The 72,089-nt window shown below is 39.8% G+C and overlaps 2 non-coding genes across 2 annotated transcripts; both read left to right on the forward strand.

Annotated features, from left to right (window-relative positions):
- The first annotated feature begins 15,116 nt into the window (after positions 1-15,116).
- LOC127109892 (small nucleolar RNA R71) lies at positions 15,117-15,223 on the forward strand. Its single transcript, XR_007797138.1, has one exon. It is a non-coding gene; the product is annotated as a small nucleolar RNA R71 (small nucleolar RNA).
- A 3,987-nt stretch (positions 15,224-19,210) lies between these two features.
- TRNAL-AAG (transfer RNA leucine (anticodon AAG)) lies at positions 19,211-19,291 on the forward strand. The gene has a single exon. It is a non-coding gene; the product is annotated as a tRNA-Leu (tRNA).
- The last annotated feature ends 52,798 nt before the right edge of the window (positions 19,292-72,089 follow it).

Consider the following 72,089-nt stretch of genomic DNA (forward strand, 5'->3'; position numbering starts at 1 on the left):
TTCCCCTATTCTTTGCATGCTAACATTAGGTAGATGTTCCCCTTTGTAAATCCTAACACATAGGTCCATATTGCATGACAACTCTAGAGCAGAGCTTCCCCACTTTTAGACCTTCCGTGCGTCTCCGATCTTGTGGCATGTCAGTCTGTTCTATTGCAAAGAGGTAACTTCCTAAGACTCGATTCAGCAAGCTGCGACACCTACTGCTAGGACGTTGAACACACTGCCCACCCTCCTTTGACACAGCTGGTGTCCTCTTTTGTAAGTCCATGTTCAGATGGCAATCCTTAACCCCTAGTTAGCCGAACTACGTTTTGCTCTGATTCTCATTCCAGATGAGATACGTAGGCATAAGACGCGACGTCTTACCGAGCACACTTCTCTTTAACCCATAGGTAGCCGAGCTACAAAGACTCTGATTCTCATACTCAGATGAGATACGTAGGAAGTGGATGCGACATCCTTGCGAGTCATTTTCTTTTAACCTTCCTTTTAGTAAATAGTACTTTAGATATACCTACACCCTTTAGACTAGAACAACACTTATGAAAAGGGCTCCCTAGGAGTACCTAGGATGTTTTGGGTGCTTAAAACCTTCCCATTGCATAACCAACCCCCTTACCCAGATCTCTGACATTTTTACTAGTTTTTGATTCGATAAAACTTTTAGGTTTTTGTTCGCTTTCTAACCATTCCTTTGGATAAATAGAAGTGCGGTGGCAACTCGACTTGTATGGTTTACCTTGGATTTAGTCAATATCTCTAATGGTAATGAATACCCCGGTACAGAAAAGTGGCGACTCTGCTGGGGACTTATCATTTGCCTAGTGGGTTTTGCCTACTTTTCATATTTGTTGTATTGTATGGTATATTGCTTTGTGACATATTTTTGTGCAATTTGGGATTACTGTATTGTATGTAATGATTGAATTGTTTGAATATTAATTCCTTGTATGCTTGGTGATCTTCGTGAGATGAGTTCTATACCCGAACTCGAGTGCACTTAGGATAGGAGAATGGCATAGTCTTGTTGACTTGTGTGGAGTTATTCCTTAGCAAGTTGACTTGCAAGCCCATTCACTTGGTGGAGGTTATGTTGGGATCAATAATGTCACACGAGTAGTTGTGGTTAGTCATTACTCTTTCCAATATATGCCTTAGAAGCCAAGGACCTTAGTTTACCATGCCCATCTTGGCCTATTTTTAGGACGTAGTGCGAAGATCGTTCAAGTGTAAGATTTGATACGATTGTTACGCGATACTACACTCATAAGAGTCTCTCTTGAGAATATTTTTGGAATACGAGTAAAGGTTTATCCGATAATATCTGAAAGATGGGATGATGACTATGGGAACCTCTTGTAGAACATGATTGTCAGGTTTAACCATAGTACACTCCCTTTGGGTGGTTCTTAACCAAGACTCCATGCTCGCGACTCGCAACAAACCCTTGATTCGTGGTTGATCCGTTCTTGTGTATCCTTAATATCAATGGAACTTGGGTGTTGATAAGGTGTAAACCATAATCCACCAAAATGGATGATTGATATTAAGGATGACTTGATCCATCCCATGACTTTTGTGTGGTGTGATTTGCTTGATCCTTGAGTGTGATTGTTGCATCCATGCATTCATGCATTCATACACATCCATATCATCAACAATGAGAAAAATTTCAAGGAACTTAAGAGGTCTATTTGCAAATTTTCAGACATGGATAAGCAAAGAAGGAATACGAAGAAGTACAGTTTCAGACAACCCGACTTGAAAGAGTTAAGGAGTTTGACATCCTATGTATTAGATCCCTTGGAATTCAAGGCTCGTCATGGGAAGCTTCTGTCTATTCTGGCTACTTAAGTGGATGAAGGTATAATGAGTGTGTTGGTGCAGTTCTATGATCCCTTGTACCGTTGCTTCACTTTTCCGGATTTCCAGCTTTTGCCCACGCTTGAGGAGTATGCTTATCTTGTGGGCATACCTATCCTAGACCAGTTGCCATTCAGTGGCTTGGAGAGAGTTCCTTCTCCTCAAGAGATTGCTGATCTGTTGCGTATAGATGAATCTATTATTGGTGCTCATATGACTACCAAAGGTGGAATTCAAGGTCTCCCGTCTGATTTCCTCATTGATCAAGCTACTATGTTTGGGAAGGCCATGAGTGAGGACGCCTTTGAGGCCATATGTGTACTTCTCATCTATGGGCTAGTGTTATTCCCCAACATCGACACGTTTGTGGATGTGAACGCCATTAGGATTTTCTCTACTTTTAATCTCGTTCCTACTCTGTTGGGTGACACTTATTTCTCTTTGCATATGAGGAATGCAAAGGGCGGTGGTACCATTGTGTGTTGTTTGCCTATGTTGTACATGTGGTTTATTTCGCACTTGCCTCAGACGCTCGCCTTCAAGGAGAACAAAGGATGTCTACGGTGGTCCACGAGACTTATGTCTCTCACTAATGATGATATCTTTTGGTACAACCGTGTATATGATGGTGTGCAGATTGTCGACTCTTGTGGTGAATTCTCCAATGTACCTCTTCTTGGTACATGCGGTGGAATTAACTACAACCCTATTTTGGCACGTCGTCAGCTTGGGTTCCCCCTAAAGGATAAACCCAATAACATTCTGTTAGAGGGTGTGTTCTTCCAGGAGGGTAAAGATCCCCCAAGGCTTGAAGGGCAGGATGGTCCGCGCTTGGCGCAAGATCCATAAGAAAGGAATGAAGGAGCTAGGTCCGAAGAATTGTATCGCTTTGGAACCCTATACCTCTTGGGTTAGGAGGAGAGCTTCCAAGTACCTCATGCCTTATGAGTATCCAAGACCCACACCTTTGGTTGTGGCTGGGCCTTCAACCCTCCCTAGCCAAGGAGTAGAGGAGTTGAGAGACGAAGATCGTTCGCGTGCTTGGATCCGTGAATGAGAGGAGTTGCTTCAGCAGATCAGAGAGAAGGATGCTTTGATAGAGTTCCTTGAGCACCAGGTTATTGATGATCCTGATGACGCATTGACTTCTCTACTTCCTCAGTCTTCCAATTTTTGGAAGAGGAAGTATGATCGACTCGCCAAAGAGAAGGCAGATATGGAGGCAGCCTATGAGAGGGAGGTGAAGAGGCTTCGTGTAGCTTATCTTCCGGTCTCGAGGGCTTTGGACGATTGCTTCTAGGGATCCATAGGATGTTCATTTTCCTTCTCTCTTGTATTGTATTTGGTTACCAAGACTGTACTTCTTTGGCGTAAAAACATTTCCAAATATTAATTGACGTGATATTTCCGTATGTGATAAACGTTTAATATTTCCAAAATTTGCAAATAAGACTCTAAAGTTCCTCTGATATAAAAATTAAATCATAAGCATTGCATGCATCATGTTTATCTATTCCTAGGGGTTTATATCTTCTTCTTGATTCTAGTCGGGGTTTTCTTACACTGTTTATCTAATGTGAGACTGGAATCAAGGGGTAGAATACCCTTTGAAATTGATAAACATGTCATTGCATTTGCATATTCATTAGCATGTCTTGCATAACAGGTAACGCCGCAGTGTTCTCATCTTGTTTGGTATTCCATTAGTAGGATAGCTGACTCAGGCATTCACCGATATGGTACCCGAAAGAATCAACGAAGAAGATGGGGATAGTGATTGCGACATTGACAACTGGGTGCGTCCGAGGGTCCCGGGTGAAGTTATCCGCAATTGGTCTTCTGAAGAGATTATCCAAGTCACTCTTCTTAAAGAGTAATTTTCTTTGTTTATTCATGCATATCCAAGTCTTACGTTCCACCCAGGGCGTGATGACTCATTGTAGGGCTCATCTATGTGGATACCTTCATTTTTTTATCATAAATAAAGGACGTCTTTTTGCATTCAAATATTTTGTCCACTGTCTTTCTATTTTTGCAGTTTTCAAAAATCAAAAATAAAAAAAATACATTTGGCAATGTTTTGTTTAGTTTTCACTTCTTGTTCACACTCATAAGCACATACCATCACTTATGCAGATGCACGTCACCGGATCCTATTGATAACAGTTCTGCTATGGCTCGCTTCGACTTTGAAAATCCAATCTTTCAAGCTGAAGAAGAGGGTGATGAAGACTGTGAACTCCCTGAAGAACTTGCCAGGTTATTAAAATAGGAGGAAAGGGTCATTCAACCGCATCAAGAGTCTGTTGAAGTGATTAATCTCGGCACCGAGGACGCCAAGAGAGAAATCAAGATAGGGGCTGCTTTGGAAGATAATGTGAAGAAGGGGCTGATTGAATTGCTGCAAGAGTATGTTGACATCTTCGCTTGGTCTTATCATGACATGTCAGGGCTTGACACAGACATTGTGGTACACCGTTTGCCTCTCAAAGAGGATTATCCTCCGGTCAAGCAGAAGCTTAGAAGAACAAGACCAGAGATGGCTGTCAAGATAAAGGAAGAAGTGCAAAAATAGTTAGACGCAGGGTTCCTAGCAGTTACAAATTATCCGCCATGGGTTGCAAATATCGTTCCAGTACCTAAGAAGGATGGAAAGGTACGGATGTGTGTCGACTACCGGGATCTGAACAGAGCTAGTCCTAAAGATGATTTCCCATTACCTCACATCGATGTTTTAGTGGATAACACGGCTCAGTTCTCGGTATTCTCCTTCATGGATGGCTTTTCTGGCTATAATCAAATTAAGATGGCACCAAAATACATGGAGAAGACAAATTTCATAACCCCATGGGGCACCTTCTGCTACAAGGTGATGCCGTTTGGTCTGAAAAATGCTGGGGCAACATATCAACGAGCTATGGTAACTCTTTTCCATAATATGATTCATCATGAAATCGAGGTTTATGTTGATGATATGATTGCCAAATCTCAGAAGGAAGAAGAACATTTGGTGAATTTGCAGAAATTGTTTGAGCGTTTGAGGAAATTCAAGTTGAGGCTTAATCCGAACAAGTGTACTTTCGGGGTGAGATCTGGAAAACTGTTGGGTTTTATTGTTAGTGAAAAAGGGATTGAGGTGGATCCGGCCAAAGTGAAAGCGATACAAGAAATGCTTGAGCCAAGAACAGAAAAACAAGTCTGTGGTTTCTTAGGAAGGTTGAACTACATTGCAAGGTTCATCTCTCACCTAACAGCCACGTGTGAGCCAATATTCAAATTGTTGAGAAAAGATCAGGCCATCAGGTAGAATGATGATTGCCAAAGGGCTTTCGAGAAGATAAAAGAGTATTTGCAGAATCCTCCAATCCTTATGCCTTCAGTCCCAGGGAGACCGCTGATTATGTATTTGACAGTACTTGATAATTCCATGGGTTGTGTTCTCGGTCAACACGACGAGACAGGTAGGAAAGAGCATGCCATCTACTACCTGAGTAAAAAATTCACAGATTGCGAGTCGAGATACTCAATGCTTGAGAAGACATGTTGTGCACTTGCATGGGCTGCTAAGCAATTGAGACAATACATGCTGACTCACACAACCTTACTGATCTCCAAAATGGATCCAGTCAAGTATATATTTGAGAAGCCAGCTCTCACCGGAAGGGTTGCTCGTTGGCAAATGGTATTGACAGAGTACGACATCCATTATACATCCCAGAAAGCTATCAAAGGGAGTATTCTGTCAGACTATCTTGCTCAGCAGCCGATTGATGATTATGAGCCGATGAAGTTTGATTTTCCGGATGAAGACATCATGTTCCTCAATATGAAATACTGTGAAGAGCCAGTTGTTGAGGAGGGACCTGATCCAGATGAAAAGTGGACTTTAATGTTTGACGGGGCCATCAATGCCAAAGGAAGTGGAATTGGTGTTGTCATTACCACTCCGAAAGGTGCCCACATGCCTTTCACCGCTCGTCTGACTTTTGAGTGCACCAATAATGAAGCTGAGTAGGAAGCCTGTATCTTGGGTATCGAGCAAGCCATTGATTTAAGAATCAAGACTCTGGACATCTTCGAAGATTCAGCTCTAGTGATCAATCAAGTAAATGGTGATTGGAATACTCTCCAGCCTAATCTGGTCCCTTATAGAGACTACACGAGAAGACTGTTGACTTTCTTCACAACAGTAAGGTTGTATCATATACCTCGTGATGAGAACCAGATGGCAGATGCTCTTGCTACTCTGTCCTCCATGATCAAGGTGATTTGGTGGAACTATGCTCCCAGGATCGATGTTATGTGCCTTGATAGGGCCGCGTATATGTTTGCTGCTGAACTGGTAGTTGATGACAAGCCCTGGTACCATGACATCAAGTGCTTTCTGAAGAATCAAGAGTACCCTGCAGGGGCATCCAACAATGATAGAAAGACTTTGAGAAGATTGACAGACAGTTTCTTCTTGAACAAAGACGATGTGTTGTATAAGAGGAACTTCGACATGGTTTTGCTCAGATGCGTGGATAGATACGAAGCAGACATGTTAATGCAGGAAGTTCATGAAGGCTCCTTCGGTACTCATGCTGGCGGACATGCAATGGCTAAGAAATTGTTAAGAGCGGGTTATTACTGGATGACCATGGAATCTGATTGTTTCAAATATGCTCGGAAGTGTCATAAATTCCAGATTTATGCTGATAAGGTGCATGTTCCGCCAAATCCTCTGAATGTGATGTCTTCGCCGTGGCCGTTTGCTATGTGGGGCATTGATATGATTGGAAAGATTGAGCCAACTGCTTCCAATGGGCATCGCTTCATCCTTGTTGCCATTGACTATTTCACTAAGTGGGTCGAAGCAGCGTCATTTGCGAAGGTCTCCAGACATGTGGTTGCCCGATTCATCAAGAAAGAAATCATTTGTCGTTATGGGATTCCCGAAAGAATCATTACTGATAATGGTTCTAATCTCAATAACAAAATGATGAAAGAGTTGTGCAAGAACTTCAACATTCAACATCACAACTCTTCCCTTTATCGTCCTAAGATGAACGGTGTTGTTGAGGCAACAAATAAGAACATAAAGAAGATTGTGCAGAAGATGGTCGTTACGTACAGAGATTGGCATGAGATGCTACCCTTCGCCTTGCATGGGTATCGTACTTCAATACGTACATCGACCGGGGCAACCCCTTATTCCCTTGTGTATGGTACGGAAGCAGTCCTACCTGTTGAAGTGGAGATTCCTTCTCTAAGAGTCATGTGTGATGTCAAGTTAGACGAAGCTGAATGGATTCAGACAAGGTTCAATGAGTTAAGTCTTATCAAAGAGAAGCGAATGGCAGCCATTTGTCATGGGCAATTGTATCAAAGTCGGATGAAGAGAGCCTTTGATCAGAAAGTGCATCCTCGATGCTTCCAAGTCGGAGATTTGGTTTTGAAAAGGATCCTTCCTCCTCAGACAGATCACAGGGGCAAGTGGACTTCTAACTATGATGGACCGTATATTGTCACCAAGATCTTTGATGGTGGAGCCTTAATGCTTGCAACTATGGATGGTGAAAACTTCACTTCCCCTGTGAACTCAGACGCAGTGAAAAAATACTTCGCATAAAATAGACCCGCTGGACGATAAAAATAATAGTCCAGGCAAAAAAAATGGGCATCCCGGGGAACCAATAAAATGAAAAAGGTTCGGGAAAAAGTTAGGGATTAAAAAATGAAAAGATTGTACACCCGGTAAGTTGAAAACCTGAAAAGGCAACTTAGGCAAAAATGGGTATCCCGGTGGATCGAAAACCCGAAAGGGCGATCCAAGCAAAAGTTAGGGATTAAGCGAATGGCTGTGTTCTGAGTAGTTCTGAATATCATCTCGTGTCGATAACCGGAAACTTCCGAAGGATAGGAAACAGTCCAATCACCTTTTTCGGAAAGCTGATCATCTGGAGGATCTTGAAGACGAGCGAATCATAGCAGAATTGGAACCCGATAGAAATCCATTTCACATTACCATTAGATTAATTTCTGTTTTTATCTGTTGTGCAATTACCTCTTTCCATGGATTGCTTCCTGATGTAAATACCTATTCAGAGGCCACGCAATCAATAAAATCATGTTATTCAGTACATCTCTGTGTTCATTTTCATTTTACTGTTTTGTTTGCAAAAATGACGTCTGAATTTTTGATAAACATTGCATCATGAAACATAAGAGCTTTACAGGTACGTGCTTAATAAACATTGAAAATTGCTGTAAATTTTAAGTGCTTTGGATCGTCTATTCAGAACAAGTACACTCGGGGCATTTCCTTAAGGTCCCCATCAAATGGATCGTCTATTCAGAACAGGTACACTCGACGCTAGACCCATGGTCTCTTTCCTTGAAGCATAATCTCGGTACCGTATCGGGGTTTGCTTCCCCTGCTGAGTCGTCTCTCTCGCAGATTATGGTTGCCAGAACCACTGTCGCTTTCCTCAGCAGCAAGTTTTCAGTGCCATTCTCTCCCCAGTCAGAGCCTCGGTATTTTGTTATTTTCCAGAACACCGTGTGGCAGGTCATTTCCCCACAGAGTTCTTTGTGTTGTGCATCTCCAACAACCTTGCCAGGGTCCAGAATATTGTGATCATTTCTGCAGCAGAATTCCTTGCCTCAGCTTGGCGTTCTCTCTAATCAAGCATTTCGCATCCCTGCATGTAGAATCATATTGCATTGCATCCTCCCAAATTGCGTAGCATTTCCATTTTCATGGAGCATTACGCCATTGAAAAATTCAAACATACGCATGTAAAGCATAAGGCATTCTCGGTATCCCAAGTGATAATCCAGAAGTTGTTTCCAGTACTCAGACTGAAGATTGTTCATGACTTATCTTTATTATTCCCAGCAGGAGTCGTTGGCCCATGCGCCGCCTCAATTATCATTTTCCCTATTTCTGCCGATGCTGACAGGCATGGAAGTTTCCGGTGTTCATATCGAAGTGGCATTCAGGCTAGTTTTCCGATGTTCAGATCGAAGAAGTTTCCGACATTCGGGTCGATGCAACTTGTGGCATTCAGGCCAAGTTTCCGGTATTCAGACCGAAGTGGCGTTCAAGCCAGTTTTCCGATGTTCAGATCGAAGAAGTTTACGATGTTCAGGTCGACGCAACTTGTGGCATTCAGGTCAGATTCCGGTATTCAGACAGAAGTGGCATTCAGGCCAGTTTTCCGATGTTCAGATCGAAGAAGTTTCCGACATTCAGGTCGATGAAACTTGTCGCATTCAAGCCAGTTTTCCGGTATTCAGACCGAAGTGGCATTCAGGCCTGTTTTTCGATGTTCAAATCGAAAAAGTTTCCGACATTCAGGTCGATGCAACTTGTGGCATTCAAGCCAGTTTTCCGGTATTCAGACCGAAGTGACACTCAGGCCAGTTTTCCGGTATTCAGACCGAAGTGGCACTCAGACAGTTTGGGAAAAGTCAACTGTGGGGCCAGAAAAGTCAACTCCTGACATTTTGAGAGTGGAATCTTAAAATGCATGCCTAGGGGATCCTACATGTGAAATCTGATCAAGGTTGGATCATGGATTCATCATTTAATCAGGAATTGGAAAAGTTACTTAATTTGGAAATGGTTGACTTTCCATTTAGGGCAAGTTTTCATGATCGTTGCACTCACTTTAAGCCCATTTTGCATCAAGATAAAAGCTCCATTAGAACATTTCTCCAACATGAAAGTTGTTCCTCTTGTTCCAAGATTTCTAGATATATAAAGTTTGCTCCATTTGGATTAGAATTGAGAAAGTTATGCTTAGTCAAAGTGAGACATTTTTTTAGGACACTTAGAAAAATTTCTAAGTCCAAAATCTTCAAAATTTATCAAGACTTCTTGGCCAGTTTTCTTGCACTTCAAGGCATTATTTGAAAATACTTTCTTCACAACAATTGTACCTTGCATGTCCTCTTTCACATCCTTTTGGAATCATCTCATTTGGATCCATGGTTTGAGAGATACATTCATTTAAAGTGGGCACCATGACTTGATTTTCTAGGCAGATTTTGGGCCTAGCTGGCCCAATCAGATTTTCTAAGCATGCTGCACAAACCAGTCACGTTTTTACCTCTTTTGGCCATGTATTAGACATCCATTCACTTAAGTTTGGCCCAAAATAACAACATTTTACACCTCACTTCACACTTTTATTCTTATGGATAAATCACTTATTAAAAAGCCCATGAGAACACCTAATCCACCCTATTTAAGAAGTTGAAACCCTAACCCTAAAGGAGTATCGGAATTTAGTGGAAAAGAGGTAAAGCTTCATCACATATCAGATTCCATTCCACTTCTATTTTCCATTAGGTAATCATCTCTTCCATGGCCATGTTTTGATATATCTACGCTTGCTTACCATGTTCATCACCATTAATCCTTCCATTTTCATGTTTCTTTTTCTTATTTAAAATATTTTCTTCGTCCATAAAATTACCCAAAAATATTTTTCACTTTTCTTAACGTTTTATTTAATTTTATATAATTTTTATTTTCGTATTTTTTTAATATTAATATTTTATTTTAATTATTTATTCTAAATGGTCCATTTTAACACACTTTTTTTATTGATTTTATTTTTATAACTTAAAATTATTGTTAGCATTTGATTTTTGGGATGAAGGTTGACAAATGTCTCATGGTCAACCTGACCTTTTCTTGGAATTTTATTTCACATTTTCAATTTATTTTGGATTTATTTTTGACCTAGTTTGGTTGGTGGACTTTTAATTTGAATTTTGTTTTATTTTAATAAATTCATGTACCAATTTTCATTATTTTTAAAATATTTTTGGGGGATGATGATGTCCTGACCCCACTTTATTTAGTTTAATTTTTCATAATTTTATTGATTAATTTACTATTTATTCTTGATTTATTTCTAACCTAGTCTTATTAATTGATTTTTGGTTTAACCTATGTTTTGTTTTAATTAATTCACGTGCCAATTTTCATTATTTTTAAAATAGTTTTGGGGGATGATGATGTCCTGACCCCACCTTATTTAGTTTAATTTTTCATAATTTTATTGATTAATTTGCTATTTATTTGTTATTTTTTAAGTTGACTTGAATTTCCAGTTGACTTCTTTATGATCGATGTTTGACTTAGGGATTGCTTATGGCAATTGAAGAGATCTTTTGATCCTCCCTCGTTCATCTCATATGCCATGTATTAGAGGTATTTTACCTTGATTTTATTTGGTCCTTACCTCATTTCCTGATTAAATTATTCAGTGGACCCTTCGTGTGCATATTTTCATCTGTTTGATTCATTTGTTATCTTTTATACTTGTTTCTCTCATTCATGCTTTCTATTGCTTGATTATTTAACATGTTCATACTCCCATGCATTGTTTAAATGCTCCATTATTTGATTCTTTGGTTTGATTATATATTTTTTATTTATCCAATCTGATTGATAACTGTTGCCTACTTGTATGATGTATGAGGCATATATTCTTATTGTTTGTTTGCCATGAACAATCCCCATTCATAACAAATGTACCCCTCTCCCATAAAGTGTATAATATTTATTTCTTTATTTCTTTAGTCACCTGTTAATACAAGAATTAAAACGAACATCTGATAACCATTTCAAAATAAGATCAAAAGCTCGATCCAACGTCGAGTAATCATTTTCAAAACTTAACAGAACCAACACGCATTCATCCATCCTCTTGTAAGTCGATTGCCTCAGGCATCGCCATCTACCTGTAAGTCGATTGCCTCCGGCATCGCCATCTATCCTTATCCGTAACTCCTCTCTGCGCTCCATCTGTCGACTCTTGTTCCGTTTAGGTAACACCCATTAGGTAGAACCCTTTGTATGATAACATAGGTAGAATTCCCCTATTCTTTGCATGCTAACATTAGGTAGATGTTCCCCTTTGTAAATCCTAACACATAGGTCCATATTGCATGACAACTCTAGAGCAGAGCTTCCCCACTTTTAGACCTTCCGTGTGTCTCTGATCTTGTGGCATGTCAGTCCGTTCTATTGCAAAGAGGTAACTTCCTAAGATTCGATTCAGCGAGCTGCGACACCTACTGCTAGGACGTTGAACACATTGTCCACTCTCCTTTGACACAGTTGGTGTCCTCTTTTGTAAGTCCATGTTCAGATGGCAATCCTTAACCCCTAGTTAGCCGAACTACGTTTTGCTCTGATTCTCATTCCAGATGAGATACGTAGGCATAAGACACGACGTCTTACCGAGCACACTTCTCTTTAACCCATAGGTAGCCGAGCTACGAAGACTCTGATTCTCATACTCAGATGAGATACGTAGGCAGTGGATGCGACATCCTTGCGAGTCATTTTATTTTAACCTTCCTTTTAGTAAATAGTACTTTAGATATACCTACACCCTTTAGACTAGAACAACACTTATGAAAAGGGCTCCCTAGGAGTACCTAGGATGTTTTGGGTGCTTAAAACCTTCCCATTGCATAACTAACCCTCTTACCCAGATCTCTGACATTTTTACTAGTTTTTGATTCGATAAAACTTTTAGGTTTTTGTTCTCTTTCTAACCATTCCTTTGGATAAATAGAAGTGCGGTGGCGACTCGACTTGTATGGTTTATCTTGGATTTAGTCAATATCTCTAATGGTAACGAATACCCCACTACATTGTGGCGATTGAAACCTTTGATGCATATCTAAGGAGTGATCATGAACATTGAATGGTGATAATGCCTCTACTCATTCCACACGAATGAATTCGTCGATAAGCAAATGTACCATAAGGGCATGTGAAGGTTGTTTTCTCTTGGTCGTCAGGATGGATAGGGATTTGAAAGAATCCTGAATAACCGTCTAGATAAAAGAAGTGGGAATGCTTAGCCAATCATTCAAGCATTTGATCAATGAAAGGCAGAGGAAAATGATCCTTTCGAGTGGATTTGTTTAATTTCCTATAATCGATGCACATTCTACTTCCGGTCATAACTCTCTGTGCTATAGATTCTCGCTTCTTGTTCGTAACAACTGTAACACCCCCTTTCTTGGGTACTACATGAACGGGGCTAACCCATTGACTATCGGAGATTGGGTATATGATTCTTGCATCTAATAACTTCTTTACTTCATCCTTAACTATAGTACTTAAGATTGGGTTGATCCTTCTCTGGTGTTCTCTAGAGGTTGTACAATCTTCCTCTAGCATAATGCGATGCATACAAATAGAAGGACTTATTCCTTTTAGGTTGGTGATGTTGCAGCCTAACGCAGTTGGATATTTTCTTAAGACATCTAGTAACTTTTCAGTTTCCATCTGTCCTAAGTCCGCATTGACTATTACTGGTCTTTTGAGTTCAATGTCTAGCAATTCGTATCTTAGGTTCTTTGGTAGTGTTTTTAATTCTAAGTCTGGTTTCTTCGGGCATGGCATATGATTTGGTGTAAGTGTTAAGCATTCTCTTAGACTGTCATTTTGGTATGGTTCACGCCAATTATCATCTTCAAAGATTGGAGGGATTTGGATTTTCATTATATCAAAATATGTGCTTTCTTGCATCTCCATCTCTCTTACGTACTCGTCTATGACATCAAGTAGATAACAGGTATCATCTATAGTTGGCGCTTATAAGAATTGTGTCTAGATGAATTCAACCTTTTCTTCTCCAACTTTGAATGTTAGCTTACCTCTTTTCACGTCTATTATGGCTCTGGCGGTAGCCAAGAATGACCTTCCTAATATAATAGGTGTAGTGGCATCTTCTTTGATGTCCATGATTATGATGTCTGTAGGAATGTAGAATTGTCTTACACGTACTGGGAAATTCTCTAGTATACCAACAGGATATTTGATTGAGCGGACAGCTAGTTGAACATGCATCTTGGTTGGTCTTAGTTCTCCCATGTTGAGCCTTTTACAGATGGTTAAAGGCATTACACTAATGTTGGCTCCTAAGTCACATAGAGATTTGTCTATAACGAACTTTCCAATGACACAGAGTATGGAGAAACTACCTGGGTCTTTTAGTTTGGGAGGCATGTTATTTTGGATTATTGCGCTACACTCAGCAGTAAGTGTAACTGTTTCGTTATCCTCGATCTTTTTCTTATTGGATAGGATCTCTTTAAGAAATTTGGCATATGAGGGCATTTGTGTGATGACTTCTGTAAGGGGAATTGTAATATTCAGTTGCTTCAGAAGTTCAACAAATTTCCTAAATTTCCCTGTAGTTTTAGAATTTGCGAGTCTTTGAGGATACAAAATGGGTGGTTTATAAGGTGGTGGAGGAACATAAAGTTTTTCTTTCTCTTCGGCCTCTTGGGTATTATCTTCCTTCTCCTTCAGTTCACTTACCTTCTCAGTTGTTGTTTTGTCAGGTTTTTGGTACATGGCAGGATTTTGGAGTCTTGGATCTACGGGTCCGTCTAGTTCTTTTCCACTTCTCAATATAACGGCATTTGCATGTCCTTTTGGATTAGGTTATGGTTGTCCAGGAAATGTGCCAGCGGGAGCAGCAGTAGATGCTTGTTGTTGAGCCACTTGTGAAATTTGTGTTTCAAGCATTTTGTTATGGGTGGCTAAGGCGTCTACTTTGCTCGCTAATTGTTTAAGTTGCTCATTAGTATGTATGTTTTGGTTCAAGAAGTCTTTGTTTGTTTGAGCTTGGGTAACTATGAAGCTTTCCATCATTAATTCAAGGTTGGACTTCCTAGGCATGTTAGGAGCATTAGTAGCTGGCTTTTGATATCCAGGTGGAACAGCGGGTGCTTGGCCAGGAGCATACAGGGCGTTGTTGTTCTTATACGAAAAGTTAGGATGGTTTTTCCAATCTGGGTTATAGGTATTCGAATAAGGATTTCCTTGTGCATAATTTACTTGATCAGTGGGGACTCCTGCTAATATCTGACATTCTGGTGCAGTGTGTCCAGGAATTCAACATAACTCGCAGTTTGGAGTTACGGCAACCACGGTGGTTGCGGGTGGTATGGTCAAGTTGTCTAACTTTTGAACAAGGGAATCTACCTTTGCATGGACGTGGTCAAGGCTACTTATTTCGTACATTCTACCTTTCGTTTGGGACTTTTCTACTGGAGTTCTTTCACCTCCTCATTGGCAAAGGTTTTGGGCCATGTTTTCGATGAGTTGATAGGCTTCGTTGTATGGCTTATCCATAAGTTCACCGCCCGCGGCAGCGCCTACTGTCAGTCTTGTGTTATACAGAAGCCCATTGTAAAATCTGTGAATGATCACTCAGTCTTTGAGACTGTGATGTGGACATATCCTTATCATGTCTTTGTATCTCTCCCACGCATCATAGAGAGATTCTGCATCTTTTTGTCAAAATCTGTTGATTTGAGCTCTCAGCATAGCAGTTTTGCTTGGCGGAAAATATCGGGCTAAGAAAACGTTCTTCAGTTATTCCCATGTAGTAACTGAGTTGGATGGAAAGGATTGTAACCAAGCCCAAGCTACGTCTCTTAGAGAGAATGGAAAAAGGCGTAGTCTTATCGCATCTTGAGATACACCATTCGCCTTCACAGTGCATGCGTACTGCACAAACTTGGTCAAATGTTCATTAGGGTCGTTCGTAGGACTTCCAGCAAATTGATGTTTTTTGGGACATGAGTATACCAAGTTATAAGACATGTGACTTCACGCACAAGAGGGGGGTGAATTATGTGTTTCAGAAAAACTTTTTTGAATTAAAATCAGAGTTTGAAAATGTTTTAGAATTAAGCAGCGGAAAAGTAAAATTCAAAAAGTAAAAGTTAAGGAAAGAGAGAAGAACACCAGAAGTTATAGAGATTCAATCAAAGAAAAAGACCTACCCCCCCCCCCCCCCCAAGAACTATTATTGTGAGTATCCATTAAACTTAAGAGCTTTTTGTAGGTTGAACTCTCGAACTCACTTATACAAGGAAAATGAAATTTTTGGCTAACTTATAACCAAATATCAAATACGAAGAGAACTTGTGAGTCTTCCTTCTAAATAATGGATCGAGGCGATTAGTCTCCTTCCCACAAGAGATTTGGAGTGGTTAGTCTCCAGGCTTCAAACTAAGATTTCCTTTAGACCGGGAATGCTGAGCGATGGTCGATGGTTGTTATCGACTAGTCTCATTACAATTGGAATATAGGGTATTTTCCTCCGGGCATGCTTGGTGAACATTCACTCTTTGATCTGGCATGAGGAAATCCCGATTCATTTAGTGGAAATCTTGTAGTGCTTATGGGAGGCACCCTAAAACTAGATTGTTGGATTGACGCTCGACGTTAACTATGAACTTATGGTATACGATGTCATTAACTATGAGCTTATGGTGTCTTCTGTTGTCGCCTCGATAAATACCCCGTAGAGGTCATAAGTATGGGAAACATTAGATAAAGTTGAAATAAAAGGCTTTGTATTAACATAGCCCTATTTTAGACCTTCGGTTCGAGAGGATTTAACCCCACCCCAATTAAACCTGTACTTCCACTTACCGCCTGCTATTACTTTTATCTTTTTATTAATTATTTTAAATTTTCTATTGTCTTTATGGGATTTTTTAAAAAAATACTGAATTTTTTTGATATTTTTGAAAAAATTAATGATTTTTGATAAAATTCGAAGAAATACCAAAATTTTAAAAATAAAATTCCAAAAATTTTTAAAAAAATGTACTCTGAAACTGATATATAGTAATATTTAATAATAAAGTAATAATAATAATAATAATTGAATAAAAATCTGGAACTTTGATTAATCGAATATGCCGAATCTTGAAGTACTTGAGCAGTCCTCCACAAGTCGGTAGGATTCTGCTTCTTCAAAACAATTGCTTAAACTAAATTAAATAAATTGCAGTAGTTCCCCAGTGTAGGAAACTACTACTTTTGGCTAAATGAAAAACGGAAAGGGAAGGGAAAAATCAAAGCTCTTAACGGAACGGTAAACAAATTGCGGTAAAAGAAAATAGTGTTGCTGAAGAAAAATAATAGAAAACAAAATTGCTGTGGAAAAAAAGATAAAATAGCTTGAGAGTTTGCTTCAGGGAGGCTCAAAACGTACGTGCCCGTAGGTTTCCAACTTCGATCCTTTTATAGTATCCATTTGGTCTTCATAGTTGAGAGAAATAAGGGTGACTTGGTTGAGTGAGAGATTCACGGGAAAGTGGGTTGAGGAGCGAAAAATGGGGCGTGTGGATCACTTTTGTTGACAATTTCATTACGTTGCCTTTGGCCTTGTGACGGTCGTGGTGGGCTTGTTACGTCCGTCACAACCAGGGCGTGACGGTCGTGACGAGGCTTGTGACAGTCGTCACCTGTACAGAATTCATAGTTTCTGGTTTTTCTGTTGTTTCTTCTTCTTTTCCTTCCTTTTCTATACTTTACTCATTTAAGCATGTGAATTGAAATGCCTGCAAAAACAACTTGAACATTTGCGGAATAATCAGAATACAAATGAAAATGGTATGATTTTTGAATGTAAGTCAAGGCAAATATACGATGTATTTTTGCGTTATCAGAAGATCAACCATTAAAATCTCCACAATAAATTTTGAGCTTAGCCCAATGTAAAAGTTTTGTCGGTTCGAGATTAGCCTGTGTAAAATCTCACATTGCTTCTTGAGCTCATCCTGGCATAAATGCATCATTGATTCGATATTAGCCTTTGTAAAATCTAATATAGGTTCATATGTCAATCTATGTAAGACCCTGGTTCGGTTCGGAGGATATCCAATATAAATTTCTTGTCGTCTTAGAGGATAGTCAATGTAAAACTCCATATTGGTTCGAGATCAACACGTGCAAAATCTCAGTTTGGTTCTAAGGATAAACTCTACTAGTTGTTTGGTTAGAAGTTAGCCATTATACTTCATATCCTTGTAAAAGGAGGTTCGTCGAACATCCTTTTAAAATTTCTCAAGATAGTGATTACTCTCAAGAAGAATTTTTGGGGACATGAGTATACCAAGTTATAAGACATGTGACTTCACGCACAAGAGAAGGGTGAATTATGTGTTTCAGAAAAACTTTTTTGAATTAAAATCAGAGTTTGAAAATGTTTTAGAAATATTTTAGAATTAAGCAGCAGAAAAGTAAAAGTTAAGGAAAGAGAGAAGAACACCAGAAGTTATAGAGATTCAGTCAAAGAAAAAGACCCCCCCCCCCCCCCCCCCCCCCACCCCTCACCCAAGAACTATTATTGTGAGTATCCATTAAACTTAAGAGCTTTTTGTAGGTTGAACTCTCGAACTTCCTTATACAAGGAAAATGAAGTTTTTGGCTAACTTATAACCAAATATCAAATACGAAGAGATGAGTCTTCCTTCCAAATAATGGATCGAGGCGATTAGTTTCCTTCCCACAAGAGATTTGGAGTGGTTAGTCTCCAGGCTTCAAACTAAGATTTTACACGGGATGATCTTGAACCTAGGAGAGCTTTTAACACTAAGTTGAGCCCGCGAACCAAAACTTAGCTTTATACTAGGCTAGCCAAGAAAATGTGAGATTTTAACACCGGGTTGATCTCAAACCGAAACAAGCTTTTAACATCAGACTGAGCTTGAACCGAATCTTGGTTTTATACCGGGCTGACCAAGAACCTATGAAATTTTAATACCGGGTTGATTTCAAAACCTAAACAAGAACTTGATCACAACATCCCCAAACCAAAGTTTTTCACGAATTTAGCTTTGAACCCAAATAAACAATCCATGATGAATATAATAAAAATTGGATATCAGAGATTGTACCAATGCTCGGAAGAAAATTTTGTACCTTTTATGCAGTGGACATATAGTCTAATTGATCATCAATTTAGTTCGTTTGGCCATGCAAGAACGATAATATATAATTAAAGTATTTGATTTAATTCTAGAAATAATTTTCTATATAAGAAGATTTTAATTTTGTATAGTCGATGAAATTAATTTATTGGTTTAGTATATATTAATTTGATGTAAATGATTTATTTTTGTTTGTATTAGGCAAGTTCTTCATTATAATTATTGAAACTTTTTGAGTTATATTTTAAATATTAAACTAGCATTTTATTTATGTTTTTAAATATTTGTACATGAAAAAAAAAATAATTAATATAATTATATTATTTTACGCATGAATATGTAAAGACAATAAAAAGAATAAAATTGAATATATCAAGACATGAATCCAATCTCTAGTAATAAATGTGTACTTTTTAGAAATAGTAATTTAAAAATGTTAGTGTTAGAATTGATTTTTATTTGGGTTCATTAAGGAACTTAGATTAGATGCAGAAGTAAGAAGTAAGAGGTGCTGCAGGATTTGAAAAACATTCTTGCATTATTCAACGTTTAAATGACGTTGTTTTGAACAAATAAACAACAAGTTGATATGGCCGAGTTGGTCTAAGGCGCCAGATTAAGGTTCTGGTCCGAAAGGGCGTGGGTTCAAATCCCACTGTCAACAAATTGTTTTTTTAATTCGAATTTTTGCTTTATTGGTCTCTCAAGTCCTTCATTATTCCTCATCTGCTGCAACCTTCACCCTCCAATAAGCTAGAAACACTTAGAAATGAAACAGATAACAAAAATGTGGGTGTCATCGTCAACCATGCCTCACTCATCTTCTCTCCCCAAACATATTATAATTGCCATTATCACAACCTCCCAAAATTCACAACAAGATCTCCAAATTTCTATGTCATTTCAAACTTGAATAATGTAATAATCGAGCATTTCATTTTTATTTTATTTTATGATCATATATTTAATAAATCATCAAATAGTATACAATTAATTCTTTTAAATATTTTCCATCATATTTTCATTAATTAAATTCAAATATAAATTATATTCTTTTCTTTTATATTTATGATCATTTGTTTAATAAAACATCAAATAACTTTTTTTGGAACAGTATACAATTAAATCTTTTAAATATTTTCCATTATCATATTTTCATTAATTAAATTCAAGTTTAAATTATATTTTATTTTATTTTATATTTATGATAATTTGTTTAATAAAACATCAAATAATTTTTTTGGGGAAGAGTATACAATTATATAATTAAATCTTTTGAATATTTTTATTAAATAAATTCAAGTTTAACTTATATTCTTTGGTTTTATATTTATGATCATTTGTTTAATAAAACATCAAATGATTATTTTTTGGAAGAGTATATAATTAAATCTTTTAAATATTTTCCATTATCATATTTCCATTAATTAAATTCAAGTTTAAATTAATGTTGATCCAGTTCGGTTATCTAGTCATAATCTGGATGCTATTGGTGGTGATGATCACAATGGTGAGCCATATAATTATGTTGATGATCAATAACTTTGAGATGAGGTAAATATTCAAACTAATGATGGCGAAGGGGAGAAAGATATGTCAAATGATGAGAATCTTGGTGAAACTCCAAAATATCTCAAGTTTAACTTAGGAGGTCTAACATGCATATACAACCTTCTACAAGGTATAATTCTGATGAGTATGTGACCTTGAGTGATGAGAGTGAACCCGAGTATTTTCAAGAGGCCATGGAAAGTGATGAAAATCAAAAGTGGATGGATGCAATGTATAGTGTGATGAAATCATTGTATGATAGTGACACTTATGATTTAGTGAAGCTTCCTAAAGGCAAAAGGGCTTTGGGAAATAGATGAATTTATAGAGTTAAATATGAGAGCAACTCTAAGTCTCCAAGATATAAATCCAGATTAGTGGTGAAGGGTTCCCGTCAAAGAAAGAGTGTTGATTTTAATGATATTTTCTCACTTGTTGTAAATATGTCATTAATTAGAATCGTGTTGAGTTTGGTTTCTACTCTTGATTTAGAGGTTGAGCAAACGGATGTGAAAATAACTTTCCTTCATGGTGATTTAGAGGAAGAGATCTACATGAAGCAAACCGATGGTTTTCAAGTTAAAGGTAAAGAAGATCATGTGTGTAGATTGAAAAAGAGTTTATATGGGTTGAAGCAGGCTCACAACACTCATCATTTGCAACACTCCATCTTTACCACACTAAACCTCTGCAACACTCAACCTCTGCAGCATTATATCTCTATTGACTATGGGTGATGAACATCGAGGAACAATCAACAATATCTCGATATTTGTATGTTATTACATCTTCTTACTTATTTCATATTTATTTCGTATATATTTCTTATCTATATTTTTATTATATATTATTTCTTCTTATTTTATTTCTTACTTATGTTTTATTAGGATCCAAAACAATTTCGATGCCATGTGTAAGACCCTAATTTTGGCCTTAAGATCCCTCATGGCATCATGTTGTTGCACAAGTGCATTGCCTCAAGGATCATAGCATGTTTGGCTCCCTAACCCTAGGGTTGGGACTTGTTTGAGTGTTTTGAGACCACCAGGCATGCTTGTATTGTATATTATTGTTTTTTTTATTTGATTACTAACCAAAAGCACAAAAATATGTCATTAACTCTTTTTGTTTTGAAGCTCAAGTGATCGTGTGCTCCACAATGCTCCTAGGAGGATCCTAAGCCCAATGAAATGGCTAGATGAAGATGAGAAAAAGCATGACAATGGTCCACAAAGTTCCTAATCATCATATATTCCTCCCAAGTATCTCAATTTGCCAATTTGATCAAGGTAACCCAAAGGGCTCGAGGTTTGTTTCCCAAAGAAACCCTAAATTCACTATGCTTTGACTGTGCCTTGCCCATGAAGCAATCTCAACCTCTGATCAAATTTCAATCAAGGGAAGTTCTTTCATTCATCATTTTATGCATATATGAGCCTATTTGAGGCCTCTCAATAATTTATTCATCAAGATTGGAAGTTTGGGCCTTGAAAAGTTGACCAGTCATATTGGAACTAATTCATTGAATTTGAAAAAGTTCCCAACTTCAAATGCCTATAACTTTGTCATAGAAAATCCAAATGATGCAAACTTTAAGTCTAAATTGATTAAATTAAAAATATATACAACTTTTATGTTGGAGGTTTTTCCATTTGAAGCTTGCATAATGAAAACAGAGGGGTTTGATTAAGCTTGCTTTTGGGGAAATTTGCCAAAATGACTTAAACATGTTTTATACTTTGATTTTCACAGCCAGTTTTCATCAATTTCCAAATGTCAAATGAATTTTCGCCCAACATGACTTTTGTTCCTTACTTCAAGGGCTTTCCAACCATTACTCACATGACTCTTCTGGACTTACCATTGGTGAGTTTCGAAGACCTTTCCATTTATGTGCATTTTGGTATTTCATGATGAAACTTGAATGTGCAAGCTAGTTCCCTCCAAAATGCACGTCCAAATCCTTTCCATGTGAACTCAACAAGCTTTTGCATCCATCATTGGGCCTTCCACACGCCTGTACAGGACCATGCAATACATTTTCAATTGGCCATGCACATGAAAGAAGCGTGGGATTCAGCTACCTTCAGCTATAAATAACCACTTCTTCTCATTCATTTAGCAACCTTTTGAGATCTGAATTGCTGCAGCATTGAAACCATATCCATACCAAAGGAATTATTCAATTTTTGTTCTCACTTTCGTGCTTGAAATTCAGCATCATTAGCTAAGCTTCAAAGCCTAATTCCTTAGCCTTTCACTTCCCCTACATCCATAGATCAAAGAGGAGCAAAGAACTTGGAGGATTTGTGGCCTGAAGTGCTTCAATTCAGAGGTATACATTCAAACTTTTTGGATCTAGAACTCTCAATTCAATGTAGCATTCTTGTGTTTGTGTGGTTTTCTGAAGTCCTCACACTTGAGGCAAACCATTGGTGCTTTTAATTCATCATTTCATGAGCTTACAATTTGAACACCATTATCTTCTTCTTCACGTTTCTCTCAATATAGGAAGAGTGAGGAAGATCCAATGGTACAGTGATGATCTCCATCAGACGAGCTTCATTTTCATGGCCTTGTTATCTCACTACTTTCTAATGGCTAGGATGAGTCAATTAGGGTTCTAAAGGTCTGGTTAATGCTTTGATGACACCACGCGGAAGCCAAATTTTTCCTCAAGTGAACATGAGGAACATCAGGACGACCAAAGTGTCACATTAACCGTAGCCATCATTTTGACCATTCCGGTATACGCCGGATAGTCGCGATGATCTATTGCTACTTACCTAAGGTACACTAGATCCGGGTGTAGGATCTTTCACTCAGACAATCCCTTAAAACGAAAGAACAAATGCAAACATAAATGATTTTTAAGGTGGACCTCTCTTTATCGTCCCCAGCAGAGTCGCCAGTTCTGTCGTACGGTGAACTGGACTTTATTGGATTTGTAATCGCAATGTCGCGGTTAGCAAGAGTCGCCACCGACTTTTCTTTTATCCCATAAGGAAAGGTGGAAAAGAACAGGAAAGACCTTAATTTTAAATTCTTAGGTTCGGGAGGTACTTTATACAAAGGGAAGGTATTAGCACCCTTTGTATCCATGGTTCTCCATGGGCTCTTAATTGCTCAATCATTTATGTTTTCTTTGTTTGAAAAAGGTGGTTGAGAAATGTATGAAAAATGTTTGAAAAGGAGAATTTAACTTTGTAATGATTCTTGCATGAATGTATACAAAGTGGTTATCTCATTTAGTTTTTTGAAAGTAGCTTAGAAAAATATAACCTGGCAATGATCCTAGTACGGATGTATGCTAAGTGGTGATTTTCCAAAAGAAGACGTTTGAAAGGTGTGGGGTGTGAAAAGCATTTTTTGTTATGAATGAGCAATTAAGGTTATACCTGTCCGAGGTCTTTCCGGGCATTTCCTATCCTTATGAGGGTAAAACTGTCCTTACTATTGAGAAGTAAGTAGTTTTATCCTGGGGATGTAGGAGGGTCATCGTAGGGTCATCGGTTGGTCATTGAAGGCAACAGTTGTGAGGATACCTTAGCATTCGAAGGGACTATCATCATTTAACCGTAGGCTACACCGAAGGGTCATTGAGGGACAAAATCGTATTTTTGAAGGCAACATCCGAGGGACTATGATGATTTTACCGAAGGGTCTTTGCTAAGGATATCCCCATATTCGCGGGACCTGACCGTATTACGTAACCGTGGGGTAATAAAGAGAGGTCCGATATCATTTATTTAAAGTCCATGTTTTAAGTTCATTAGGTAATTATGGTGATACCGCATTGAATCGATACATTAAAATCAACACATTAAAGATCAATACATTAAAATTGGTTAGGCAACCAATATGAATTTTCACATTAAAGTGACATAATTTAGAGTCCATCTCCATGAAAGTCTTCCCATGCATAAAGCGGTGTACCTAGCCGGTTATTTCTTCGGAAGTATGCTAGCCTTTACACCACTAACACACAGATTATAGCATTGAGATAAACACAATTGGAAATTGCATCACAAAATGAATATAACAGCCAGGAATTTAAGCAAAATGATGCAGAGTCATGATTAGGTAAGTATAAAACGGGCAACAAAGGGACAAAGCAGCCCCTGTCCTGTTCGCTTCTGCTTCGCCTAGCGAAGGCTCAGCGAAGGCTCGCTGCGGGCTCGCCTAGCGATGAGCTAGCGAGCGGCCACGGGTTTGAAATTATGACCTCAATCAGCAGCATGGCCTATGGCCTCTAACACATAATTATATGGTTCAGTTTCACAATGTTCAAGCACATTTAAATTCTCATGCAAAGCTTCAAAATGTTTATGAATTCAATTATGATATCCTCCACTAATTAAGAACATGAAGTGGTACCATATGCCAAATGAGAGTACAAAACGATGTCACATGCAAATTAAGACACTAATGCGGTACCACATGCAAAATAAGAATACCAAGTGATAATCATGTGTAAATTAATACCCTAAAGTGATATCATATGCCAATTAAGAAACTAAAACGATAATAGTGAGGCAAACCTGTTTGCAAATCGAGTTGCAACCTTGAATTGGCGAGCCGGATTGAGTTGGGCGGCGGTAGCTTCGGCACGGGTAAGCGGCCTTCAGGGTTTCCGCCTTCTGAACTCTTTGGATCAGCAGGGTTTCTGTGTTTCTCCCTCTGGATGCGTGTTTCCGTCCGTCTTCGTCCGTCTCTGTGTGTCCTTGTTCGTGGCAGAAGAGCATGTATTTATAGTAGTGGCAATGGTGACCTAATGGGCTTAAAATGAGGTCCAAATTTTCAAATTCTCGCAAGCTTCGCTAGGCGAAGGAATTGCTCGCCTAGCGAGCAAACTAGGTTTGGGCTTTTTCTGGACCTGATGCTTCGCTGGGCGAGTGGCATGCTGAGATATTCGCTAGGCGAAGGAATTGCTCGCCTAGCGAGCAAGCTATTTTGGGCCACTTTGGATTAGGCCTGCTGTGAGCTGGGCTTTTGTCCATTTGATATCAGTGCCTTGCAGAACAAGTCAGAGGGTCTTGGAAAATGCTTTGTAATTTCAATGGGCAAATTTTGGGGTATGACAGCTGCCCCTGTTCAATATTCTCGAACCGAGAGAGTAGAATGGCATGCGCCGTTCGTGGTCTGGAGGTGAAAGATTATTGAACACTAGAATGCCCCGAAAATTTGCGCTTGTCCATCAGTCTTGACGGAGATGGGCTTAGAGATGCCATCCAAGAAACTTGCTGAGGAGATTTCCAGATGGTGTCGTACGTTAGACGATATCTGGAGACATGGGTGTCACACCGGGTCATACATCAGACCGTATAGTGAGTCATCCATTATGCTGTCGACTTCGCTGGGGAGTCAGAGTATGCTATACTGCTGGGGATAAGGGATCAGAATGGATCATACGTTAGACCGTGTCTGAATACCAGAGTGAGTTGTTCATTAGGCGGATGACTTTGCTGGGGATGAAAGATCAGAATGGATCGTACGCTAGATCGTATCTGTCCGACGGTAGCATCTGAGGGGATGAAGGTCTAACTTGGTCGTACATTAAACCATATCTGAGCAGAATGAGCCGTACGTTAGGCTGAATCTGCTGAAAAGGGAGTAGTCGTATACTGGACTACCATTCAGGAATGTACCTGTCCGAAGGTAGCACCTGAGCCAGGGAGTAGCCATATATCAGACTACCATTCAGGAATGTACCTGTCCGAAGGTAGCACCTGAGAAAGGGAGTAGCCGTATACTGGACTACCATTCAGGAATGTACCTGTCCGAAGGTAGCACCTGAGAAAGGGAGTAGCCATATATCAGACTACCATTCAGGAATGTACCTGTCCGAAGGTAGCACCTGAGAAAGGGAGTAGCCGTATACTGGACTACCATTCAGGAATGTACCTGTCCGAAGGTAGCACCTGAGCAAGGGAGTAGCCGTATACCAGACTACCATTCAGGAATGTACCTGTCCGAAGGTAGCACCTGAGAAAGGGAATAGTCGTATACTAGACTATCATTCAGGAATGTACCTGTCCGAAGGTAGCACCTGAGAAAGGGAATAGTCGTATACTAGACTATCATTCAGGAATGTACCTGTCCGAAGGTAGCACCTGAGAAAGATGAAGGTCTAACTTGGTCGTACATTAAACCATACTTGAGTTGTTGAAGATCAGACTGGATCGTATGTTAGATCGTATCTGAGCCGGAGGTCCAAATGGGTCATATGTTAGACCGTATTGGAGTTGTTGAGAGTCAGAATGGATCGTACGTTAGACCGTATCTGATTTGAAAGAGTCATGTGTTGGACTGAATCAGAATGAACCGTACGTTAGGCTGTATCTGATAACATTTGCAGAGACTATCTGGGGTGGGCTTAGAGATGCCACCATTGGGAGAATGCCAGAATGAATGTTGACATGGAGTATATTTGAAAAGTGTAGTTGAATCCTGAATGTAACTGATACAGATGTCTGTCCGAATGGACCTTTATTTTGACTGTATCAAGAGGATAATTAACCTGAAAAATAACGTTAGCCTCATGCAATGTCATGATGCATGAGATGTTTTAGGCTTGCGAACCTGGTATGCGTGTATATGCATGTATATGAAATGATGTAAAGTGTATGATGCGGAATGAAGTAAATGTGAGCGCTGTATGCAGGTATGAAATATGAAATGATATAATGAATGCATTAGGCGTCTGAAACATTCTTCCAGGGGACACTACTGGGGGAATAGATCTCAGTCTGCTGGTCGGAGACATTGGTATTGATGGCCCTTCCTTAGCTGGGGATTTGGGTTCTGTCCAACGGGGCCTGGCTGGGGATAGAAGGGATGACCTTTCGGTAAGGCGATGTCGACCTCTTCTGGGGAATAATTGGCGTTGCCGGGGAATCGAATCAGTAACAGCCTCCTTGGAAAGCGTGGTTAGACCTTCTCCTCGATCCTGAAGTCGTGTAGTAATTGCTATTGCTATTTTAGGCACGCATTTTTGTAAACATGGGTCATATTCAAGTGCATAAGTCAATTCAAGTTAAATCAATGGAAGTTTACGCAAACAAAACAGAAAAGGTAAAAACAAAAGCATCTTTTTGGCAATGAAATTGTATTGATTTTGAAAGAGGGCCTATAAACAGGCAATTTGTGTACAAGGAGACAGAAATCCTAGTAAGAGGAAGTTGTCAAGACAACAAAAAGAAAGCTATGCAGAATAAGTCCTATTGATTTTGATTCCACTACTGTCATTATGTCTTCAAGCATCTCATCTCCTGCTGTCGGATAGAAGTGATTGGCTTGTTCAGTCCCTGGAACTTGGTTGAAGCTGACAGAGAATGGGACATAGTCATACGCTTTAATCCCTAATTTTGCCTGGACCGCCTTTTCAGGTTTTCAGTCCACCGGGATACCCCTTTTTGCCCAAGCCGCCTTCTCAGGTTTTCGACTTGCCGGGTATACGTCTTTATATATTTATCCCTAATTTTTGCCCGAACCCTTTTGGTTCGCCGGGATGCCCTTACTTTTGCCTAGGTACGTCGACCTAGCGGGTCTCTTTTATGCGTAGTATTTTTTAACTATGTCCGCGTTCACAGGATGCGGGAAGTCTTCGCCATCCATTGTAGCAAGTATCATGGCTCCACCAGAGAATACTTTCTTAACCACAAATGGCCCTTCGTATGGGGGAGTCCACTTGCCTCTGGGGTCACCTTGTGGTAGAATGATACGTTTGATCACCAAGTCGCCTACTTGATACACCTGTCTCTTGACTCTTTTGTTAAATGCCCGGGTCATGCGCTTCTGATATATCTGCCCGTGACAAACAGCCGCAAGTCTCTTCTCGTCAATCAAGTTTATTTGATCAAGTCGAGTCTGAATCCATTCATCTTCGTCTAAGCCCGCCTCTTTCATGATTCTTAGAGAAGGAATCTGGACTTCCACTGGTAAAACAGCTTCCGCTCCGTAGACTAAAGAGAAAGGAGTTGCCCCTGTCGAGGTGCGTACTGAAGTGCGATAACCATGGAGAGCAAATGGTAACATCTCATGCCAGTCTTTGTACGTTACTGTCATCTTTTGTATGATCTTCTTGATGTTCTTATTAGCAGCCTCCACGGCACCATTCATCTTTGGCCGGTACGGAGAAGAATTATGATGCTTTATTTTGAACTGCGTGCAGAGTTCAGTAATCATCTTGTTATTCAAATTAGTACCATTGTCAGTGATAATTCTTTCAGGGATGCCATACCGACAAATAAGACTATTCTTGATGAACCGTGCCACCACATTCTTGGTGACAGAAGCGAAGGAGGCTGCCTCTACCCACTTTGTGAAGTAATCAATAGCGACGAGAATGAAACGATGTCCATTAGAAGCCGTAGGTTTAATCTCTCCAATCATATCGATGCCCCACATTGCAAAGGGCCAAGGCGCTGTTAACACGTTCAATGGAGCAGGAGGTACATGTACTTTATCCGCATAGATCTGACACTTGTGGCAGGTTCTGGAGTGATGGTGGCAATCAGCTTCCATGGTAGACCAATAATACCCTGATCTCAGAATCTTCTTGGCCATGGTATGTCCATTAGGATGAGTCCCAAAAATACCGTCATGCATGTCTTCCATAATCCTTTCCGCTTCCTTTTGATCCACACAGCGAAGCAGAGTCGAGTCATGATTACGTTTGTATAACACTCCATTACTCAGCAAGAATTTAGCGGAGAACTTCCTCAGGAATTTTCTGTCCTTGATGGATGCCCCTTCAGGGTATTCCTGAGCTTCTAAATATCTTCTTACGTCGTGGAACCAAGGTTTTTGCTGTACCTCCTCTGTGTTAAGTCCGTAACAGTATGCTGGTTCATCTAACCGTCCAATGGTAATCATGGGAGCTTCGCTGCCCCATCTGACTCTGAACATAGATGACATGGTAGCTAATGCGTCTGCCAGCTGGTTCTCCTCTCGTGGAATATGTTCAAATGCTATTTCTTCAAAGTATGGGATTAATGTCATCACCTGCTCTCGATAAGGGATGAGATTTGGGTGTTTAGTATCCCATTCCCCTTTGATCTGACTGATTACCAAGGCCGAATCTCCGTACACATTCAAAAACTTGATTCGCCAATCTATAGCAGCTTTGAGTCCAAAAATACATGCTTCATACTCAGCCATATTATTGGTACAATAAAAACATAGTCTAGCTGTGAAAGGCGTATGGTAACCCTCGGGAGAAATGAGTACAACCCCAACACCATGGCCCAATGCATTAGAAGATCCATCAAAGACCATAGTCCATCGGGATCCCCATTCGGGTCCTTCATCTGGCTTAGGTTTTTCGTAATCCGTAACAAGCATGACATCCTCATCTGGGAACTCAAAATTCATAGATTGGTAATCGTCCACCGCTTGATGAGCCAAATGATCAGCCAGCACGCTTCCTTTGATTGCTTTCTGGGTAGTATACTGGATGTCGTACTCTGTTAAGATCATCTGCCATCTCGCTATTCTTCCGGAGAGGGCAGGCTTCTCGAACATGTATTTGATGGGATCCATCCTAGAAATCAACAAAGTGGTATGATTCAACATATACTGTCTTAGTCGGCGAGCAGCCCAGGCCAAAGCACAGCAAGTTCTCTCGAGCAGTGAGTATCTTGTTTCACAGTTGGTAAACTTTTTGCTCAGGTAGTATATGGCATGCTCTTTTCGACCAGACTCGTCATGTTGCCCCAATACGCACCCCATTGAATTTTCTAACACGGTCAAATACATGATTAGAGGTCTTCCTTCAACTGGTGGTATCAAAATCGGAGGTTCCTGGAGGTAGTTCTTGACTTTGTCAAAAGCTTCTTGGCATTCGTCATTCCATATCATTTCTTGATTTTTCCTCAGCAATTTGAAGATGGGTTTGCAGGTGGCGGTCAAGTGGGAGATAAATCGGGCAATGTAGTTCAAACGTCCCAAGAAACCTCTGACCTCCTTCTCCGTACGGGGAACTGGCATTTCTTGAATAGCTCTTACTTTAGCTGGGTCAACCTCAATTCCTTTACCACTGACAATAAAGCCCAAGAGTTTACCGGATCTTACCCCAAAGGTGCATTTGTTCGGATTCAATCTCAACTTGTACTTCTTCAACCTCTCGAACAGTTTGTATAAATGACCGAGATGTTCCTCTTCAGTATGAGATCTGGCTATCATGTCATCCACATATACTTCTATCTCATGATGAATCATGTCATGGAACAAAACCACCATAGCACGCTGGTATGTTGCCCCGGCGTTCTTTAGACCGAACGGCATTACTTTGTAACAGAAAGTGCCCCATTGCGTCACAAACGTAGTTTTCTCCATGTCCTCAGGTGCCATCTTAATCTGATTGTAACCTGAGAAACCATCCATGAATGAGAATAATTTGTGTTGGGCGGTGTTGTCTACCAGAACATCAATGTGCGGGAGCGGAAAGTCATCTTTGGGACTCGCTTTATTCAAATCTCTGTAGTCTACGCACATTCGCACCTTACCATCTTTCTTTGGCACTGGCACCACATTAGCAACCTATTGAGGATAAGAAGTAACAGCTAAAAAACCGGCATTGAATTGTTTCATAACCTCGGCTTTGATTTTCTCGGACATTTCAGGACGCATGCGGCGAACTTTTTGCTTGACAGGACGGCAGTCTTTCTTCGTAGGCAGCCGATGTACCACTATATCAGTATCCAACCCGGGCATGTCTTCATAAGACCAAGCGAAAACCTCTACATAGTCATGTAACATCCGAACCAATCTTTCCTTGACACTGCTTTCCAATCCTGCTCCTATTTTGACTTCTTTTCTGTCTACCTCAGTACCCAGATTTACAATTTCGAGGGACTCTTCATGCGGCTGTATAGTCCTTTCTTCTTGCAGTACCAATCTGGCAAACTCTCCAGGGACTTCACAATCTTCCTCACTTCCATCTTCGGCTTGGTAGATCGGATTTTCAAAGTCATAATGAACAGTAGCGGAATTATTATCAATAGGATCCAGAGTGAGTACGGATCTGCAATTTGTTACGTGAGTGTGTGTAAGAAAACATAGCTCGTTTGAAAGACGACAGGAAAAATAAAGAGCGCAATATTTGAATGCGAAAAGGTCCATTGATTTATTGAATATGAAAATATACTTATGAAATGACAAAACCCTTAACAAATTAGCTATTGTGCCCCGGGTATAGACACAATGCTTTAAGAAGTTCAATTAGAATTTGCAATACTAAATAGACAATAACAATTACTCCTGACTAAAGGAAATCGGGATAATGTCTTCAGTCTTCCAATTGTTGAGTCCGTCACCAATTGTTGGGAAAATCCAGCTATCTAAGTCGCAATCACTATCAGCATCTTCCATAGCATTAATCTGATTTTTGACTATCTTTCCAGAGTTAAACCCCAGGCCAGCTTTATCAGACTTGTACGGTACATTGATCAGTTGACCCCAACCAGCACGATCACCATTTTCAATCGCGGCTTGAGCATCTTTCAGAGAGATCATGACAGGGGGAGCACGAACAACCTTGGGCACAAGGGGAGTTGGCTTAAGGACAGGACTGGGTGGAGGAACCACTTCAAATGACTGAGAAGGAGTCTCGAAGAATTCACCATCCATCTCAACGTATCTGAAGGTATGCACACTACTGACAATGTATTCCTCTTCCCCACACACGGTGACGATTTTACCCTCTATTGGATACCTCAGCTTTTGATGGAGCGACGAAGCCACAGCACCTGCCTCATGAATCCAAGGGCGCCCCAGTAGGCAGGAGTAGGCAGGACGAATGTTCATTACATAAAAGGTAGTGTTGAAAACTTGAGGTCCTATCTTGATAGGGAGAACAACTTCACCGTGGACAACACTCTTTGCACCATCGTAAGCCCGCACCACAATATCACTAGGCTTCAGTTCAACGCTCTTGCAGTCAAGTTTCTCGAGCACGGCTTTCGGTAACACATTCAAAGAAGAGCCATTATCGATCAGCACATGAGACAGGGTGATGCCTTTACACTCAACGGAGATATGCAGGGCCTTATTATGGTTCTTTCCCGCTGGTGTCAGATCAGCGTCGGAAAATCCTAGGCCATTGTCAACAGCCAAGTGAGCCACATAATGTTCGAACTGATCGACAGATGTTTCCTGAGGCACATGAGCAGTCTTCAAGAATTTTATCAACGCATTGGCATGAGATTCAGAAGATAACAGCAATGATAACATTGAGATCTTAGATGGGGTATGCCCCAACTGCTCTACAACATCAAAGTCACTCTTGCGAATGATTTTCAACACTTCTTCCATTTCTCGTTTGGCAACGTCTTCAGTAGTATCTTCGACCGGTGTCTCTGACTGAGAAGGATTGACTGGTTCCTTTCCTCGAGTCTCAGGAGCTGGGGGTGAGATCTCTGGAGAGAAGATCCTTCCGCTTCGAGTAATTTTACTAGTCCCAACGATGTCATTAGGATTAGCAGAATCACCAACTTGCTTTACGCCATGGATGTAAACCTCACCTCCATAATTCCACGGAATGGCCTTGCTTGAGGAGTACGGTATTGGGCCAGGTGCAGTAATGATCAGGGGAGCTACCTTGGGCTCAGCAATGATCTTCACAGGTACCCTGGGAGCGGTAATCTTAACCGGAACTTTGGACCTTGCAATCATAGATATTTCTTCAATAGGGTTTTCCGCCTTAGAAACCCTTTCAAAGAGAATTGTACGGTCGTCCATCAGCCGTTGAATGCCATTTTTCAATTTCAAGCAGTCCTCGGGCCAAAGTGTGCAGAGATTGCAATCTTCAGTACAACCTGGAAATAAACCAGCTTGCGATAAATTCCGCTTTATGACCGGGAGAGGAGATGTTAAGTCCGCTACAGTAGTGATGAGAGAATCGTCATTGAGAGCATTAACAGCCTTGTCATGATTAGGCATAGGTGCATTGATGACATTAGGAGTCTCCGGAGGCTCGAACTCGATTTCCCCAGCATCGATCATGTCCTGAATCTTATTCTTCAACAGCCAACAATCGTTTGTATCATGCCCGGGGCTATCGGAGTGATATGCACACCTGGCATTGGGATTATAACGAGGCGAAGCAGTGTTGGCATTTGCAGGAGGACCTCTGAGAGTGATCAGGTTCACCTTTAGCATACTTTGCAATGCTTGTGCTAAAGTCATATTGAGCTTGGTAAACTGCCTTCTTGGTCTGTCTTGTCTTTGCTGGAAGTTTTGAGCTGGCGGGGCCGCGATCGTCACTGCTCCAATGGCATGGTCACCGATTTTCTTATTATGATTCTTTTGACCATACACAGCATTCGATTCGTTCTTCCCATGGTAGGACTTTTTACTGCTTGTAGAAGTAGTTGCCTGTAATTTTCCACTTCGAATGCCGCTTTCCACCCGTTCACCTGTCAGTATAAGTTCAGTGAAACCTGATGAAGAACTCCCCAGTAGGTGGCTGTAGAATGGGCCAGTCAGGGTACCCATGAACAGGTCTACTAATTCTCGGTCAGTCATAGGGGGTTTGACTCTGCCGGCCAAATCTCTCCATTTCTGAGCATACTCTTTGAAGCTTTCTTTAGATCCCATGGCCATATTCTGCAACTGCAGCCGAGTAGGTGCTAATTCAGAATTGTACTGGTACTGCTTGTAGAAAGCCGTTGCTAAATCAGTCCAGGTGCGGATGTCAGAGCTCTCGAGCTGATAATACCATTCCAACTGAGTGCCAGATAGACTCTCTTGGAAGAAATGGATCCACAGCTTCTTATCAGTGGTATGCGGCTGGATCTTTCTCACATAAGCCCTTAGATGCATCTGAGGACAAGACGCACCATCGTACTTAGTGAAAGTGGGGATTTTGAATTTGCGAGGAATGGTCACATCGGAGACCAGACCCAAACTTTCGAAATCCAGACCAGGTGTTTTCTGACCCTCCATGGCTAGCATGCGCTCTTCCAGCAATTTGTACTTATCATCTCTTGGAGAGTACTGTTCATTCTCATACTCCTCATCATCATCCTCAGGGTTAGAGAAATCAACATTCTCCTCCTCTGAATCATTTTCCGCCCCCTCTTCTGGGCCATTCGGGATTCCAAATTTGATTCCCGTAGCCTGTCCTTTACGCCTTCTGCCCGGGTTAATGAAGCTCACAGCTTTCTTGTCCTTCTTCTTTTCAGCCAAAAGAGCCTTCAGCTCCTCCTGCCCTTTGGATAAGCTTAACATCATCTCCTTGAACTGAGCATTATGAGTCTGGAGATCTTTGACAGTCTGTTCGAGATCCATTTTTCTGTTTAAGAGGCAGACCGTGAGAATATGGTCTTTTAGAACACCTGTTATGCAATGTTATGCGATGCAATGTATGAAATGTTTTCAAGGACTTTTGGAATTTAACTCTGCATAAATCCCCAACAAGAGGGAAATGTTTTATTGCTACTTTTTTTTTTTTATCAATGTTCATTACAAAAGGAATAATAGTAAAAATACAAAGCTCAAGTCTCCCAGGGGCGACTTCTTTTCGGGCGAAGATATGCATTGAGTCTTCGTTCCTCATTAAGCTGACTGGTGAGCTCTAACACTTTCTTCCTTTCTGCATTGAACTGAGCTTCGAAAGTATCTCTCTCTTCTCTCAACTGGGTCCAGGATCTTTTCAATTCCTCAACATCAGTAGGCATATCTGGATAAGGAATGATCTGGGAAGTAGCCCCTTCGGCCTCTGATTCAACAATCAATGGTCCGACTGTAAGATATGGCATGACAAGTTCGTGAGCTCTGGCGCGTACCCATCTGAGATAAGGCTCCATAGGAATAGAATTTTTCTTTCCTAAATTGCTTCTTTTCACCATGCCCCAAGCTCGTACAAACCTTTGGCGGAGACCTTGAGAGTCATTGTCATAGTCAAACACTGTACCTTGAATAATCATTTTATGTGGACCATCTCTTCGAGCATGCCCAAACTGACGTAGGGCTAAGGCAGGATTATAAGTAATACCTCCTCTTATCCCCAGGAGTGGTACATTAGGGAATTCTCCACAACGGTCGATGAGAGTGACGTTTTCTCTGAGATTGGAACACCAACGGATGTCTGAATGGGAGAGTGCCATTATCCTTTGAGACCATTTCAGATTTTGATCATTCTTCAAGACTGATCGAGGGAGGTGCGAAATAAACCACCTAGACAACAAAGGTACGCAGCACATGAGAGTCCCTTGCCTCCTCATAGTACGAGTGTGAAGGGAATGCAAGACATCTCCAAGCAAGGTAGGCACAGGATTATGAGTGAGGAATATCTTAATAGCATTCACATCTATGAATTGGTCCGGATTAGGGAATAGCACCAAACCATAGATTAGCAATGCTAAAACATCTTCGAAAGCATGGACATTCACAACTTTTAGGAATTCTCGGGCCTTACTTATCAGAAATTTGGCAAGTAAACCTTTCGTTCCACTCCTTGTTACCCAATTGGTCTCAATATCAGATTTTGTCATGCATAAAGCTGCGGCAACTTCTTCAGACTTTGGCATCTTTTCTAGACCACTGAAAGGTATTTGGTCCAGGATAGGTATCCCGAGCAGCTGGGAGAATTCTTCTAATGTGGGTACCAACTGATAATCTGGGAAAGTGAAGCAATGATGTTTAGGATCGAAGAACTGGAATAGAACTCTCATCATATCTTCTTTGAAACCGGTGGTAACTAAGTTGAGAAGATGACCATGTTTCTTGTGGAACTGAGCATGATCGGGGAGTTCTGACACCAAATCCTTGAGTTGAGGAGAGATCGTTACAAGATTGATCCGGATAGTCTTCCTGGAAGCCATAACCTGTTCGACAGAGCAAAGCTAAATTCCTAAGTCCTTGAAATGGTTAGTATAATGCCATGATGTTATGATGTTATGATGTTATGCAAGCACAAGCATGTCACACAACAATTATTCCTAGGTTTTAAGGCTTGCATGAGTTCCATAGGTAAGTACCCTCCCCACTGAAGTTTGGTTGGTTCAACCTGTCCTAGAATAGTAACCGGGTTCTAGAAGGATCTCAAATCATCGACCTTTCCTTAAGTCCACTTCAGTGCAACACCAAGTGGTTGACCGAAGCTTCCCTAAAGTCCAATCTCAAAGAGTGTAGTATCGAGTATCAACCAACCTCAGTCGGAACCGAAGCCAGTTATCTCACTACTTTCTAATGGCTAGGATGAGTCAATTAGGGTTCTAAAGGTCTGGTTAATGCTTTGATGACACCACGCGGAAGCCAAATTTTTCCTCAAGTGAACATGAGGAACATCAGGACGACCAAAGTGTCACATTAACCGTAGCCATCATTTTGACCATTCCGGTATACGCCGGATAGTCGCGATGATCTATTGCTACTTACCTAAGGTACACTAGATCCGGGTGTAGGATCTTTCACTCAGACAATCCCTTAAAACGAAAGAACAAATGCAAACATAAATGATTTTTAAGGTGGACCTCTCTTTATCGTCCCCAGCAGAGTCGCCAGTTCTGTCGTACGGTGAACTGGACTTTATTGGATTTGTAATCGCAATGTCGCGGTTAGCAAGAGTCGCCACCGACTTTTCTTTTATCCCATAAGGAAAGGTGGAAAAGAACAGGAAAGACCTTAATTTTAAATTCTTAGGTTCGGGAGGTACTTTATACAAAGGGAAGGTATTAGCACCCTTTGTATCCATGGTTCTCCATGGGCTCTTAATTGCTCAATCATTTATGTTTTCTTTGTTTGAAAAAGGTGGTTGAGAAATGTATGAAAAATGTTTGAAAAGGAGAATTTAACTTTGTAATGATTCTTGCATGAATGTATACAAAGTGGTTATCTCATTTAGTTTTTTGAAAGTAGCTTAGAAAAATATAACCTGGCAATGATCCTAGTACGGATGTATGCTAAGTGGTGATTTTCCAAAAGAAGACGTTTGAAAGGTGTGGGGTGTGAAAAGCATTTTTTGTTATGAATGAGCAATTAAGGTTATACCTGTCCGAGGTCTTTCCGGGCATTTCCTATCCTTATGAGGGTAAAACTGTCCTTACTATTGAGAAGTAAGTAGTTTTATCCTGGGGATGTAGGAGGGTCATCGTAGGGTCATCGGTTGGTCATTGAAGGCAACAGTTGTGAGGATACCTTAGCATTCGAAGGGACTATCATCATTTAACCGTAGGCTACACCGAAGGGTCATTGAGGGACAAAATCGTATTTTGAAGGCAACATCCGAGGGACTATGATGATTTTACCGAAGGGTCTTTGCTAAGGATATCCCCATATTCGCGGGACCTGACCGTATTACGTAACCGTGGGGTAATAAAGAGAGGTCCGATATCATTTATTTAAAGTCCATGTTTTAAGTTCATTAGGTAATTATGGTGATACCGCATTGAATCGATACATTAAAATCAACACATTAAAGATCAATACATTAAAATTGGTTAGGCAACCAATATGAATTTTCACATTAAAGTGACATAATTTAGAGTCCATCTCCATGAAAGTCTTCCCATGCATAAAGCGGTGTACCTAGCCGGTTATTTCTTCGGAAGTATGCTAGCCTTTACACCACTAACACACAGATTATAGCATTGAGATAAACACAATTGGAAATTGCATCACAAAATGAATATAACAGCCAGGAATTTAAGCAAAATGATGCAGAGTCATGATTAGGTAAGTATAAAACGGGCAACAAAGGGACAAAGCAGCCCCTGTCCTGTTCGCTTCTGCTTCGCCTAGCGAAGGCTCAGCGAAGGCTCGCTGCGGGCTCGCCTAGCGATGAGCTAGCGAGCGGCCACGGGTTTGAAATTATGACCTCAATCAGCAGCATGGCCTATGGCCTCTAACACATAATTATATGGTTCAGTTTCACAATGTTCAAGCACATTTAAATTCTCATGCAAAGCTTCAAAATGTTTATGAATTCAATTATGATATCCTCCACTAATTAAGAACATGAAGTGGTACCATATGCCAAATGAGAGTACAAAACGATGTCACATGCAAATTAAGACACTAATGCGGTACCACATGCAAAATAAGAATACCAAGTGATAATCATGTGTAAATTAATACCCTAAAGTGATATCATATGCCAATTAAGAAACTAAAACGATAATAGTGAGGCAAACCTGTTTGCAAATCGAGTTGCAACCTTGAATTGGCGAGCCGGATTGAGTTGGGCGGCGGTAGCTTCGGCACGGGTAAGCGGCCTTCAGGGTTTCCGCCTTCTGAACTCTTTGGATCAGCAGGGTTTCTGTGTTTCTCCCTCTGGATGCGTGTTTCCGTCCGTCTTCGTCCGTCTCTGTGTGTCCTTGTTCGTGGCAGAAGAGCATGTATTTATAGTAGTGGCAATGGTGACCTAATGGGCTTAAAATGAGGTCCAAATTTTCAAATTCTCGCAAGCTTCGCTAGGCGAAGGAATTGCTCGCCTAGCGAGCAAACTAGGTTTGGGATTTTTCTGGACCTGATGCTTCGCTGGGCGAGTGGCATGCTGAGATATTCGCTAGGCGAAGGAATTGCTCGCCTAGCGAGCAAGCTATTTTGGGCCACTTTGGATTAGGCCTGCTGTGAGCTGGGCTTTTGTCCATTTGATATCAGTGCCTTGCAGAACAAGTCAGAGGGTCTTGGAAAATGCTTTGTAATTTCAATGGGCAAATTTTGGGGTATGACAATAGGGTTAACCCCTCACTAGTATGTTGAAGCCTTCCTCACATGGTGGATTGTTGGTTTAGGTTGAGTTTTCTTCCCTTGATAACAAAAGACCTTAAGGTTTTTGATCAAATCAATTCACCAATCTTTGAGATTTTTACCCCGAACTACGAGGTTTTGATCCTCCTTTGTGATGGTACGTAGGCAATGGGTTCATCCATTCAAACAACAAAATTTATAAATATAATTTATTCTCTTCTCATCCCCCCAATCTTTTGTTCAAATCTTTTCACAAATACCAACCTACAACACATATTTGCAAAAAAGGTTCCCTTAGAGTACTAAGGATGTTTTAGGTGCGTAAAACCTTCCCATTTCATAACCAACCCCCTTACCCAGATCTCTGACATTTTTATTAGTTTTTTATTTGAAAAAACTTCTTACTTGGCTTTTGTTCGCTTTTCAGCCTTTCCTTTGGACAAATAAAAGTGCGATGGCGACTCGAATTGTATGTTGACTTTTGGTTTAGTCAATAAACCTAAAGGTAACGAAAACCTCGCTACAGAAAAGTGGCGACTCTGCTGAGGAAAGGAGCCCCGTGGGTTTAGCCTACTTTTTGCTTGTATGTGTTGTATGTTTATATTTATTTGTGGCATATTTTTGTGCAAATTTGGGATGAATGTATTGTTTGTAATGTGTGAATTGCTTGATATATTAATTGCTTGTATGCTTGGTGGTTTCTTGTGAGATGAGTTCTATACCCGAACTCGAGTGCACTTATGATAGGAGAATGGCATAGTCTTGTTGACTTGTGTGGAGTTATTCCTTAGCAAGTTAACTTGCAAGTCCATTCACTTGGTGGAGGTCTTGTTGGGATCAATAATGTCACACGAGTAGTCATGGTTAGGCATTACTCTTTCCAATAGGATCCTTAGAAAGCAAGGACCTTAAATACCTAGCCCATCTTGGCCTATTTTAGGACATAGTGCGATGATCGTTCAAGTGTAAGATTTGATACGATTGTTACGCGATACCACACTCATAAGAGTCTCTCTTGAGAATATTGTTGGAAGACGAGTAGTCATTTCATCAGATAATATCCGAAAGATGGGATGATGACTATGGGAACCTTTTTAGAACATGATTGTCAGGTGTAACCATAGTACACTCCTGTTGGGTGGTTCTTAACCGAGACTCCATGCTCGTGACTTACAACAAACCCTTGATTCGCGGTCGATCCGTTCTCGTATATCCTCAATATCAATGGAACTTGGGTGTTGATAAGGTAGAAACCATAATCCACCAAAATGGATGATTGATATTGATGATGACTTGAGCCATCCCGTGACCTTTGTGTGGTGTGACTTGCTTGATCCTTGAGTGTGTTTGTTGCATCCATTCATTCATGCATTCATTCGCATTCATGTCATCAACAATAAAGATTTTACAAGGAACTTAAGAGGTATATTTGCAAATTTTCAGACATGTACAACACTAAGTTGGTCTCCACACATCTTCCCAAAACCACATCAAGATGTTTTAAGCACAAATCAAAAGACGATCCATAAACGGAGAAATCATCCATGAACACCTCAATGCATTCTTCTATTAAATCCGAGAATATCGCTTGCATACACCGTTGAAATGTTGCCGGTGCATTACATAACCCAAAAGGCATTCTTCGGTAAGCAAAGATGCCAAAAGGACATGTAAAAGCCGTCTTCTCATGATCTGTCGGATTGACCGAAATTTGGTTGTACCCCGAATAACCATCCAAGAAACAATAGAAATTTTTGTCGGCTAACCTTTCCAACATTTGGTCCATGAAAGGTAGTGGGAAGTGATCTTTCCTTGTAGCTTGGTTTAGCCTTCTATAATCAATACACATCCTCCACCCGGTTACCGTTCTTGTTGGAATCAACTCATTTTTATCATTTTTGATAACCGTCATGCCACCTTTTTTTGGAACTACTTGCACCGGACTCACCCATTCACTATCGGAGATAAGATAGATCATTCCGGATTCCAAGAGTTTGACAACTTCTTTCCGAACTACTTCTTTCATTGATGGATTTAGACGCCTTTGAGGTTGTGCAACGGGTTTGAAATTTTCTTCCATCATGATCTTATGCATACAATAGGCCGGACTAATACCCTTCAAGTCGGATAACACCCACCCTATTGCACCCTCATTCTTTTTCAGCACTTGTATCAATTTGTATTCCTCTTTTGTGGACAAGGTGTTCCTAATGATCACCGGTTTAGTACACTCATCACCAAGGAACACATACTTCAAATGTGAAGGTAGCATTTTCAACTCCAGTTTTGGTTCTTCCATTTTCTTTGTCGCATCCAAGTCTTCATTTGTTTCTTCATGATAAGCAAGCTCCCCACAAGACTCTAATTCATGCAACATTGCTTCAATCTCTTTTTCTTCATTTTCGGTCAACACATTGTAGGCTCCGATAAGAGATCTTTCTAAAGGATTAGAAATATGAACTTGGTTTGCGACCTCCACTATTTCCTCTTCGGTTGCATCAATTCGGAAAGAATCATGCTTGTCATTAGGATGCTTCATGGCTTCAAAAAGATTGAAGGTCACCTCTTCATCTTGCACTCTCACTTTCATCAGTCCATCATCAATGTCAATCATCATCCGGGCTGTTTTCATGAATGGTCTTCCAAGAATTAGAGGAACATCACGATCCTCATCCATCTCCACTATCACGAAATCTACCGGAAACAAGAATTTGTCCACCTTCACTAGCATGTCTTGAGCAACTCCATATGGTGAAGTGGTAGATTTATCGGCTAGTTGTAAAGTCATCCTTGTAGATTTGATCTCAACATTTCCCAATTTTTTAATAATGGATAGGGGATTAAATTGATGCTAGATCCCAAGTCAATCAAACCATTACCAATGTAGGTGCCTCCAATGGTTACCGGTAAAACGACTCGGCCCGGATCGGATTCCTTCCTTGGGAGAGTTTTTTGGATGATGGCACTACAACGTGCATCAAGCAAGATTGTCTCGTCTTACATATGTCTCCTTTTCTTTGTGAGAATATACTTCATGAACTTTGCATACCGTGGCATTTTCTCTAATGCATCGGCAAATAGAATATTGATTTGAAGTTGTTTGAATATGTCCATGAACCGTGCATAATGTCTAGCATTGTCCTTCTTTGATGGTGCATGCGGATAAGGTAGATGTTAAGTTGGAATGACGCTCACAACTTTTTCTCCTTTCTTCTTCTTTCTTGGCTCTGCTTCCTTCTTCCTTTCTACCTCGCCCTGCTGATCTGTTGTCATTTGCTGATCCTGCTCTTTTCGCGGCGCGAAGGGAGATCGCGGCGGGAACTGAAGAGTTTCTGCCACTTTCTCCTTTCCACAAGCCGCATCCTCATTTTCCAGTACAACATCCATATCATTCTCTACTGTAATTTCCTCACTTTTTCCACTTGTCAACTCTTTACCGCTTCTCGTGACAATTGCTTTACAATGTTCCTTTGGATTAGTTTGAGTGTTAGCGGAAAAAGAAGATCCCGCGTTTTGTTCCAACAATTGCTTCGCAAGTTGGCCTACTTGATTTTCCAAATTCTTAATTGCTGCCTCATTGCTCTTCTGATTTGCCATGGAGGCTTGCATGAATTATTGAAGAGTGTCCTCTAGCTTTGAATTTCCTCCTTGCGATTGTTGCCCTTGAGAGTTTGGGTGTTGATAATGACTTTGTTGCTGAAATTTTGGTTATTGAACCTTGATGGTTGATAACCTTGATTGTTTCTTGGATATGAGTTGTTGGGAGGTTGTATTTGGTAGCCTTGATTTTGATTGTTCACATAACTCACTTCTTCTAGTGGAGGGCAAAAACCGATTGGATGATCTCCTTGACATAATTCGCAACATGCTACTTGATGTCAAACTTGAGACCCTTGAATTTCCTTCATTTGTTGTGGAAGCTTGGCCATTTGTTGAGTGAGAAACTCCACTTGTTGAGAAAGTAGCTTGTTTTGAGCAAGAATAGCATCATTGGTATTTAACTCAAGAACTCTCGGTTTACGTTGTGAAGGACTACGATCATGTTGACTTTGACGATCATTGAGTGCCATCCGGTCAATAATGACTTTTGCTTCTTCCGCATTCTTTGGCATAAGAGAGACACCCGCGGTAGCATCCAAAAGTGTCTTGTGAGTTGATTGGAGCCCATTTAGAAAAATATGGATTTGAGTGAGCTCATCAAAACCATGGCCTTTGCATTTTCTCAATATTGACTTGAATCTTTCCCAAGCCTCATTTAGAGACTCGTTGCTTCCTTGAGTGAATACCGCAATAGCCGTTTTGGCTTCCATGAATCGGGATTGAGGGAAACATCTTTCTAAGAACTTTTCTTCTAGCAAATCCCAATCCGTCATCACTCTTGGTGCTTGATCAAGATACCACTCTTTTGCCTTTCCCACTAAGGAGTGTGGGAACATCCTCTTGAATAATGCTTCTTCGCCCGTTTCGTCAATTCCCGTAGAACCCGCAATCTCATAGAATTTGATGAGATGGGTATACGGATCCTCATGGTCCATTCCGGTGAATGGATTTGCATAAAGAAGTTGGAGGATTCCGGTCTTCATCTCTGTATTCCTTCCTCCACGAGTAAATTGAGTATTCCTTCTTGGACTATTAGCAGACATTTCGGTAGGAGTGTCATCCGCCATGTTTCCTTCACAAGCCTCTACAACCACTTCTTCGATTTGAACAAGTGAAGAAGTAGATACTTCCTCTCTCCGGTTCCTCTCTTCGGCTAGTTTCCTTCTTCTTCATGCTTCATGTGAATGTATCTGACATTGTTGCCTATATGACTACCAAAGGTGGAATTCAAGGTCTCCCTTCTGATTTTCTGATTTCCAAAGCTACTTTGTTTGGGAAGGCCACGAGTAAGGAAGCTTTTGAAGCCATATTTGTACTCCTCATCTATGGGCTAGTGTTATTTCCCAACATCGACAACTTCGTGGATGTGAACGCTATTAGGATTTTCTCTTCTCTTAATCCCGTTCCGACTCTGTTGGGTGACACTTATTTCTCTTTGCATATGAGGAATACAAAGGGTGGTGGTGCCATTGCGTGTTGTTTGCCTCTGTTGTACAAGTGGTTTATTTCGCACTTGCCTCAGACGCTTGCCTTCAAGGAGAACAAGGGATGTCTACGGTGGTCCAAGAGACTTATGTCTCTCACTAATGATGATATCTCTTGGTATAATCGAGTTTATGACAGCGTTCAGATTATTGACTCTTGTGGTGAGTTCTCCAATGTACCTCTTCTTGGTACATGTGGTGGAATTAACTACAACCCTGCTTTGGCTCGCCGTCAGCTTGGGTTCCCATTAAAGGATAAACCTAACAACATTTTATTGGAAGGCTTGTTCTTTCAAGAGCGTAAAGATCCCCCAAAACTTGAAGGATAGGATGGTCCACGCCTGGCACAAGGTTCATAAAAAAGGGAGGAATGAGCTTGGTCCGAAGAAATGTATTGCTTTGGAACCTTACACCTCTTGGGTGAGGAAGAGAGCTCTTGAGTACCGCATGACGTACGAGTATCCGAGACCTACCCCTATGGTTATGGTTGGGCCTTCAACCCTCCCTAATCAAGGAGTAGAGGAGTTAAGAGACGAAGATCGGTCGCGTGCATGGGTTCGTCAGCGTGAGGAACTTCTTTAGCAGCTCAAGGATAAGGATGCAATGATAGAGTTTCTAGAGCATCAGGTTATTGATGAGCCCGATGATATGGTTACTTCTCTCCTTACTCATTCGTCTAGGTTTTGGAAGAGGAAGTACGATCAGCTCGCCAAGGAGAAGGCCGACATGGAAGCAGCTTATGAGAGAGAGGTGAAGAGGCTTCGTGCGACTTATCTTCTGATCTCGAAGGCTTTGGACAATTGCTTCTAGGGCTCCATAGGATGTTTATTCTCCTTTTCTCTTGTATTGTATTTGGTTACCAAGACTGTACTACTTCTTTGGTGTAAAAAGTTTCCAAATATTATTGCTATGAGTATTCCATATATGTCTTAAAAGTTCAATATTTTTCAAACATTTGCAAATATATCCTTATAAATTTCCTTCGATAAAAAAAATCATATGCACCAGCATTGCATGCATCATATGCATAAGCAGGCTTTGTTCTGAGCTCTTGATCAGTGGTCTAACTCTTTGCTCTTCATTTATTTTGAAGACAAGCCATGATCAGTGGTATAACACCTGAGAAAATCATCAGAAGATCATGTAACACCTCGAACAAGAGAACAAAGATCTAAAGGAAGAGATTGCTAGACTGACTGCCATGATGGAGTCAGTCCTTGCTGTGCAAAGTCAAGCTTCACCAACTCCTGTAACTTCTCTCGCGAGGACAGTCATCTTTGAAGTGGCTACTTCGACAGTGCCTGCTGCCACCACCCACTTCGCTCCTAATATGCCAACTGGATTCCCTTGGGGAATGCCATCTAACTTCGTGCCAGAGGGCTTCGCTCCCACCTTCGCTTCTTTGCCGACATCTAACCCGATCCTGTCTGTGCCACCTCCCGTTGTGCACACCTTACCTCATGTGGAAGACACCATTTATCATTCTGAGCCATCTGAGGGCCCGGACGTATATGAGAAAATGGATGAAATGAAAGATCAATTCCTTGAGCTGCGCAAGGAACTGAAGACTTTGAGAGGTAGGGACCTTTTTGGGAAGAGTGTTGCTGAATTGTGCCTGGTGCCCAACGTTAAAATCCCAGTTAAATTCAAAGTGCCTGACTTTGAGAAGTACAAGGGAAACACGTGCCCACTCAGCCATCTTGTGATGTAAGCTCGCAAGATGTCAACCTAAACAGACAACAATCATTTGTTGATTCACTATTTCCAGGACAGCCTGATAGGTGCTACGCTCCGGTGGTATATGGGGCTGGAGAGTGCAAGCATCCACACTTTCAATGATCTTGGAGAGGCTTTTGTAAAGCAGTATAAATATAATGTAGACATAGCTCCAGACCGGGATCAGCTGAGGGCGATGTCCCAGAAGGACAAGGAGGCCTTCAAGGAATACACCCAGAGGTGGCGAGAATTGCCAGCTCAGATAGTGCCACCCTTGGAGGAGAAGGAGATGACAAAGATCTTCTTGAAGACTTTAAGCTCTTTATACTATAAGCGCATGATTGCTAGTGCTCCCTCGGACTTTACCGAAATGGTAAATAATGGGATGAGGCTAGAAGAAGGGGTCCGTGAAGGACGCGTGTCTCGTGACGATGGTTCCTCGGCAAAGAAGTATGGGGGATTCGCCAGGAAGAAATAAGGGGAGACTCATGTTGTTTCTTCCCATGTTAAGAAAAGGCCCTCTGTGAGGAGGAAAGAGGTCTGACCAACTGTTAATCAACACCAGGTGGCTCATATAGCACCTGCTTTCAGAGAAGTTCAACAACAACCACAACAACAACATCGTCAACAACAGGCTTACCAACCTCGCAACAATAACAACACCAGCACCAGCAACTCTGAGAGGAAGAGGGTAACTTTTGACCCAATTCCTATGACATATGCTGAACTTTATCCTTCCTTAATTGATAGGAAGCTGATAACTTCGCGTGATCCTCCTGCTGTGCCAGCCAATCCTCAATGGTGGTACAAGCCCGAACTTCACTGTGTGTATCATTCCGGTGCTCCCGGACATGACGTGGAGAATTGTTTTCTTTTGAAGACCAAGGTGCAAGACCTTGTGAGGAGCGGGATACTATTCTTTGAGGATGTAGGCCCAAATGTGAAGAAGAACCCATTGCCCGAGCATGGGAAGTCAACTGTTAATATGGTTCAGGGGTGCCCTGGCAAATACAAAGTCCTTTATGTGAATGACATAAGGAAATCCTTGGTAGAGATGCATAAGTTGTTGTGTGAACACAATCATTATGAGCATGATCATGATAGGTGCCAGGTGTGCACTATCAATGAAAGAGGATGTCGTTAAGTCAGAAAGGACATCCAAGAGATGATAGACCAAGGGATGATTGAGATACTTCAGAATCGTAATGAGGACGAAGTTGATGTTATTACTCCAGTATTCAATATTCCTGATCCTATTGTTATCAAGTATGATGACAGCAAGAAGAAGATGTTGCCAACTCTTGTGATCAAGCCAGCGGGCCCTGTCCTGTATGTATCAAATAAAGCGGTCCCGTACTGTTATAATGCAGTTATGCTGGAGGATGGGAAGGAGGTGTCGTTGACCTCAACCTCTGTGGTAAGCATTTTCGACGTTAGTGGAGTGACCCGTAGTGGTCGTGTTTTCTCGGCTCATCCGAAATCCCATGAAGATGTCGTGAAGGGGGGCATTGTCAGTCCTGCTGGTCCTATGGGGACTTCTTCTTTGAATCATTCTACTCCTGTTGTGATGGGTGTTGACCATGTTGTTGATAAATCTGTTAAAGCTCCTATCCTGGTTGGCTAGTCTGGCATGTTAAAAAAGGATGGTGATGAGATGTTGAGGCTCATCAAGAGGAGTGAGTATAATGTTGTGGATCGGTTGCTTCAAACTCCATCAAAGATATCTGTCTTATCTTTGTTGATGAATTCAGAGCCACACCGTGAAGCGTTGCAAAGGTTGTTGGACGTGGCATGCGTGGACCACGATGTCACAATTGAGCAGTTTGACAGCATTGTTGCAAATATAACTGCCTGCAACAATTTGAGCTTCTGTGATGATGATCTTCCCGAGGAGGGAAAAGACCACAATTTGGCTTTACATATATCTATGAACTGTAAAGATGATGCCATGTCCAATGTGTTTGTGGACACAGGGTCATCACTCAATGTATTTCCAAAATCCACTCTTGCCAAACTTTCATATCAGGGACCTCCCATGAGGCAAAGTGGAATGGTAGTGAAGGCTTTTGATGGATCGTGCAAAACTGTGATCAGTGAATTAGACCTCCCGATCAAGATTGGACCTAGTGATTTCCAGATCACTTTCCAGGTCATGGATATACATCTGTCGTACAGCTGTTTGCTTGGTAGACCATGGACTCACGAGGCAGGCGCCGTGACATCCACCCTACACCAAAAGTTGAAGTTCGTCAAGAACAAGAAGTTGGTGGTGATAGGGGGAGAGAAGGCTCTCTTGGTCAGCCATTTATCTTCCTTTTCCTACATTGATGTTGAGGATGAGGTTGGAACTCCGTCCAAGCCTTGTCTATTGATGAGCCTTCAAGGAAAGGACTTTCTTCATTTGTCTCTTATAATGACGCGAAGTTGGCCATTGAGCATGGTGCAACTAATGGTTTGGGGAAAATGATCAGGTTGAAAGATAATAAGTCTCGGACTGGTATAGGGTTATCTTCTGGTGTTTCCAATGATCTTGGGCTGTTTTAGAGTGGAGGTTTCATCCACACCATTGAAGATCAGGAAGCTGTTGCCATCGTTGAAGAAGATGAAGAGGAAGACCTTGGCAACTTTGTCATACCTGGAGGAATCTACAATAATTGGGTCGCTGTTGATGTTCCAAGAGTTATCCATAAGTCAACGTAATGTGTTCATTTTGTTTAAAAACCTTTCTCCCATGCCAAAAGGAGAAGTGAAGACATTGTTGGCATAATTGATTAATACAATGATATTCATTTAATAATCGCATGTTAAATGTTTGTTTTCCAAATTATTTTTCATTTTTTGCTTTTCACATGAAATTGGTGATCACCATAAAACGCTAAAAAAAAGAAAATAAAATCAATTTTTCATCTGCATAATGATTTGCCTTGTTTGAAATCTGAAATCTCTTTTATACTCAAAATCATTATGCAGGTTAATCAAACCCATTGAACATAATGATCCAACACCATCTCCCAACTTTGAGTCCCCTGTATTTGAGGCAGAAGAAGATGACGTTGAAGATATTCTTGATGAGATTACCCGTCTGCTTGAGCACGAGGAGAAGATCATTCAGCCACATCTTGAGAATTTGGAAACAATCAACTTGGGGTCTGAAGATTGCATTCGTGAAGTGAAGATTGGGGCACTCCTTGAAGAGTCTGTTAAGAAGGGGTTGATTGAGTTGCTACGAGAATATGTCAACGTCTTTGCATGGTCGTATGAAGACATGCCTGGTCTAGATACTGATATCGTGCAACATTTCTTGCCATTGAAGCTTGAGTGTGTGCCTGTGAAGCAAAACCTCAGAAGAACTCATCCCGATATGGCAGTGAAGATTAAAGAAGAAGTGCAGAAGCAAATCGATGCGGGGTTTTTGGTGACTTCTACATATCCTCAATGGGTGGCCAATATCGTGCCCGTGCCTAAGAAAGATGGAAAAGTCTGAATGTGTGTGGATTAGCGTGACTTGAATAAAGCTAGTCCAAAAGATGATTTTCCTCTGCCACACATTGATATGTTGGTAGACAATACGGCTAAATTCAATGTCTTTTCATTTATGGACGGATTTTCCGATTATAATCAGATTAAAATGGCACCCGAGGATATGGAGAAGACAACATTCATCACACCTTAGGGAACATTCTGTTATCGAGTGATGCCCTTCGGTTTGAAGAACGTCGGAGCCACGTATCAACGTGCTATGACTACCTTGTTTCATGATATGATGCACAAAGAGACCGAGGTGTATGTTGATGATATGATTGCAAAGTCGAAAACGGAAGTTGAACATGTAGAACACTTGTTGAAGCTTTTCCAGCGTTTGAGGAAGTACAAACTCCGCTTGAATCCGAACAAGTGTACATTTGGAGTCCGTTCCGGCAAATTATTGGGCTTTCTTGTCAGCGAGAGAGGTATTGAGGTTGATCATGCCAAGGTCAAAGCAATACAGGAGATGCCTGCGCCCAAAACTGAGAAGCAAGTCTGAGGTTTTCTTGGCCGCTTGAATTACATTTCGAGATTTATATCCCACATGACTGCCACATGTGCGCCTATATTCAAGCTCCTCCGGAAAGATCAGTGTCATGATTGGACCGAGGATTGCCAAAAGGCCTTTGACAATATCAAAGAGTATATGTCCGAGCCTTCGATTATGTCCCCTCCTGTTGAAGGGAGACCATTGATTATGTACTTGACTGTGCTTGATGATTCCATGGGGTGTGTCCTAGGTCAGCAAGATGAATCAAGAAAGAAAGAATATGCGATATACTACTTGAGTAAGAAGTTCACTGACTGTGAGTCTCGGTACTCAATGCTTGAGAAGACATGTTATGCTTTGGCTTGGGCCGCTAAACGTTTACACCAGTATATGTTGAATCATACAACTTGGTTGATATCCAAAATGGATCCGATCAAGTATATCTTTGAGAAGCCTGCTTTGACTGGGAGAATTGCCCGTTGGCAGATGCTGTTATCTGAGTATGATATTGAGTATCGAGCTCAAAAAGCTATTAAAGGTAGTATCTTGGCTGACCATTTGGCGCATCAACCAATTGAAGATTATCAATATGTTCAATACGACTTCTCTGATGAGGAGATTCTGTATTTGAAAATGAAGGATTGTGATGAGCCTACGCTCAATGAAGGGCCAAAGCCTGGTTCCCGATGGGGTATGGTGTTTGATGGCGCTGTTAATCAGTATGGAAATGGTATTGGGGTAGTGATTATTACTCCTCAAGGCACACATTTTCCTTTTATAGCAAGGCTAACTTTCAAATGCACGAATAATATGATGGAATATGAGGCGTGTATTATGGGTTTGGAAGAATGTATTGATCTTAGGATCAAACATCTTGATGTTTATGGCGAGTCAGCCCTTGTTGTTAATCATATTAAGGGTGAATGGGAGACGAATCAGCCTGGCCTCATCCCATATAGAGATTATGCGAGGAGGATTTCAACTTTCTTTACTAAGGTTGACTTTCATCATATTCTCGAGATGAGAATCGGATGGCGGATGCTCTCGCTATGCTTGCTTCAATGATTGCTGTCAATTATTGGAATGAAGTCCCAAATATTACTATGATGCGCTTAGATAGATCAGCTCACGTGTTTGCAGTTGAAAAGGTGAAAGATGATAAGCTGTGGTATTATGATATCAAGTGTTTTCTTCAAAGTCAAACTTACCCGCCTAGGGCATCTGTTAAAGATAAGAAGACTTTGAGGAGATTATCTAGCAGTTTCTACCTTAATGGTGATGTGCTTTACAAGAGGAATTTTGACATGGTTCTGCTTAGGTGCATGGATAGACACGAAGCAAACATGTTGATGACTGAAGTCCATGAGGGTTCATTTGGTACTCATTCAAAGGGACATGCTATGGCGAAGAAGATGTTGAGAGCATGCTACTATTGGCTGACAATGGAGTTTGACTGTTGCAAATACGTGAAGAAATGCCACAAGTGTCAGATTTATGCGAATAAGATTCATGTTCCCCGGAAACTTCTGAATGTTATTTCCTCACCATGGCCTTTCTCCATGTGGGGAATTGACATGATTGGCATGATTGAACCTAAGGCGTCGAACGATCATCGTTTTATTCTCGTAGCCATTGATTAATTCACCAAGTGGGTTGAAGCGGCATCGTATGCAAATGTGACCAGGTAGGTGGTTGTGAAGTTAATCAAGAACCAACTCATATGCCGATATGGTGTGCCAGACAAGATCATTACTGATAATGGATCCAACTTGAATAATAAGATGATGAAAGAGCTGTGTAGCGAGTTCAAAATTGCACATCATAATTCTTCTCCCTATAGACCCAAGATGAATGGGGCTGTTGAAGCTGCTAACAAGAACATCAAGAATATTATTCAAAAGATGGTTATTACATACAAAGATTGGCATGAGATGCTGCCATTTGCTTTGCATGGCTATCGTACATCCGTCCGCACTTTAACAGGGGCAACCCCTTTCTCGCTTGTATACGGCATGGAGGTTGTGCTCCCCGTAGAGGTCGAGATCCCATCAATGAGAGTCTTGATGGAGGCCAAGTTGACTGAGGCTGAATGGGTTCAGAGTCGTTTTGACCAACTGAATTTGATTGAAGAGAAGAGATTAACTACCATGTGCCATGGTCAGTTGTATCAACAGAGGATGAAGAGAGCTTTTGATAAGAAGGTCAAGCCTCGTGTATTCTTGAAAGGTGACCTCGTACTCAAGAAAGTCTTATCTTTCGCGCCCGATTCCAGGGGCAAGTGGACTCCAAACTATGAAGGTTCATACGTGGTTAAGAGAGCCTTTTCAGGCAGTGCTTTGTTGCTTACAACTATGGATGGGGAGGATTTCACTCGTCCTGTGAATTCAGATGCAATCAAGAAATAATTCGCCTAAAAATAAAAACAGAATAACTCGCTAAGTTGAAAACCCAAAAGGGCGGCTTAGGCAAAAATGAGCGTCTCGGTGGATTGAAAACCCGAAAGGGCGGTCCAGGCAAAACTTAGAGACATGGAAAAAATATATATGTCCCGCTAGATTGAGTACCTCTCCTGGGGAAATCTAGGCAAAAAAAATTAGGGATTTGGCAAGTAACTGCATCCAGACAAGACTTTGTTCTACAACTGTCATCTGTCAAAGATTCTCGCTCAGTTATCATCAACCGAAGTTTCAAATACAGTGGATTCAGAGTTGGTGGAGAAATGGTCATTATGTTCAATGTAGCCCTTTTTCCATGTATATCACCAATTTCAAATTTGTAAAGATCCATGGAGTCTCGCCATTTGCGGACTACCATTCTTTTAAATAAATTTGAGCCTTTATCCAATTCTTTGCACTCTTATTTGTTTCTGTTTAACAAATGTTTTCATGTTTTTAATTGATGAATATCATTATTTTAAACAAATAAATTTTTCATAAATAAATTGTTTTAAACAAAATGAACATTCACAATGATTGAAAGGATAAGTGGAATGTCTTCAGTGCTTTCCCAAGGATAGTATGATCATCAAAAGGGTAAGACATTTGTTGATATTCTGGCATTTTATCCTCTTCATCAACTTTCAAGTTGTCTCCCCAGCAAGCGCAGGAAGAATGATACATCATCAGCTTCCCAGAGAATCTGATATGAGAAGTTCTCTTTGATGACAGTAGATTGATCTATCTGATTGGATTGTTTTCTCCTAGCGGAGTTGGTGGATGTTCATCCAACGCACTCCCGGATAGTTTGTTTGTGCATACATGCTTGTTTCCCCCGAGGAGTCTTAACAATCCATGATTGGTTGTATGGTTGATCTATGGATGATCCCTTTTGTTCCAATTCTTGCTTTGATCTTTTAGAGACGTGTATCCCTCTATATCAGGCCCTAGCATTTGGGTTTTATCAATTATATGGTTGTCATCCCTTATGTGAACTAACCTAAAATCCCTTATAGATTGATAAAATTTGATATTCTATCTACTCACGAGAAAGTTTGTCTTTCCCTAGCATGAGTAGAAGTCCCTAGCGGAGTAAGCATGTGTTCCCTGCAGAGCTATCTTTCCAGATAATTGTCTCCTCAGTAGGAAGTTGCCTAGAGAAATTGATGAAGGGCTTGTTTCCATTTTCATCCCTAGAATGTCGCTTGTTGCCGAAGGATTCATTTCTGATTTCCTCAGCCAGGGTAGTTCCATCGAGAACATTTGCAGCTTGTCCTCAGTAGGGTTGCCTGAGCCAAGTTTGATGTTGGTATCTTCTCTGGGTCTGAAGATTTCTTCTAGCATCGAGAGCTGGTGTTGAAGATGTTTATTTCCTTCCCCAGTGGAGCAAAATGTTATTTCTCCCCTTAGTAGAGTTTCCTCTCCAGCAGATAGAAGGGAGTGTTTTGATTGATGTGCATCTAGTTGGTGGTTGTTCCCCACAGAGTTTCATATCGTTCCTTGTTAAGCTTCCCCAATAGAGTGTCTTCTCTGGTGAATCTTATCGTTATTAACCACCTATCCCCGAGAGAATTGATGGAAACTCCCCGGCAGGTTCTTTTGCATCTTCCTTATATCAGGATTGTTTGCCGAGTGTCCATTTGTGATTCTTGGACTTGTTTGTGTCAGATATGTCTGTTTGTCATAATTAATCATACACAAATCATGCATATACATGCATAATCATAGCATTCAGATATTCATGATTGCATCCTTTTCCATATATCTTTGCTTGTTACCCGCTGCTATTGGTGAAATGTTCATCCCCAAGCAGATGTTTGAGTCTGATCTCTCCATATAGAGTCCGCACCATAGGCAGAAAGTGTCTATCTTTTTCTTCTTTCTTCCCCACTGAGTTATGTCCTCGTGGATGATTATTGTTTCAGTTTCCTCCCCAGTTGCATATCGGGACGGAATTACTCCCCTGAGTTATATCCTCATCGGGTTGAGTCTTGTTTGATTGTGTCTTTCTAGTTTGTTCCTGGATTGACTTTCCTTTCTTGTTATCCCCTGCAGTTCCCTGTGGTTTAGTTTCTCAATTTCTCAGTAACCAGTAATTGTTTATCCTTTCCCCAGCGGACCTTGTGGTTTTCTACCTAGTAACCGGTAGATGTAATCCCCTCTTTGTTGGTTATCTTTACCCAGTAACCGGTTTTGATATTCCTTCGTTTTTGAGTATACCACCCAGTAATCAGTGATATATCTCTTGGATAATTGCTTTTGTCAGGAAATTTATCCCTTGCGAGTCATCTTTCATTTACCCTTGTTTGGTAATGATTGTTTCTCCTTCTGATTGCTCATCATTATATACCCAGTAACTAGTATCCCGATGTCCTTTCTTTTCGGTCAATTTATCCTTCATTAACCCAGTAACCGGTTATGGATAATCTTTCATGCGAGTATGTTATCTACGTCACGACGGTAATAGATAATATATCTCATGCGCTCTTCAGTCGAAGTCTTTCTCCTTCCCCAATCGAGTAAGATTCATATTTCCTTGTGGAATCGAATGTCCACCCTGTAAGTCGAGTTTGCTTTTTCATCCCTCCTTTCGGATGATGAGTGTCTTGGATATGTTCCCAATTCACGCCTGGTTGGTCACCTATTATATACCCAGTAACCGGTATCCCTGGTGTTCCTTCCTTCTGCTCCCTATTATGACTTTTTGTCCCCTGTGGAGTCAGATTTTCCTGAGTTGAGATGTACCTTTTGGGTCCTCAGATGTTCGGATGATTGATATCTCTCACCCTTATACCGGTCTTAGATATTCTTTCTCCCTGAGTGTGTTATTCTCTCACCCAGTAACCGGTGTTTTGATAACATGTCTCACTTTGAGTTTATTACCCACTAACCGGTAATATCTTGTTGTTTCTTCCTCAGTTGAGTCCTTTGTGAACATCCCCGTCTGATTCCGGATTTCATCCGATGTATCCTTTGTGGATAGTTTTATTATATTGGTATATTCCCCAATACATGCATCTTTGCGTCAGCTCGAGTCTTTCCATCGATTTATTTTCGTGGAATCCCTTCGTATATCCCAACAAGTTTTCAAGTCGTGACCTGCTCACACATTTTTACCTTATTTCCCCCCAGAGTCTCTGTCTCCCTAGTGAGCGTGTTACTCCTATGGATTTTCAGTTTCTCCCGATTTCTTTTCCTTAGTGGAAATTATTCACCGTGAAGATTTTATTTTGCATGCATACATTTGCATCATGAGGTCTCTTAGGGACCAAAATTCGTCTCTTTGTTTTTATTTAAGCTCATTCTATCTCATCGAGACGAAGATTTTAACCTTTATATCTCCAGCTAGAACGACCTTAAATAGGGGCATCTGTAAGACCCTAATTTTGACCCTAAGATCCCTCATGGCATCATGTTGTTGCACAAGTGCATTGCCTCAAGGATCATAGCATGTTTGACTCCCTAACCCTAGGGTTGGGACTTGTTTGAGTGTTTTGAGACCACCAGGCATGCTTGTATTGTATATTATTTCTTTTCTTATTTGATTACTAACCAAAAGCACAAAAATATGTCATTAACTCTTTTTGTTTTGAAGCTCAAGTGATCATGTGCTCCACAATGCTCATAGGAGGCTCCTAAGCCCAATGAAATGGCTAGATGAAGATGAGAAAAAGCATGAGAGTGGTCCATAAAGTTCCTAATCATCATATATGCCTCCCAAGTATCTAAATTTTCCAATTTGATCAAGGTAACCCAAAGGGCTTGAGGTTTGTTTCCCAAGGAAACCCTAAATTCATTATGCTTTGACTGTGCCTTGCCCATGAAGCAATCTCAACCTCTGATCAAATTTCAATCAAGGGAAGTTCTTTCATTCATCATTTTATGCATATATGAGCCTATTTGAGGCCTTTAAATCATTTATTCATCAAGATTGGAAGTTTGGGCCTTGAAAAGTTGACCAGTCAAGTCATCTAACTAAACTGAGGTCCATGGAGATACAACTTTTGATGTGTTTGTCAAATGTAGATGACCAAAAGAAAAAAATTGTTCTTAAGAACCATATGAACAACTTTAATGTTCATCAAAAATCCATTTGAAACTTGGAAGATCATCATTCATTTCAAAACATTATAGGTCATTTTGACGGAAACCCTAATTTTGGGTCAACTTACCAAGGACATAACTTCCTTAATTTTTATGATTTTGAGGTGATACCAAATGAATTGGAAATCATGAGATGTCTAATTCAAATTTTATGTTTGACAAAATTTCATAATCCTAAAATAAATACATGTGATAATACAAAACATTATAGGTCATATTGGACCTAATTCATTGAATTTGAAAAAGTACCCAACTTCAAATGCCCATAACTTTATCATAGAAAATCCAAATAATTCAAACTTTGAGTCTAAATTTATCATATTGAAACTATCTACAACTTTTATGTTGGAGGGTTTCCCATTTGAATATTGCATCATGAAAACAGAGGGGTTTGATTAAGCTTGCTTTTGGGGGAAATTTTCAAAATGACTTAAACATGTTTTGTACTTGGATTTTCACATCCAGTTTCCATCAATTTCCAAATGCCAAATGAATTTTTTCCCAACATGACTTTGGTTCCTTACTTCAAGGGCTTTCCAACCATTACTCACATTACTCTTTTGGACTTACCATTGGTGAGTTTCGAAGACCTTTCCATTTATGTGCATTTTGGTATTTCATGATGAAACTTGAATGTGCAAGCTAGTTCCCTCCAAAATGCACACCCAAATCCTTTCCATGTGAACTCAGCAAGCTTTTGCATCCATCATTGGGCCTTCCACACGCCTATACAGGCCCATGCAATGCATTTTCAATTGGCCATGCACATGAAAGAAGCGTGGGATTCGGCTACCTTCAGCTATAAATAACCACTTCCTCTCATTCATTTAGCAACCTTTTGGAGATCTGAATTGCTGCAGCATTGAAACCATAGCCATACAAAAGGAATTGTTCAATTTTTGTTCTCACTTTCGAGCTTGAAATTCAGCATCATTAGCTGAGCTTCAAAGCCTAATTCCTTAGCCTTTCACTTCCCCTACATCCATAGATCAAAGAGGAGCAAAGAACTTGGAGGATTCGTGGCCTGAAGTGCTTCAACTCAGAGGTATAAATTCAAACTTTTTGGATTTAGAACTCTTAATTCAATGTAGCATTCTTGTGTTTGTGTGGTTTTCTGAAGTCCTCACACTTGAGGCAAGCCATTGGTGCTTTCAATTCATCATTTCATGAGCTTACAGTTTGAACACCATGATCTTCTTCTTCACGTTTCTCTCAATATAGGAAGAGTGAGGAAGATCCAATGGTACAGTGATGATCTACATCACACGAGCTTCATTTCCATGGCCTTGTTTTTAATTTTCAATAAAGTTCATTTTCATGCAACTGGTGGCCGGAATTAGTTGTCTGGCCGGAGAAGATGGTGGTTTCCACCACCATCACCATGTGTGTGCTCTTGTAGCCATTGGATCCAGTTGCCACGTTTTAATCCTGATCATTCATTGTGTTTACTTATTTTAATACACGTTATGGCGCGCTTGACTTGTACATACCGTGTTCCTTATGATCTGGACCATTCATCCTTGCCACGTCAATTAATGAGCTCCATCACGTGGTTGTGGTTTTTTCCATTTATTCTACTTTATTTTATTTTCAGTTAATTCATTTGATTTTCAAAAATTCATTAAAAATTCATTTGAAGTCATAAAAATGTGAGACCAACTCCAAAATATTTCTTGAAAAATCTAGTTTTATATTTTGATTTTTAATTATTTTTGTGACTTCATTTGATATTATTAATGGATTATTTGATTTTTTTAATAGTTTTAATTCATTTTAAAATACTTTCTGATTTTTGAAAAATCCAAAAATATTTTCCTAGCATCTATGGATCATGATAAGTCAATGAAAAATAGTCTTATCAATATCTTATTTGACTTGAGATTTATTTGAGATTTTAATTCATGTTGTGCTATTTTTAATTGTTTTTAAATACTTTCTGATTTCAAAAATTTGTGAGAAAATTACTCAAAGCTTGTTTGACTATGTTGAACCTATGAGAATTTAATGGGACTCTTTGAAGTTGATTTGAATTGAATTTGAGGTTTGACTTTATTTGTTTATTTTTTTATTTGCATTTTATTTTAATTCAAAAATACCAAAAAAATACCATTGACTATTTGACTTGTTATCTTCATTTCTCTTCTGTTTGGTGTTGGTTGATGTTGATTTGATTCACATTTGATCAATTGGATTTGATTATGGTCTTCTTTTTCCCTCCCTTTCATCTTCATCCCTTTCTTTCCATCAATGGCCAATGAGTTAAAGTCCTATGATTCGTCTTGACAAATGAGAGATTTAACCTTCTTTTATCCAAACCAAACTCAACTTGATCCATGATCAAGTGAGTTGTTTTGTTTCCAAGATAGGTTGCTTCTTGGTCAAGCAAAAAACTTAAAGTCAATACAAGGCCCTTCCCCATTTGTTTTGGCATGGCAAGTTTATGGAGCTTGGCTTACTAGTCATGATCTCTAACTTGTGTTCTTTACCTATATTTTTATTGACCGACCTCAGATAGGTGTGACTACTACATTAGTCCACTTACGATTGCTTAACATAGCACTACATTGTCTTATGACAAGCTAACATAACCTTACTAACTAATAAATTTAATTTGAGCATTTAATTTCTTGTCATTTAATTTTAATGCCATTTATTTCTTGCTCATTATTCATATTGATTTTCACTTTGCTCACTTGAGCACATATTTTATGTTTATGTCATTTTTCTTTTGCTCATTTGAGCCCATTATTGTATATATATTGATATCTTGTGTTTGCTTTGTGTTTGTTTTTTGTGAACCAAGTGCAAAAGGATAAAGGACTTAGAATTAGGACTTACCTATGCTTAAAGGAGTTCAAGAGAAACTAGGCCTCATGCCTTTAGAATGCAAAATTTGTTGAAGAGCAACTAGGCCTCATGCCTTTAGAATGCTAAACTCAAAGTTGATCTCAAAGGACTTCTCCATCAAACTTATTCTTTGTCCATTCCCTTTATTGTGTTGTGAACTTTTTGATGTTTACTCTTATGTGATAGGGATCCCACTATGAGATTGTGAAAAGAGGACCATTGTCATGAATAACCAAGTTAAGAGCCAAGCCAAATGGAGATCCTAGGAGCTTGAATTCAAAGTGTTTGATTGCTTGTTTTGTGTGCTAAGTCCAAAGGAAACGAGCATCTTGAGTCATCTATATGACTTCAAGAAAAGGAACTCCAAGGGTTTATCTTTCCCCTCTTATCTTTGTATGCTTTTAGGACTAACCCTTCTCTTCTTCTCCTCACTCTAACCAAGCCAAAAATCATTTTTTCAAAACTTTGACTTTGTTTCAAATTAGAAACCTAGGCCTTAAGCCTTTGACTTTTCAAAAACACTTTTCATAAACACTTATTGTGAATAAACTTTAATCCAACTTTGACCTCATTTTGTAAATAACTCTAACTTGTAAATATAACCCATTTCAAGTTGTTTTGTGGTTCCAATGGCCATTTTGTTAAAACCTTTTCAAAAACATTAGTCATAGGTTTGAGTTATCATAGTGGTTGATGTAAATCTCACTCTCTCCTTAGTGATTGGATTATAAGTCTTCCATGCTTATTATAGGGTTAACCCCTCACTAGTATGTTGAAGCCTTCCTCACATGGTGAATTGTTGGTTTAGGTTGAGTTTTCTCCCCTTGATAACAAAAGATCTTAAGGTTTTTGATCAAATAAACTCACCAATCTTTGAGATTTTTACCCCGAACTACGAGGTTTTGATCCTCCTTTATGATGGTACGTAGGCAATGGGTTCATCCATTCAAACAACAAAATTTGTAAATATAATTTATTCTCTTATCATCCCCCCAATATTTTGTTCAAATCTTTTCACAAATACCAACCTACAACACATATTTGCAAAAAGGGTTCCCTTAGAGTACTAAGGATGTTTTAGGTGCGTAAAATCTTCTCATTTCATAACCAACCCCCTTACCCAGATCTCTGACATTTTTATTAGTTTTTTATTTGAAAAAACTTCTTACTTGGCTTTTGTTCGCTTTTTAGCCTTTCCTTTGGACAAATAAAAGTGCGGTGGCGACTCGAATTGTATGTTGACTTTTGGTTTAGTTAATAAACCTAAAGGTAACGAAAACCCTGCTACACCGTGTACATTAATATGTACCCCACGATCCTTTGATAGAACCATATATTCGAGGATGCAGTTTTGGAAATCTCCTCAACATAGTTTACGATGTTGTACTTATTTCATATATATTTATAGTCATTGAGTCTCTCAGAATTAATTCTTTGCACATCTCTTAGAATAATCATCTTCAATAAAATGTATTTTACATACATAAATCAGGCATTTAACTAAATGTCAATGCAAGATTATTCAAATCAAGATGTTTGTGATTAGAATAAAGAAACTCATGTAAGCGTGATTTGAATCATGAATTTTTTTGAATTGAATCATGAAGAGCGGCCTTTGAGAGGCCCCTCCCGGAGATACCTTTGACGATGATGCTTGTTGCATCATGCAAGACTCTGTTTGTCATCTCCTGAGAGAAAGAAAAAAAAGGATGATAGGATCGGAGTGAAAGGTGTGACCTATGTTAGTTTTACTAGGAGGCCACTGTATTGTCTAAAAAGTACATGTGTGTGGGTGTTCCACTTGTAAGGGTAGGGAGACTCAGACGCCATAGTAGGTAGGTTACTAGTTGGGACTGTGAGAGCTAGCTCACTGCAGCGAGTATCCCTTTACGATGATTTGTGAGGCTATTTGAGGGACTAGCTTCCACGAGGTGAGAGCCCCTGTTGGTGGTCGGCGCTACTAGGTTGCAGGCGGGCGATTAGCTTTACAATGTTAAGGCTACTATGAGCGTGGAACTCTTTGCATAATAATAAGTGTGTATGACTTTTGAGTTTGTCAAATTTGAGGGATAACATATTTATAGGACTTCCCGATACCTAGGTTTTTCTTGGAAAAGGTCACCGCCCACCTAGTCAAAAGGTGGATAGTTCAATCCATATTCCCAAGGGAGACGTGGGTCAGTAATAACTATGACTTTCTCTTATTCAAAACACCTTATCCCACATTTTTTCACTCAAAGTCGAGGAAAACTTAAGAGAGAGGCGGTACCTCCCTTCGGGAACCTCATGTTGTTGCCTTTCCCTAGGGCGGTCCTAATTTGTTGCCCTAGGCAAGGTTATTTGAAAGTATAACACTACACAAAGTAAACGAAGTGTGGAAGTTGATCATGCTAAGAAAGAAGATGATATTACCATTGATAACATCATGAAGAGGATTATTGAGAGTGTTACCAAGCCTCTAGAGAAAATTGTAGCTAAAGACATGGTGGATGTTGATAAGGAAACCGAGTCTGACGAAGCACCTACTATTAAAGTTATGAAGAGTAAAGCTAGGTCTATGGCTGAAAGGGTGAAATAGAAGAAGAAAAAATTGTCCTCCCTAGAGAACATTGAAATTGTGAAGAAGAAAACTCTTCAAAGGACACCTGTGAGTAAGAAAAGAAAGGTTGAAGAGAAACCTATTGAGAATAATTCTCTAAAGAGAAAGCTTGTTCAGTCAAGTGACTCTGAGACAGATGCTGAAGCAGATGTCCAAGATATTGTGTCTACCATAAGGAGAAATACAATGGAAAATGGATTCTTGTGAATGTTACTGCTGTTACTCTTTATAATGTGTCATTCCATTCTGAAACAAGTATTTAGAAGTGGAAATATGTATCAAAGAAGAATGGCTTATGAGAGAGAGCTAGACACAAAAGCTCTTGATTGTAAAGAGATTGTGAACTTGATCAAAGTTGCTGGTTTGATGAAGATTGTAATTGATCTTGGCCCTTGGTATGAGAAGCTAGTCAAGGAGTTCATTATGGACATGTCACCTGATTTCAATGTTGTAGGAAGTCAAGAGTATAAGTAGGTTTATGTTAGAGGGAAGTGTGTGAAGTTTTCTCCCTTTATTATTAATGAGTATCTGGCAAGAAGCAAGTCAGCAAGGTCTGAAAAAGTTACCTCCATTTACAATATTTCAAAGGAAATAACTACTGGTGAAATGAAACAATGACCCAACAAAGTATTACTCTCTTGTGGAAAACTAAGTGTGAAGTTTGTTGTTCTGAATAAAATGGGTGCATCTAATTGGGCACCTACAAATTACAGTTGCAGTTTAACCACAACTTTGGCTAAACAGATCTTCCTAATATGAACCAAAGCAAAGCTGAACTTTGGAGAGTATGTGTTTGATCATACCATGAAGCATGTTGATACTTTTCCTGTGAAGCTACCTATAGCTTTTCCTTGCTTGATCCCTGGAATTATCTTGAAGCAACATCCTAAAATTTTGGATCCTCAAGACTCTCCACGCGAAAAGGTTGGGCCTCTGACCCTTGATAAGAAGTTTTTTATGGGGACACATATCCCAAAAATTATGGTAAAGCATCAAGGGAAAAGTTCTTCTCCAATTTCAAAAGCCACGAGAAAGGATGTCTTACTTGAGCTAATGGAAGTATCAAACAATCTGCAGGAGACAATTACTACAAGTACCACCCGGAAGAGGAATGTGAATGAATTGATGAAAATGATGACCAAGGAGAAGGAAGTTGAGGATGAAGAAAAGCTAATAGTGAAGAGGAAGAGAAATAAAATTCTTCTAGTGATGGAGAAGTTGACAACTTAGAATCCTTAAGTGAAGAAGAACAATCAAGCTCTAAAGATTGATGCCATCAAACTGAAGATGTTTTGAAGTTGCTTTTTTTTGCCTTTTGTTCTTAGGCTTATTTTTGTGGTTTTATAATAAATTTGACTTATGTTACTCTAGTTGGTACTCATTTGTGTTTATGGTTATGTTTCCACTAACAATGTATGAGTCGCTTTTTTGCACCTGGTTATTTGATACCTTATGATCTAGTTTTTCTTCTTTCAACATCTTTGCCAAGTTATGGGAAAAAAGGGAAGTAGGAGTATATGCCTAACTAACTGTGGTGTGTGTACTAACTTGAGTGTCTAATGTAATCATGCATGAATGCTTGTATGATCCTGTGGAATCTTGTGAACTTATGGTAATTCTTATGATGTTGTTCTTATGTGTGTTTGTGGAGTATTCTATGCTCACATGCTGGAGCATCTGGCCTTCAATTATGAGCATGTGTGAGCTAATATCTATGAGTGTGGGAACTATGATGATTGATGCAGTGGCAGTTATGAATGTTCTAACTAACTTGAGTGACTACTGGATTTGTTTGTGTGCAAGCATGACTGATTGTGTGCCTGACCATGGGCGCATTGAGATTATATAGCAACCATATTTTATAATTTCTGAGTTTATGTTACTTCTGCTACTGCAGTTTTCTCTGTGTGTTTTATTTGTGGTTTGCTTATGTTGCCCATCTTGTGTGTTATGCTTTGAATATTTTCTCATGCCCATCATGACAAATTTTGAGAAAGTTATTTTGCCAAAATTTGCTAAAGGGGGAAAATGTTGTTCATTTTAGATTGATTGCATTATGTAATACAACATGGAGTGTACAAGACATTTTGGTGAATAAAGGACACATGTAGGGCCATATGTTCTAGCATGTGTGCAACATCTAGCCTTTGTTAGCAAGCCATGATAGATGTTGTTCTGAGTGTATTTTTTTTATTGTAATTCAATCAAATTTTTTGCTATCTTTTAGCAATGCATTAATTAGATTTGTTTGACAGATTAAAAGGATAAAATAAAATCAATTAGAGATTTAAATTTGAATTTAAACAAATCAAATCTTTTGTTAGAGATTTTTTGAAAAATAAATCAAAATAGAATCCTCTATTATTCTTGATGAGATCAAATTTTATGCCCAGGGAAGAAAAGACCAGAGTTACATTGCTATTTAAAGAGACTTAAACCCAATGTTTAAAGTGTGTGCAAATATTGTAGATTTTATGTGTGAGGGTTTTTATTTGAGTCATTTGTTTGTGTTATTGCTTGTACACCATGTTATCCCCTACATTTGGATCATAAGGCATAATTGTTGGTTTGTTTAGTTTAGTTGTAGTTCAACATTCTTGATTATGATTATTGTAGTGCCCATCTGGATTATTGATTTGAGTCCTTATGTTTATTAATAATTTACAAATAATATCAACTTTAATAATACTTAAGATATAGAGCGTTCCAAGTTTCGGGTAAGAGTTGTTCGTCTAACTCCTGCAAGTTGTATGCCCCGTGAGGGAACTTCTGGAATATGTCATATGGAACCTCCCATTTGGGTTGTAGTTTTACCTATTGTGATGGAAAACCCACTTTCTTTAAGACCATATATCCTTCTTGCGTCTCCCTTGGCTTGACGTTGAAGTTGTATCTTCTAGTGGCTATATTCTTAGTGAAGAATTCTCCTACATGGGTGACCTCTCTCAATTCATCGATCAGGTTCGCTACACATTTCAATCCTGCCTTGTTTACCTCTTGATCAAACAGGGAGAGTTGCCACAAGGGCGGGTCAATCTCCATGGGCAACATGACGTCCTCTCCATACACCATGGAAAATGGATTTTCCTTTGTGGTAGAGTGAGGGGTGGTTTGATATGACCATACGATTTCATGAAATAGTTCTACCCATAAACCTTTGGAAACATCAAGCTTCTTCTTGAGTCCTTTCAAATTTACCTTGTTTGCAGATTTAGCTTTCCCATTGGTTTGTGGTTGTATAACAGATACAGACTTTGTTTGTACTACCAGATCTCGATTAAAGTCAATGACCATAAAACTAGCGAATTGGGTCCCGTTGTTAGAGACAATGGATCTTGGAAGCCTGAACGTGCATATAATTTTCTGTCATTAGAAACAGAAAACTCTTTCTGTTGTGATTTTGGAGACAACTTTTGCCTTTGTCCATTTTATGAAGTAATGTACTCTCAATATCAACAATTTTAGTTGGCCTAGTGCTAGGGGGAATGGACCTAAAATGTCCACCCTCACTAGTATAAAGGCTATGGTGCCATCATGGACTGAAAAAGCTCAATTGGGAATGATGAAGGTTGGCATGCCTTTGAAACTGATTACCCTTCTTGATGAAGGCAATGTTATCCTTCATTAGGGTATGCCAATAATATCCTTCCCTTAGAAACTTGTGCGCAATTGCTTTTTCGCCAATATGATTGATGCAGACACCCTTGTGTACTTTGGCAAGTACCATGGAGGTTTCATGCTTGCCCAGACACCATAGCATTGTAGACATTGTCCTAATTTTATAAAGCTTTCCCGAGATAAGGGTGTACTTAGTGGTCTACTTTCGTACTCTCCTTGCTTCCCTCTCGTCCAAATGGAGTTCGTCCACCTTCAAGAAGTGCAATATGGGCGACATTCAAATGGACTCAGGAACAACTCCTAGGGAATAAACCTGCTTCGATGTTGGGGAAAGAGAGAGTCTTTTGGATCATTGTTATTATAAACCATGTCGCCTTCGAGGTGATGAGTTTAGACAGAAGGTCTGCTCTAAATTTTTGTTCATGTGGAACATGCTCTATTTCAAAAGAAGTAAAGCGAGAGGATACATTTATTACCTTTTACAAATATCTTACCAGTTGGGATTCTTTTGTATGGTACTGTCTGAAGACCCAGGTTAGAAACAAATCGGGAGTCGCTATTGGCTTTCAGTCTAAAGTCTACCATTTCTAAGGCGAGAGCCATGTCATCAATGATAGCCTCGTATTCTTCCGGATTGTTGTTGGTCGTGAACTCAAACTTCAATGCTTGCTCGATGAGTATGTCTCTAGATCCTTTCAAGACTATTTTCATGTTGCTCCCCTTCATGTTTAAGGCACCATTAACTGATAGTGCCTACTATAAGGGCGTCTCGTCATCCATATGCGAGCTAAATTCTGCCACAAAATATGCATAGCTTGGGATTTCATGCTTCCTCTTGGGACATACTGGATATTACATGCTAAGAGTTACACCACTCAATACACCATCATTCCCTCCAAATCTAGCTTCTTTGGGGCCTGTCGAACATGATAGTTGGTTTTCACGAAGATTTTGTGACCCTGAAAAATGAGGTATTAGGTTCCTCGTTGCGAGGATGACAACTAACATTAGATTCTTGTGAATTTTAGTACCTATGAACACCCTTCTCACAAAATAGACAAGCCTTTATACCTTATCCGTCTCATGGACAGGTACTGAGTTCATCGCCTAATCTGTGACTGAAAGGTATATGAGTAGTGGTGATTCCTCTATCGGGTGATTGAGAATGCGAGGCGATGCGAGGAAGGATTTTACCTTCTACAATGCCTCCTTGAATTCTAATGTCGACTCTAATCTCTCTTTTTTCTTTAGGGTGACAAAGAAAATGAAAGCCTTGTCACCTATACATGAGAGGAAGCGAAATAGGGCAGCGAGGTAACTAGTGAGTTGTTGCATTTATTTGACGTTGGTGGGGCTTCTCATAAAGATGGCATCCTTACATTTATCCAGGTTGGCTTCAATGCCTCTTTTTGTCACCATGAACCTTAGAAACCTATCGGCTTGAACTCTGAAAGACCAGTAGAAGGGATTTAAGCACATATTATACTTCTTGACTTACTGCAGAACATCCTCTAAATCTTCAGCATGGTTGTACCCCTAGGTAGTATTTAATATAATATTTTCAACATAAATCTTTAGGTTCCGCATAATTTGGTCGCTGGTAGGTGGCGCCGATATTCTTGAGTTTGAAGGGCATGACATTGTAGTAGTAATTGTCGTGATTTGACATGAAGAAGGTTTTAGTGGTGTCCATGGGATCCATCTGAATGTGGTTATACCCCGAATAAGCATCCATGAAGCTCAATGTGTAATAGCCCGAGGACCCATCAATAAGGCGATCAATGTTTGATAGTGGATAGGCGTCCTTGGGACAGGCGTCGTTCAGGTTGGCGACGTCTGATAGTTTGCCTACTTCCTCATCAATGGTGGCCCTATTCTCCTCTCCAACTTTCTAATTCCTCTACACCATTGGTTTGGCAAAGGGATGGATGGTGAGATGATGGCTCACTACCTTAGTGTCTATCTCAGGTATATCATAGGGGCCCCAGACAAACAAGTTGACATTTTTAATGGGTTGGTCGACTAGCTCATGTTACTCTTCCTCGATAAGCAAAATACCTATCTTTGTCACCTGATGGGATGAATGGCTTATTAGGATCTCCCTTAAGTCCTTCGTGAGCATGAGTCTTTCAACATCCAAGCCTAATAATCGAGGTATAAATTTGGGACTTTAGGGAGGGGATCTAACAAGGGAGAGCTCTTCACTCTCTAACGCTATGCTATTTTGATAGCATTCTTGAGCGATCTGCTAGTCTCCATTGATCGTACCAACTTGCCCTTCAGGAATCGGGTACTTAAAGACCAAATACTATGTGGATATAACTGCTCTTAGTGGATTGATGGTGGGTCAATCTAAAATGATATTATAGGGCGACATGGCATCTACAATAAGGTAACTAATGTTAATTGCCTTGTCGATTTCTCCCTCACCACAAGTTACCTTTAGGGTCACGTGGCCCCTTACTTGTACCTGTTTTCCTGACAATCCTATTAATGAGCCACTGAATAGTTTGACATTGTTAGGATTGAGTTGAAGTTTTGAAAACCATCCCAAAATAGGATGTCCGTAGATCTCACAAGATCTATCAAGACTCATTTGATATCTTAGTTTCCATGTAGCACGATGATGACCAGGGGGCCATTATCATAAGGGTTGACTCTGTTTTCATCCCTTTTGGAAAAGGTGATGTTAACCCATGTTTCCCCTCGTCCGCACATGGGAAAACCAGGTGATATCACATTTATAACAAGCACATGCCTTGCGTATTTCTTTTGGGAGGAGTTGGAACTACCTCCACTTTCGAAACCCCAAATATGGTGTTTATGTTAGAGCACATAGCTTTATTGGACATCTTTAGAAGGAAGATGGAAGGAGTGAGAATGAAAGAGGTGTGACCCAGGTTAGTTTTATCGGAGCCACACGGTGGTCGTCACTGTACTGGTCAAAAAGTACAGGTGTGAATGGTATCCTTACAAGGATATGGGATACTCAAAGGCCTTAATAGGTCTATAATAATTTAGGGTGGTTGGGGCTTGTCCATGACGGCGAGAAACCTTGTATGGTGTTGTTACGGTGGTTTTATAGGACCTGCTCACGTCAGGTGAAAAGCTTTGTATATTAGTGTAGTACTTAGGGTATTATATGCAAGTTATGATATGTATGTCACCTGTTAGGAAGAAGTATTTATAGAGGATTTTGGGCCTATGGTTTCCTTGGGAAGGATCCCCGCTCACTCAGTCAATGGTGGGCCGTTGAATTTCTATTTCATGGGGAGACATGGACCATATACTAGCCCTAAGTTCTCTCTAGCCAAGTAACATATTTTCACATGTTTCCCAAATATGGACGCGTGGGTGGTACTTGGAGTGAGGAGACACTGAAGGTGAGAAAAATACATAAGAATGGGGGTTAAATTGTGTATGCCAAAAATTCATTTCACTTTTGAACCAGTAAGTTCAGATTCTGAACAATGTTCAGAGTTTGATATCAGAATTAATCACAACAACGGAAATAAAATATTCAGAAGTAAATGCTAGCAACATACAAAGATTATCTTGGTTGTAATCCTCAATTGAGAGTAGTCCAATCCCCTTGCCTCAACAAGAGCTTTTCACTATAACCAAACAAGTTACAAATTACTCAAGAACACTTGCAAGAGACTTCAATGCTCAATCAACCTAGAAATAAACTTATGCTCAAGCAACCTTGCAAGAGACTTCTGCTCAATCAACCTAGAAAGAGACTTCCTTTCTCAAGTCCTCAGACAAGAGACTTCCTTGCTCAAGCACGTAGTCAAGAGAATTCCTCTACTTTAAACAAATAGTTTAGTAGAAAAAGTAACCACTATACTTAGATACACAATCAGAAGTATAATAGTTGTGCAACAATCACAAAGGTTTTACTACCTCTTAATATTTCTAAGATAAACAAAGATAAGAAATCTTAAGATCTTAGGCAATAACAGTTATAAGAAATAACAACTCAGAGTTATGTGCAAGATATTTCAATGTGTTGGGATATTTTAGCCTTCCTTTTAATATTCAGAGGTAGAGAATGAGTGGCTGGAGGATTTGAACATAACGAGCAAACTTAGTGAAGAAGCATGCCAAGAGAGACGTTGGAGAGTGTATCTGTTTTGAAGCATTGTCCACTGAATAATGGTATTGTTCACAACATGTTTTTAAATACCAAGTACCAAAAGGTATAATATATTGATGATGTCACATCACCACTCCTTGAGCCTTGCAAAACGAAACCCTAGTCGACTATGTCCATAAATCTAGGGCTTTGATAAGACAAGTCTTATTTGGTACAGTGTATGAATCAGATGCTCTCCAAACCTTCATAATCTAAGATGTCATCAGAAGATGGGTCGTGAGACCAAAGTCTGAATCTTTAGAGTCTGATGCCTTCAAAGGCTGATGAACCAATTCAGATTCTGATCAATGAGAGTTAGATTAGTATTTCTTATCCATATATGCTTTCAATCAGGATTAATTATATGCTTATAATCCTACACACTTAAAGATATGTTAGCATACCCATTTGTTCTTTAAATACTTTGTTATCATCAAAACCTAAGAGATATGAACAATCTTGTTTCAATAATCTCTCCCTTTTTTATGATGACAAAAAAATGTATTTAAGAACAATGGTTGGTCAGTTTTAACTAACTTGACAACATCAGAGTCTGAGGTTTGTAAGCTCTCCTTTAGTATAATAGTCCATAGGTTGGATTTTGTAAGCTCCCCCTAAGTTTTATCCAAGTTAATTTAAACTTATTTTGATATAAAAATGCTCAGAAGAAAGTAATCTATAAATAATTGAATAGTTAGGGTTCAGGATTAATTAAAAGCATTTAAAAAATACTTTTAACCTTCTTAAATATAACCATAATTTTATCCCCCTTTTGTCATCAACAAAAAGTGAGTTCAAACAGGTCAGCAAAGAAGAGGACAAAATAACTAATAATACAAACAAGTACATGGAAAAATTTGATTATGATACAACACAATATGAACAACCTTTATACTTCCCAATACTGAGAATCAACTAAAATGGTTGAACTATTTCTACATTTCTCAAGGTGTCACACGTCTTTCAAGAGTCTCAATTGTCATAAGTCATCATTGTAGGTATTAAATGATTAGATTTTCCATCTATCCAATTGCAACGTACAAGACACTCAACTTCCTCTATTAAAGCACGCCATCAGAGACATACTTCTCATATTTTAATCCAACTCTTCTTCTCTTCTTAGCAGTATAAGTGTCATACCCCAAAATTCACTTTACCCTTCACAAAGTTCATCTAGGTCACTAACCTTAATCATATGCATATCATTGTGATCATTCATTTCATCTGCATAGCCATTGGTCCAATACAAGAGGACATGTATCATGGATTCCAAGCTTTGTGCTTGCACCTAGTGGAAACTAGGTTTTCTCTGAAACTAGAGGTGACTCAACAACTGAACCCTAATATGAGGGTGTCTCTTGAGGCTTGTGTATGTGCTTGACATTGAAGATTCAACTAAGGCTTCTTGGTGAAGCAAAACCCTAATTTGGGGGATCCTCACTTGACGATGGCTCCACAAACCCCAATTATGTCCCATGCCCTTGTGGATAGCCTCGTAACCCTAGTTTCATCTGACTCCTCCAACATCCACTATGCCTGGTGCATTGGTTGGTTTGAGATTCATCACATGGAATTTTGTTCTTATCCATTCATGTTGGTTCTTTGGTTTTGGTTTAATTAATTTCATTATCTCACATGTCCATCTTATGTTTTCTTATGACCTTTGGTTCTAGTTCAAGTCCATGGTCCCACAAATTTCATCTGACCATCTCCTCATGCTCATATCTTGCTCATGTCTTGTGTCATTCCATCTAGCCATTATTCACAAATTCAATTCATGTCATTGATGTTTGGTCCATGGGTCCTTGGTTAAGTCATATTCATTTTACTGTATCTTTAGCTTTGATTCTAAGCCCATGGTACTTTCAAATTCCTAGGTCCTTGGTCATTGATTCATGTTGCCTTGATACATTGATCTTTAGTCCATTGATTGACTTTGGTCTATTTTGATTCATAAGGGCATTTATTATTGATCCATCTACATGTCTTGGTCCATTTGGTTCATTTCTTATCATATTTATATCCTTATAATTCAGTTGATCAAAAGTATTTGATTCATGCATATGTCAATTTGGTTCCTTCAAAGATCATTCAAAAAGTCATGTCCATAGTTCATTACAATGTTCAAATTCGTCCATTCTAATTCATTACAATCCATGTTCAAGTTATTATTCAAATCCGTCCATTCAATTCAAACATCAAGTGCAAATCATGTCCACATAAATTTCATTCAAGGTGTCTTATTCCATTTGTCGCATCTCGAAAATTGAGAACACGACCTAGCAAAGCGCAATCGCACGCTCACAATGATGGACTGAATATAGTCGCCAATGAACTTTATTTATTCCTAAAAGTAAAGATGAAATATTGATAAAACCCTAGAAAATAACGACAATGATTATGGTTGTCGCAACCAATATCAGGGTTCGGGAGTCGGTTACGGAAGAGGAAGGCATTAGCATCCCTCACGTCTGTTGTACTCAACGAAAACCGTTTAGTTAGTTTTGAATTGGATGTTAGCTTATGTTAGTTCGGGATCTTCTACTTATTTAGGATAGAAAAAGAGAAAATAAAAATATTTTAGAATCTTATTAATGAGAAGGGACCTAGAAGATTTTCATTATTAGAGGGCAAAGAAGGGGAGAAAGGAACTAAACCT

Source organism: Lathyrus oleraceus, chromosome 7 (genome assembly GCF_024323335.1).
Source record: "Lathyrus oleraceus cultivar Zhongwan6 chromosome 7, CAAS_Psat_ZW6_1.0, whole genome shotgun sequence".
Classification (NCBI taxonomy): domain Eukaryota; kingdom Viridiplantae; phylum Streptophyta; class Magnoliopsida; order Fabales; family Fabaceae; genus Lathyrus; species Lathyrus oleraceus.